The 69518-nt window shown below is 54.2% G+C and overlaps 3 protein-coding genes and 1 non-coding gene across 6 annotated transcripts in view; 1 reads left to right on the top strand and 3 right to left on the bottom strand.

The window, feature by feature from the left end:
- Window positions 1-3959, top strand: part of SLC16A4 (solute carrier family 16 member 4) — an 11218-nt gene extending 7259 nt beyond the window's left edge. Inside the window, 1 exon segment of the mRNA XM_005239700.4 lies at window positions 3604-3959. Within this exon segment, the coding sequence (XP_005239757.2) occupies window positions 3604-3758 (155 nt within the window). The 3' untranslated portion in view covers window positions 3759-3959.
- The window catches only part of LOC101919551 (uncharacterized), an 11362-nt gene extending 2337 nt beyond the window's left edge, over window positions 1-9025 (bottom strand). The window contains exons 1-4 of one of the 2 annotated variants that reach the window (XR_008749954.1): window positions 8291-9025; window positions 6149-6329; window positions 4154-4403; window positions 1-2412 (exon numbers count right to left, since the gene is read on the bottom strand). The exon at window positions 1-2412 is cut by the window's left edge and continues 528 nt beyond it. This is a non-coding gene — a transcript (uncharacterized LOC101919551). Of the gene's footprint in view, window positions 2413-4153; window positions 4404-6148; window positions 6336-8290 lie in introns of both variants that reach the window. The other variant, XR_008749953.1, reaches the window with a different exon arrangement.
- Window positions 9026-13680: 4655 nt separating this feature from the next.
- RBM15 (RNA binding motif protein 15) lies at window positions 13681-21814 on the bottom strand. Its single transcript, XM_055819695.1, has one exon. The coding sequence runs from the start codon at window positions 21698-21700 to the stop codon at window positions 18821-18823; it is 2880 nt and encodes a 959-aa protein (XP_055675670.1). The 5' UTR covers window positions 21701-21814; the 3' UTR covers window positions 13681-18820.
- A 25299-nt stretch (window positions 21815-47113) lies between these two features.
- On the bottom strand, window positions 47114-68999 carry KCNC4 (potassium voltage-gated channel subfamily C member 4). 2 transcript variants are annotated; one of them, XM_027789934.2, is made up of 4 exons: window positions 67971-68999; window positions 62228-63164; window positions 60489-60674; window positions 47114-48389 (listed from the first exon to the last, which is right to left on the bottom strand). In XM_027789934.2, exons 1-4 carry the CDS (start codon window positions 68619-68621, stop codon window positions 48328-48330), a joined length of 1836 nt encoding a protein of 611 aa, XP_027645735.1. In that variant the 5' UTR covers window positions 68622-68999; the 3' UTR covers window positions 47114-48327. The 2 variants fall into 2 exon arrangements, with proteins under 2 accessions (XP_027645735.1, XP_013156402.1); XM_013300948.3 differs by lacking the exon at window positions 47114-48389 and adding an exon at window positions 54485-54935.
- Window positions 69000-69518: the final 519 nt, after the last annotated feature.

The following is a 69518-nucleotide window of genomic DNA, read 5'->3' as shown; positions in this document are numbered from 1 at the left end:
CCAAGGCAGTCTTGAGTATCTGGCAGATTTCAAGCGCTTAGAAGTCAGTCTTCAGTCTCTGCTTATGAGCAAGGGACTTGTTTTCGTAAACCATCTTGGCCAGGACAAAGCTTTTCCTTCCCTGCTGTCCCTTTAGCCATACCTCACTGCTGGAAACAGGACTGGAGCTCTTCCTAGGTCCTCATGGTGCAAACAAACTAGAAAAAGCCGCAAGGTCAAACACCAGCGTGAACAACGCCCCATCACCCACCTAGCAAATGTAGCCTGAATAAATTAAGAACAAGTTGCCAGCTTTTATTGCTCCGTGCCCTCCGCTGCCCCACGCCTGCAGGGGTGCTTTGCTCGAAGCTCCCAAGGATTCTGCAAACACCAGCTCCATGCAAAGTTTTAGCGATGCTGCTGTACCACGAGCACGGGGGAAAATTGATTTCCCCAATCGATATTTCTAGGTTGGTAAAACACTGTATATGGATGCAATTTCGAGCAACCAAAGCGTTTCATTGACAGGGTGCTTTACGCTGTGACGGTGATAGATGCCCTACAGGGGACACGATCTCTTCTACTGATAGAAGACAGACATCCACCAGAAAGCAACACCCCCACCGCAGTAAATCCCCTGACACAGTAAAATCCAGTTTGAAGAGAGCTAAAGAACTTGGCTACCTCTTCTCCATGCATCACGTATGCTGAGATAGTGGTTAGACTTTCATCCGCTTCCGATATATTTTCGCTAATTGGAAGCCGTTTGCTTTCTGCCAGCGCTAGTCCCCTTGCCACGCAAACGCCTCTGAGTTTTGTGAAGCAAGCAGGTTTCCTGCAAAAAGCCTTAGACAGAAATCGGTCTTCTTAATCCTGGTGGGATAAACAAAGGCCACGCAAAGCCAAGAAGCAAAACTCCGTCGGATCCGTCTCACTGTAGGGCAGAGTGAGAGGGAAACGATTCCGAGTTCAGGATCGAGGTTTGTGATCCCAGATAAATTCTGCAGTTTTCTCTTCCAATACAGCTGTCCTAAGCGTGAAAACCAAATGTGACCATAACCTACTGATTACCCCAAGTGTCCAAACGCACCAGCTCCTTTCAAAATACGGAACAAGATCCCAATGCCGTGTGAGACCCTGGGGTTCAGTGCCTCTGACTGCTGCTGGCCTCCCCAAAACCTTGACTTAATTACAATTTTATAAAACTCCAGGATTTTTATGCAGCGAAACCCAACAATGAGAACTGCAAAGGTTAAAAATGCTTATTTTGCGTACTAGAACAAAGCCTGACCACAATGGAATGAAAAGGTGACTTACCTGCAAATCTGTTTAACTAAAATCCCTTCAATCCAGAGGCAGATGGCCCGACCCAAAGCCCAGGGTGACAAGTTTGAAGGTTCCTTCACAGCTCCTCACCTGCCAGCACTGCTGGGTGCTTCTGCCACGCTGAGAAAAAACCTCACCCAAACCAGAACAAGACAGAATAAACACTATTTCAGCAAGCCATCAGCAAGCTAAGGAGAGAAGAGTCCCTTCGACTTCCATAAGCAGCACAAATCAGTCGCTCAGACTGCAAAAGAAATCGAACCAACGACGTAATCCAAAATTACAAACCAGATTCCAGCAGCCAGGGCGCAAACGCCAGCCCCGGCAGATCTGGGTGGTGAAGGGGGAGAGGACGCAGTGGTTTGAAAGCTCTGCTGGTACACGGACTTCGACGCTCTCATCTAAATTTTACCTGCAATCCTCACACTAGGTGCTGCTAATTAGCGTGTCAGGAATATGCAAAACGCTCGATTACGGACAGGCAACACAATTCAAACAGCCTGACCGCAGCCTGCAGCACCAGTGTGCGCCGTGGACAGTTAGTGCGGAACACTCAGGGATTTACCAGCGTTGCTTACAAAACTGCTGCTCCGCTGAAGTTTGCACACCATGAGCTTCCAATTCAGCTTCTGCAGCAACAATGATTTTATTTTTTTTTTGGAGGGTGAGAAGTGGGGGCACAGACACTGTGCTTTAAAAGCACTTTAAAAGGCTGGGGTGTGATGCAGTGGAAGGTGGTCGCTGTGCTGCCAGCGAGGAGGCAAGGCTGGTCTTTCAGTGCTAAAAAAACCTAGAAAAATTAAAAAATACCCTAAGGATATTTAATAAATAAGTTAAATAAATCAGAGCTCAACTGGAGCACTCTGTCCTACAGACCTTACAAACGACTGTGTTAGCATCCCTGCTCCTGTCCAAATCCCAGAAACTTTCAGACAGCAGGAACAGATCCCACCTTGGTGGGAACAAGATCCCACCTTGGAGAATAAACCACTCCACAAAAACCTACGGGTCCCAGGAGAGCCATCCACGTCACCAAGTCCGGCACCACGGGATCCTCCTTTCCAACAGCGCGCTCCATCCTTGCCTGCACTGTGGCTTACACTATCCCTGAGGGAAAAAAAAAATAAAAAAAACAACAGAGCTGAAACACCCCTGAGAAAGACACGAGCCAACAGAAACTGGAAGCGGGGCAGAGCAAAGCAGCCCGCAGCTTTCCCTCTGTTTTATAAAACCTTCCTGCTGCAACGTAAATCTACAGCAAGGGAATGTCACCCCCTCCGCTTTGTCACAGACCCCCCCACGTTACCAGCCCTGTTCCTTTCCCAACCCAGAGCTCGCAGGGAACAGCGGCAGCTCTGCTCCCACGCAGCGAGACCGGCATCTTCGGGGACCACGTTATCCCCCCTCCTAACCACAGCTGCTCTTAAGAATTCCAAATTTGGGCCAGATGGTGCAAGTTCACGGAGGAATTCCAGTTTATGCCAGCAGAAGATCTGGCTCAGCTGCAAACCCACCCCAGATACCCACCATCCCGTGCCAGATTTGGGAGTAAATTAAGGTTTTTATTACGTGCAGCAGCAACTCCCGTGGCTTTGTATCTTTTAGATTCAAATGGATGAATCACCCGCTTTGAAAATTATTGTCTAGCCACGAGATGTTATGCCATAACTAAACAAAACACTTCAAGGTCATTTTAAAAGGTGACCTGCTCTCCTTGCAGATTCCAGAGCCTTTATGGAATGTAGGTTTTCCTTTTAAGTGCTCACAAAGTTACTTTTAAGTGAGTTTGCTTCCAGCTCCTGGCCCGGGATCTCTCACTTTAGACAGTTGTATTAAATTGGGGCTGCTCACGAGAAGGCGATGCTGGAGAATCTGGAGTTTGCAGCCCAGATGTTGCAAACACCAACACATGCAAGTCATCTCATTAGCCCAACGGGATCTCCCATCTGCCGCAGCAGCTACTTTTGGCCCACTTATTTAAACAGGAAAAAGAGCCAGGGATTAAATCAATCAAAATTAAGACCCGTGTCCGCTATACGGATCAGGAGAATTTAGCTCTGGGAAGAACGACCTCCAAGTCTGCCTGTTGCACCAACGGCAACGGCCCAAAGCATCCACATAAATGCTGCACAGCGGCAGGCATACGAGAGCTTAAGATAATTCAAAGAAAATACCCGAGGAATTCTTAAATGAGAACACACATCCTTTGCTTCCCGCCCACCTCCCCAAAAGATATATATTTTTTTTTTTTCAGTGAGAAAAATCCAACAGCTTTAATAACAATCTTTTCTCCTGCAGGGTGGCTGTATGACTACACGCAGACATATGTCTGCTCTTTCCTCTTCGCTGGAGCCTGTGCTCTCGTCTCACCTATTTCTTTCTTCTTTGAGCCTTCAGCCCAGAAATGGAAGCTAAAAAAAGCCAACCTGAGCAATGGCCCCAGGCTCGGCTGAAGCAATTCCTCAGTAGAAATCTTAAAGGATGCTCTTTGGCTGCATCTGTGGTTCGAAAGCGATCGCCAGCACAGACCTGCTGTACTGGGAAACACGAACAGCAGCAAAAATGAAAATAGGGATTTTTAGATGACAGATTCACAGTTTGCATATCTAGATTATTTCTCCTGCACGCGTGATTAAAGCCATCTGAGAAATACACAGTGTAAAGCATTATTTGATGGGACAAAAGAAGTCCTGCAGCCCCAACGGACGTGGGCTTCCCTTCAACTCTGCTCCTGAGCCGTGTCTTTCTGTACCCCAGCCTGTACCTGTATCCGAGTCTGCCAGCTCGGCATCGCAGCGGCAGAGCCCCCCCGGCCCCCCCATCCCCCCAGAGAGCAAAGCTGACTCACCTCTTGGCACCAGGCAGCCCAGGACCTCCAAAGTGCCAAACCCCAGCAGGAGGTTTTAGCTTATTCTATTCGGATATAAATAATTAGCCCCCGGGAGGGATGCGAGGACAGAGGCAGTACAGGGAGATAAGGATTAAACTTCCGTGAGGATCCAGCCGTTCCACCAAAGCCTCTTTTTCTGCGAGAAGGATGCTGCAGCACGGCCACTCACTCTCCCAGGCACGGTGTTATTTGCCACAGCACAGAGGACCTGGAAGCAAACCCAATTCTAATTAAAGCCAGTACCACAACCCAGCAAGTTGCAAGATCAGACCCAGCTCTCAGGCTCCTCTCCCCTCCTCCCCACCCTCCCAACCACCCAGCAATCCCCTGGGGTTCCACGAACGCACAAAGACAGCTTCCAGAGGTAGGCAGCACCGCTGAGCCTGTGTTCAACCAGCACCCTACGGATTTAATCCGGATGGGCAACGTGGAACACTGTTCCTTTGATCCTCTTGTCAGTAGCGAGATCGCAATTTTTTGCATTATCACCAGGTATTTTAAATTATTACATGGATCTGGCATACGATAAGGGGTTTACATGCAACCATCCCAGCCACTGGCACTGACTTTTTTTTTTCCCCTCCCCTTTTTTAAAAATACCAAACTGTCAAGTTGTTTCCCCTATAGAAACACTCCTAACTGTCAAATGGGTTATCTCGAGCACGGAATTAAGTGGTCTGTATTTAATAAAAAGCTACAAAATATTACAGCGGTATTAAGAAGCTAAAATATTGCCACAGGCAAGAAAGTTTGCTCGCAGATAACGGGTCAAATTCTGCAGTTGCACAACTACACAACGCCAAAGAAACTAGAGCTGCTTAAACAAGGGGAAAATTTAGCCTTGAATTTGCAGTAGATGGGCAACATCAGAGCTACAAAATGGTTAATTTTTCAGGTGCTAATTCACGGTCTGAACTCCTGCGGGAATCCGCGGGCAGCCAGCGCTTCCCAAGTTGTCCTTTTACACCACATCACGCACAGTATGCCCGTCAGCTGTACCAGTTAGTATCTGTACCCGTTAGTATCTGTACCCACCAGAGGATCTCCAGTGGGTTATTTTCTGAGCCACTGGGGATTAAGGATAAGACGACAATTTAAGAAGCGTTTAAAGCACTGGGAGTTGGAGAGGGGCGAGTGGGCACGGTGTGATTTGGCTTAAGCCAGTCCCACACGAAGCCTTCAGCTGAGACCTTCGGTAGCAGGGATGAAGCTTTTATTTGCAAATTTGGGTTTTCACCTCTTGAAAAGTTACAGTTCATCGCTCTCCTGCTGAACAACTTAAAGACGACCAGCAGCGTTGCTTTGCTGTCCTAACAGGAACTGTTAGGAACACCGGGCTTCAGGTTTTCCAACCCAAAAAGCTTAAACTCCCCTCTTATTCTGCATCTTTTTAACAGGTATTTGAGCTCAGCAGTGATTTTCACTATTAACAGCGTGAGACCCAGCGACTAAAGCAATGTGGGGATGAAGAGCAGCCAATACACCACAGCTTCGTCCCACTGCTCTTGCTCCACACGATTTATAGCACCTATCTCCATGCTCTGATCTCTGCCTCTCCCTGTAAATAAAGCCACTCTGCTCAACACCATCCGCCTTTCAGCACCAGCCCTGTTACATCTTCCCCCATTTTGCCACCAAGAAACGAGTTGCAGTGGGATGCGGTGTCCACACCTCCCATCCCATCTGCTCCAACAAACAGGCTCCCTTCCAAACCTCCAGGTTTTTGAGGAGGAGAGTCCTCCCCTGTCCTCTCCACCAGGCTAACACATCCCACCAATTCTTTACCTTATTTAAAGAAATTGGTTTCCCGCTGTACCCCCTCTTGCCTTCTGCAAGCAAATAGCTGAGCTCCCACTTCCCACAGCACCTTACCCCATGGATGGGCACCACCAGCCTTTATTTGCCCCCCAAAATAATTTTGCACAGGAATAATTAATCCCTAGCCCAAATTACCTCTTGTCTATCAAAAGAGGTCGAGGAAACCGGTCCCCACAACGAGGAACTCCTCCCAGCTGCCCTGCACAGTCCTGCCGTCGGGCTGGGAGGTGGGAAAAGTGTCTTCAAGCCTTTGTCTTTGCAACCGAGCAGGCTCAGGACAACGTCTGCCAGCCAGGACCCTTCTCTCCTCTCGCAGCTTTTGCTGAGAAGGCAAGCACAGAACAGATGCTTTAGTTCTCCTCGCAGCTCTGAAAACTAAAGGCATTTATTTACTTGCAAAATACACGCAACACACACGTTAGAGAAACAAACGGCTGTGACGATGGGAACACCTGCCCGGAGGAAGACTTTTCTGTCCCATTGAAGTCATCTTGCAAATAACTTCATAAAGCCAGTTTTGCATAGCAAAAGAGCATCATGTGCTGTTTGGATAAACACAAAACCAGGGTTTGCTGGGACGCAAACGAGTTTAAAAGCTGTCACCTCTTAGGCTGACCAGCAAATCCCCTTCGTGCCCGTTCCCTCGCTCAACCATAGGACACAGGGTAGGGAAAATGAGCAGCAATGGCTTAATATGATTTGCAGCATGAAAAACACTTTGCTTAAATGCGGTGTCCTCCCAGCCCTCCCTGGTCCTGGGAAAGCAGCAGCCCAACAGCAGAGGACTGGATCCCCTCGGGCTTTCCAACCCATGTGCACCTCTCCAGCATCATCTCTGCACCTTGCGTGGGAAAGAAACTGCTAACAACCTCCTAGAGATCTTCCCAAGAAAATAATTGAACTCACAAGAAATAAGAAAAATATTGTAACACTAACGACAACCTCAGCACTCCGTGCTGAGTCACTCGGCGTAACCTTTTCCTGCCCCAAGCTCCTTCTGTGCCTGCGTGATGCCCGGGGTAACGCGCTATGGCAGGCGGCACTGCACCTGTATCTCCATGAGAAATCGGGTTTGGAAGCATTCTAAAAGATCTGTGGGTTCAAAAACCTTCTAAAATTCATGCCAGGAAAACGGGGCAGAGAAACCAAATGCTAAGGATCTCTCCAAAAGATACAGTGGCACGGCACAGTGACATGCAGGCTCCCAGCACACGCTGGTGAAGCACCCGAGTGACAAAAGGCTTTTGCACAAAGCCCAAGGAAACAGCCTCCAGTTTTCCCTGAAACCTGGCACAACACCCCAAGTAACTCTGAAGAAAAAAAAACAACAAAAAAACAAACAACAAAACACTTCATTCAGATAAACAGTTTTCTGAGTACCGATGGATGGGGGACCGTTACCCCGAATCCTGATTAATTTTAGCACCGAAAGATGAAGAAAGCAAGAAGAAAATGTGGAATTGGCTTCTCCAAGGCACGGCAGCACACGCTGCTGCAGTTAAGGATTAGTCACTCCTGGGTTTGTTTCATCCAAACAACCCTGCTGCCAGGCGGCCACCCTTCCCAGGCGCTGCGGGGCGGGGGAAATGCTTTTCCCTCATTATTCAGTGATTTATTCCCAGGTATAATCCTGGAGCTCCGGCCAGAAAGGGAGCCAGCAGTCACCCCGGAGCGTGGGGACTTTGCTTCCATCCCAGCCGTGCCCAGAAGAGCCTGGTGTCCCCCTCTCGCCTGCCGGGACCCGCTCCCAGCACCCGTGCCAGGGATTTCGGCAGGGCTGATTTACGGGATGGGCACCTGCTGCATCTTAATCCCCACTGCAACCGAGTTTACACAAGCCAGGATAAAAAGCTGCTAAGACTCAGCTCGGGTCCATCAAAGCCACGGAAGTCGGTGCAATCGGAGAAGCACGCCACCCAAGTCCTTCCCTCACCCTGGAATTATTTTATATTATTATTTAATACAGTCATCGTACTGTATTAAATAATAATATATTTTATTTGCACGCTCCCCTTCCTTGCCCTGTACCTGCGGGAACCTGCTTTGGGTGACGGAAAGTCAGGGCAGATATTTTAAGAAGTGGATTTAGCCCTTGCTCAGTACAGAAAATAAACCTCTCCCTGCCTCGTGCTCTCCATGGTCAGAGTCTCTCCTCGATAAAAAAAAATAAATAATAAAAATCTACCAATAACCAAAGCTGGGACTTCCCCACCGCTCTGCTCAGATGCCAACAACAGATAAATCCAGGCACTGAACACATAGAAAATTGATCCTGACATTTATCATATAAGAAGGGACAATCCTTTTCTCGCAATAAAATCCCATTCCCATGCTGGAAAGGGACCGTTTCACTCCTGGCTCCAATGTGCTGGAGCCAGCCAGGAGCCACGCAGCCCCTCGGAGGTCCGACACCGGTAGAGGGGCAAAAAATTTTGGGTTTAACCCATCACCCGGGATCTCACGTCGACCCTTTCTCAGCACCTCAGTCGCTTCCTGCACAAAACCACTGCCAGACCTCGCGCCAAAGGTGACACGACGAGAAACCCCAGCGCTGCAACACGCTCAAGACAGGGCGAGGGGGGCAGCTCCGTAATTCAGATTTTAAAGCAGAAGGAGAAGCTTTTGGATGACTGCAGCAGGCACAGGTCTGGTCCTTGGGCTGTGCCACACAGCGCAGCCCGGACGGGACGCACCAGCCACCAGCGCTCCTCAGGTTTCTGCTTTTACCTTAAGCCGCAGGAAGCAAACAAAAAGCAATTTAAAATAGCTGGGTAAGGATATGACAACCCGGCCTTCCAGCAACAGGAAACAAGGCTGTTCTTCCTCCAGCCGCTTGTTTGGCAGATACCATGTGCGGTTTCGGCTGTTTACTTGCCCTTACGCATGCTGATAACAGGGACGCCCGGCTTGTTTTGGTGCTTGCTTCCCTCCCTGCCTGGAACATGTCCCACAGCCGTGTTTGCCCGCTGAAACTCAGCAAAGCCTGAATTAAAAAGTTTCACTTCCAGGGAGATGAAAGCCTTCCCAGGAGGTGGAGAGGTTTGGGTTGGTTGGTTGGTTGGTTTTTTTTGGTTTTTTTTTTCAAAAACAAACCCATCTTTAAAGGTAGTGTAACTGTTTTCATTGAAGCGGATGGGAAGTTATCAGCTACCCTAACAAAAAAAACCCTTAAACCAGATGTTGGCAAAGCCAGAAGTTTTAGCTTGAGCTAAGAGATCCTGACAGAAAAGCTTTCCAGCCTGCAGTAACCACAAAGATGGGAGCTCTTGCTCACAGCCACGGACAATTTCAGAAGCAATTCATGGGTCAAAGTCTCCACTTCCAAAGCGATACAGACTTTGCCTCTGAAGTCACCACCGAGCTTTTGCAAAACTTTCCCCTACCAATATTTCTCATGTGGGCAAGACAGGGCACGGATTGCACTCTGCTTCGGGAGAGGCAGCGAGTGTCTCTGCAATGCCTCGGTGACTAATACAGCACCAATAAATCGGTCTCCAACCCCTCCAGCCTTTGCCCAAGCAGGGAAAGGGAGCGACAGCCACGCTGGCTGAGACAAGGATGGTTGCAGGGATGGGGTTATCGAGGACCAGGCTCTGCCAGCCTCAACCTGCTGCTGGGACACCAGCCTGCGTGCGATGAGGAAGAGCAAAAACAATTCTTAAAAGATACCTGCCAGCCAGGAACGCACCCATGCCGGTACGCCTTAGCAAGAGCAGAAAGCTGAGCTGGTGGAGGTGAAACATGGCATCTTGGATTCATCCACCCAAGAGGAGCAGCACCAGAAACAACGAGGTCCCCTTCCTCGCCGTGCCCACCCTGCAAGCCTCAACGGCAGCAGCTCGGGGGGGTTCAGGAGTTTATCCTGCACCAAACCTCTGGCCAGGCTAGCAGCAGCAGGGGGCTCCAGGCTGGAGCACCCGAGGGTGCCGTGCCCACGCTGCCCCCCAGCCAGCTGGGCTGCACCCCCCATCACCGCCCAAAGGGCAGCACCTCCCCACGGGCAGCCAGAGCCCAACAAGCACCCTGGTGAGACCTCATTAGCTTCCCTTAATGAGCAACCCGCCTGCACCCTGCGTGCGTCCCCAGGCATACCTAAACCATCTAATTTTACAGGCTTGGAATGCAGTACCCGTGGGTGAAAGGAGAGGCAGGGTGAAGGATCCAAGTGCTCGCTGGCTACAAATGGCAGAAATGACAGGGAAAAGTGCCAGTTGGGGACGGCCCGCAGGATCAGGCTGCACGCCTCGCTGGAAGCCAGCCTGACCCGTCCCCGGAGCCGGGGACAGGAAATACTGAGGATAACTAAAAATCTACAGAGCCATGGTCAGATCCGATTGCAGAACTGGGTATGAAGGTCAAGGCAGGGAGATAAGTAGCTGGAATACGTTACCCGCAGCAAACCTACGGCTCACCTGCTCATCTGTGCAAGCCGAGCACAGGCGTGCACACCCCATCTCCCAGTCCTGGGACAACACCGAGGAGCTCAAACCCAAAAGCACAAGCACAGGAGCTGGGCTAGGAGGTAGCAACTCGTTAACCCACAGCAACACCATCACGTTTGATAGCATCCGTATCTCCATTTTTCAACCACATTTAATTAATGCATCCCTGGAGCGGGATACAGAGGACTGACAAAACAGCAGACCTTTGTGCCACCACGTACACATTCCCTGCTCCTACCAGAGACACCTCAGCTCCACTAGGACATGAACAAATAGGATGAAGACCAGCAGGCTCTTGTTAATCTGCTCCAAGTAACCCATCACACCGAGTTCTTCAGCAGCTTACCCTGCCTTAAGAGTTTTTACTTCACCCAGTTCTCAAGTCAGCTACAATTAAACTCAGGCACACAGCTACTAGACAATAACCCAAGCAGAGACAATAGGAATGACAAAGCCATCAGCCCAAAAGACTTTCCACTTCTCTCCCCGGCCCTTCTGCAGATGCCTTGTCTGATCGACTCGCACCAAAAACCAGGACACATAGTGAGAGCGTATTCTCAAAGAGCATTTGCCATTCCATAGCAAACCGGCAGCACGAGGCGAACATAAGCTTGTTATTAGCAAAGAGCAGAATCTGGGCCATCTGATGTTTTAAACTTATTAATTCAGCCGCGGCTGGTAAAAGCACAATTCTAAAAAAAATGTGTGAATTCAAATAACCGGTTCCCTTGTCTAATCCACTCGCATCGCTTTCCACCGCAGTGCAGTTAATTAAATGGTTCTCTTTATAAACCCACTTTCCCCAGAAGTCTCATTAGCCAAATTAATATGATGCATATAGAGCACTTAACCCTTCAGAGAGACTAGTTTTAACAAAAGCCTGGTTTACCTGGCAGCCGAAGCATCCCTCTATCCAATTCTGAGGGCAGAGGGGCAGAACCAGTGCACAAAAACCAACTCGCTATCACAAAGCAGCCATAGGAGAATCATCCCACGATACCTCCAAGTTTCCAGCATAAATACGGAATGTAAAGGAGACAGTTAAATACACAGTGAAACGTGAGTCAGAGAGGCAGACATCTCCTGGAAGAGCCACCAACAGCCCTGTTTGCCCTCACGCAAGCCAAAGCATACCCGACAAGTGGGAGAGTGCTCGGCTAGCCAAGAGGCTAGCCAGCTTGTCAAACCCACCTCCTTTAGCTGAGTTATGCTGATAGATCACTCCTCGCCTCTTGGCATCAACCACCCGGCCCTGTCAAAGAGGCTGAAACACGCCGCCCGTTCCTACCAGCCCCAGAACCTTCGTCCACCGCTTCCCATTATACCTGATTCAGAGGTCATATCTCAACAGAACACGAAATACATTGCAAAAATATGAATTTTAACTACAAACAGCAACTTCTAGAGGTAAAAGGCATCTCACGAGCCTCCCCTCCCCGCTTCCCTCCCCTCATTACCATCAACATCTACAATTATGCCCATTTACAATAAAAGGCTTAATTTGAACGCTTACACCAGCACCCCCAAATGCATAGACAGCTTTGCCTAATCATCAGCTTGGCTTTCCGTATCAACACAGACAAATTACAAACAGTATTCTGGGTTAAAGCAGTGTTAATTCAAGCAGCTCACAAAATCAAAACAACAGCTTCAGCCTGCCAAGCGGAAAACCTGTACTTTTATCCGTGCGCCACCTTGCCCCAGGTGGGCAAAGAAACCTCGGGTTCCTCACCGGAAGCCCCCAAAGCAAACACAGAAGCTACATCCAAGACTTCACTCCTTCGCTGCCATCCCAGAGCAGCTGGAGCAACACGTTGACCAAAGCAAACACGTTAGTAAAACGTTAGTAGACCGGAGAATCAAAAAAACAAAAGAAAACAAAAAAAAAAAAAAAAAAAAGGCAAACAACAAAACCATCTTCTTTTACATGACAATTCAGTTCAACCTCTTAAACCCCCTTACCTGTTTCAGGGATTTACTCAGCTCTCTGCCCCAGGAGCAGCCACCTTGCAGAGCACAACCGTGGCATCCTTTCGTTGAAAGGCACCTGCAGCCTAGCAATGATCCTGCAGGGCTGCAGGACAGCACTAGGTTCGTTATCCACGGGAGGTTAAAGTATGTCAAGGCAATCAGGGCAAGGCTTGCATTTCAAGGTGTCTTCATCTGCATGTCACATTAATTCTAACAGACCGGCAAGAATAACACGAGAGGTTTCTGAAGCCAACGATGCAGCAGTGTTAGCTTCCTCTTGATGTCTGCGGTTGTCAAATGCGCCCCGAAGTCTCCTGCAGCAAACATGGAGTTGTGCTCCTGCACTGGAACAGCCTTTCCACAGCTCAGGAGCCCCCAGTACAGGAGAACGCAGCAACTACAGCACACAACATTTTCAGGCCGCCTCCATTTTTTTCCTCTCACCATCTGTACTACACCGTGCGGCGACTGCAAGCAAACATGCAGCCGTACCTGGGACGCGATCAGGGTGCATGCACATCCGAGGCGTGTGGAACCATTTGCTTCAAAACCGGTCAAAATAAGGCACTGAGACACCAACGCAAAGGTTTTAAATTACCGACTCTATCGCTCTCGGGAACTCTTCATCCATTCAGCACTAAACCCATAACTGCTGAAAAGCCCCTGGAGATGGAGGAGCGCCTCACGTATGTCAGGAATGGCTTTATTAACAGCATTTAAACACTTTTAAGGACTCATTTCTCTTTTTCTTTTGGCAATTTGGTTGCAAAGGTTTACGTGCAAGATTCAACGCAATCTCAAACTTTTTCTTCGAAATTAAAAAAAAAAAAATAATCAAAACTAAAGCCAAACATGTTGGGTGAACAAAATAAATCAGAAACTTAAAATTCAGGAACTCCAGCTCTTCAAACCAGCGAAGCCCCAGACTTGTACACCGTTCTGAGATGCAGGGTGGTGCTTCCCTGCTTCTTGCATGCCAGCATCAGCACCGCTTCCCCGTCAAGGTGAGGAGTAAAGCAGCAAGTGACCCCCTTTTTCACTGCAAACAAAGGGGGTGCCACAGCAAGACAATCAACTAGATTTCTTCAGATTTGGTACACCAGGATGGTCAACGCGAAAGTGTCGGTTCTCCCTGCTTCTTGCTCAAGACCCACAACTATCAGATCAAACATTGAGCAGCAGCAGCAAGTAACCCCTCCGCTGCAAACAAAGGGGTCAAAACGTTTGTCGTCAATTCACTTCCAGGCAGAAAAACCATTTTCCTCAAAAGAAACAATTTATTTAGAATGAAACAAAATCAGCTCAACTGTGAGCGCATGTTTGAGTGACAGCTACTTTTAAGCTGTGTGAGCCATAAAAAGGGTATTCCTTTACTTTTCCAGCAATCTTGTGTACACAGCACAAAGCAAAGAGGTCATTTTTTTTTTCCACTTAAAACACGGGCATTGGCATCACAATAGCAGATACACAACTTTTTTTTTTTTTTTTTAAAGCTGCCATTTTAGTAAAATGCACAAATACTAAACAGATAAGCTTTCTTCCATCGAGAGGCCCATGTAAATTCCACATAAGCCACAGCTTCTCTTCCCAAAGGTCCATTAGAGCTTGGTATCCTATGCGGTTGTCTTCTGCAGTCCACCAGCTTTGCTTGCAGGAGGAAAGAAAATGTTATTTCAATACAAATGTATACAACAGGGTTTTGTTTGTTTTTGTTTTTCCCCCTCCCTACATTATACAGGTGAACATAAAGAGCTACAAGGCCTTTCTGAATATTCTACTTGGACTTCAAAAAGCACCAATACCACCCACGGGCACGAAACCTTGAAATGAAGTCACCTTCTATGTATAGATGCATAACAAGTAGTGCAGGGCTTCTTTTTGGACCAAGGTTAAACTAGACTTACAGTACTGCTGATTATTCAACTTTCAGTAACAGTTAATGGGACGCACGAAAATAACCATGAGAAAAACCAACCAAATTATTGATAATTGGGTTGACTTTCCTCAAAGACCATTTCCTGAAGGCAACTGATCAACAAAAATGTGAAATGTAGTGTTAACACGTTTCTCTTTTGTTCTCATTTTGCTGCGCAATTCTAACAGCGGACAACTCCAATACTAAAGGAAAGTTCAAATCAAAGACACACCTAATATAATTTAAAGTTGTTACTATTCAAGTAGTATTTCTCATCCATCGTTTTCACACAATTAAAACTGTATGAAGTTGAATATTCAATTAAGCATTCTCTGAACCATATGGTCTGCTTTAAGCCCGATACAAAAGTCACCTCATCATTTTGTTTATAAATCATTGGAATATCTGTCCTTCGGTGCTATCTGCAGAAAGTAATAAAGGGGCAGACGAAGGGGAAAGAACCCCAAAAGCTCAATCACACGGCAATTATTTCTTCCACTCTTGTTTCTGTTCAACAAGCATACAGCAGACTCCCCAGGAGTACTGCCCTCAACACTGTTTTTCTTAAAAGCCAGGAACTACGATTTTCCAAGCCATTTTTCCCTGAGTCCTCAGAGTTTTTGAACCTGTCTTCACAATTTTGATTCACTCCTCCTCCCCATTAATACTTAAGGCCTTTCACCTCAGTTACCATCAACCAGATGGTTCCCCCAGCCAATGCAAGAAATCTAAAACTCTTCTCCGCTCTCCACAGGGGGGCTGAGCAAGTTGTTACCAAAACATTTCAATCCTTTAACATCCTTGTTAAAAAAACAAACAGACAAAAAAACAAAAAAACCACCAAAAAAAACCCAACCAAACAAACTACCACCAAAGAACAAAAACCAAAGAGAGAGGGGAAGATTTGTCTGCCTGGCACAGAATGCCCTTCTCTCTCGACAAAGCTTACAAGGATGCGTCGGTATTTGTAACCAAGGAGCCTGAAACCTCTGGATTTGAGGGTAACCTCAGTGCTCACGCTGCAGCCCCAGCGTACAGCAGGCTGTACGCTAGATGGGAGCAAACAAAGCCACTGGCCGGCAGCCAAGGAAGTTGCATAAAGTTTCCAATTAAAAAAAAAAAAAAAACAACAACCAAAAAACAAAAAACCAAAACCAACAACAAAACACAACCAACAATCAAACCCAACAAAATACTAAAAATCTTAAAACAAAAGTATGAGTCATTTGAGGTTCTTTCCCCAAAGCATAAAGCACAACTATGAAATGATTCAGGAAAAGGACATCCTTTTTCCATGCTAATTCAATAAACTAATGAAATATAGGAACATCAACTGCACACAATGTTTAGAAGAAATACTGAGCTCTCGCTAGAGCAACGTAATGCCAAACACGACGAGAGAGCTAAAGTCTGCTACATCTGTTTTGCTCTATACAGAAGTGGTATTACACACGGACTTCTACTCGTGTTCAGCCCTGGCCAAGACAACTTTGAGTGGACAGTTACTCCAATGGTGCACACTTCAGAACCTAGAAGAAAAGCACAGCCGACCAAGCTGTACCAGTTTTGATGGCAGCACGTGAACTTAAGTGCCAGCAAAAAACCCCCAACGTTGCCAGTCAACTATGTTTTGACATTAAGAACCCTCAAAGGGTGTTAAAAATCCTTGCTTACAAAACAGAGCAGCAACCACAAATAAACCAGATTTAAAGAAGCAGGTACTCCATTAAATAAGGAACCAGAAAACCTGGAGTCAAATTCAGCCTCGCCTGTTCCTTATTACCCTCCAGCGCAGCACAACTTTGACTCATAAAAGCCCGTGGCAGGTATAACCACCGCTATTTTACAAGGAAAAAAAAAATATGGAAGTGCACCTAGGATGCTCTTTCCAAAAGGGTTCCCACACTGAGTTTGCTTTGACAAGCTATGTTGACCCCAAGTTTTATGGGTTTTATAAACAGGTGCCTACTGCGTATCAGCGTAACAAACACCGTTCTCAGCACATGTAAGTGTTGAACACAAACAACATTAGTGCTTCTCTTTTCTTCTTCTTTTTTTTTTTTTTTTTTTTTTTCCTAATTTTTGGGCAGATTTGAATTCCCTGCAGTTCAAGTTTCTTTCCTTTAAAACTCTGCGCTTGCAAGTGACTCAAGTCAGATGCAAGGAGAAAACTCGCTCTAAATGCAAGCAGCACTTCAAGGGAGTTAGCAGCAGTGTTGGTTACTTGCTGACACGCAACAGACACCTGCTAGAATTAAAACAGACATTCTTTGCAATAAGTGATAAATACGCTGTATCTTTTAAAACACAGTTATTTGCGTTATCGGTGTCATTTCAAAATATTCTCATTGTTAATAGGAAGATGAACAGCTGAATTCTGCCATCTATTACATTCACGCTGAAGGACAACCCAGAAATCCTGGATGTTACCCTCAAACATTTAAAAGCATTAAATGAGGCTTCGATGTTTCTATTCAGAAAGAAAAGTAGCTATAAAAACAAAACCATCCGTTTTCAAGATTATGTGGCCACATTCAAGTTCTCAGATCATCGCGATGCTTGGGATATTACATCTACTCATTCCGGTCAGATAAAGGAAATCAAAGCCCACGCAAACCAAAGCACTCTCTGACGAGTGGTTCTGTAAAGCGGGTATTAGAGGTTCATATTTTTGACAGTGACTCTCAAGCAACTACAGTCACACTTCAGAACTGTTGTGCCCGTAAAACACATTCAAGATATTTCCTCCTTCACCTGCTACTCGCAACTGATTCCGCATTTTGAACTCAATTTTTGCGGCGGAAGTTGAAACAGAAATCAACTTGTCCCTGCACCAGTTGCCCAAGGAACGTATCAGAGGACTGACCGAGCAAAGCAGCATCGCGTTTACGTTGCCCAAGCCTCTGAAAATGTGGCTAAGTGCAAGATTACATTCTGGGTTTAAGTGCAAGATTACAATTTTGGGGCCTGTAAGTAGAGAACAGTCAGATTTACGCTTCAGTTCAGAAGCTAGCTGCAACATCCTTTCGGTTGTTAAGCCAAACAACAGGGATTTTAGATCCTTTCTCACCTCCTAAATGCCTGCATTAGCAAGGTGGCCAAGACAGCGGGGAAAAAAGTGCCCAAGGAGCGGGCAAAAAAACATTAAACGAACCAAGTTTTTGGGGAAAAAAAAAAAAAAAAAAAGCGCAAACTGTTTTCTCTTAGAATTACAGGAACAAGAGCTCAAACCTCAGCATCCCAGACTACTTTTAAGACTTATCCAAGATGCCAAAAACCACTTTACTCCAAATGCCTATAAAATGATAAACCTCATGTAATGCCCACTGTACTGTACCTGAAAAGTCCCTAGCAGACAGCAGTTTCTTGCTATTAACAAAGAGGTAAAATGTTAATGAGAACTTTTATGTAATTAAATTATCACAGAATTAAAACCATCTCTGGAGAGAAGCACACTTGCTCAGAGTTTGCACTGTGGAACCAGACCCCACTGTACCTGCAACTCTTTGAAAAAAAGGCAGTAAAAACAAAAAACCACAATATAACTAAAGTTATTCTTAAAGCACCTCCTTGTTTCTTGCATACCAGAGTAAGCACAAGACATTCACGGTTTGTAACAAAGTCCTCAGCTATTTACCCAACATTGTCACTGCTACAAACCCAAAGTGCATATATGGGATACAACAGAACTCAGAGAAATAGGAGAAATACACCTGTTAAAAAAGCATACCTTCAGTGCATGCATTTTGAGGGGCTGGATGAAATTATCAAACACCCAATAAAGGAATTCAATGTTCTGCAGTGTACCCGAGAGCAGGTGCTGGTCACCTGAAAGACATCAACCTTGAGCCGTGCAACTCAAAGGGAAACCGTTCAGGCTCCCGAGGAAAGGGATCACGCGTGCCAAAGGGCCGCTGGCCTGAGGCCATCACAGGATTTCAAGGACTCGAAAAAATGAGTTGACACCAGTCCGCTAGTACGTCTGTGGTTTTCCATTTCAACTGAGTGCTTTAAATCTGGTCTTTTAGGTTTGAAACTCTTATCGAGGATGAGCTATTGAACTCGCTTTAAAATACATGAAATGAAAAAAGGACACGAATCAAAATTAAGAAGACGGGAGTTTGTTCTTTCCACAACGCACACCCCCCTCCCAGTTTTTTTTCCTCTTTTTTCTTTTTTTTTTTTTTTTTTCTTTTTTTTTTTCTGTAAATCAAAGCAGGCCTAGCCTCCCTGCTGTCCCCACTGATGGGGGATTTTCAAAATATCCTATTCACGCTAATGACTAACCAACCTTCCTGGGTCCTAACTTTATAGAAAAATGTAGTAACAGAAAAACGGGCAGGGAAAGTCACCTACAAACAAAGATCTAATTTAAAATAACGACAGGGCTGGCTAAGGCTGTATCCCATAGCACCTGGCACACGCTGGAGGGGCTGTGTGGAGGAGTAGGCAGGGTTGGGTACAGAGAACACGAGGGCCTTAGGACGCCCCACGGACAATGATCATGACCAGATAGTCGTCCTCCGATTTGGCCAGCGCCTTGGCCGTGGAGTCCAGGAACTGCTGGGAGAAATCGCAGGGTGGAAAGGCGTGCAGGACCCCGCTGTTCTCCTTGTCTTTGTTACCCCCCACAGGGAGGCTGATCACCCCAGCAGCCTGCTTTTGCTTTAGATAGGACACCAGATTCCTGAGTGGCCTCTGGGTGGAGGTGGTGGCGGCCTCGCTAGCTCCGGCTGCGGAGCGGTTGTCTGATGCGCCAGGCACAGCCAAAAGGATGGCGTATCCGTTGGGACCCGCCACTTTGATGCGACGATTGACCTCGTCCAGCTTGGGCTGGTCCAGACGAAGACGTTGGGTGATCTTGAGCTGAGCTACTTTCCCACCAGTCGCTCCCTCCACGAGGAGACTGCTGGCAACACCGAGGTCCCCCTGAAGCAGATGCATGTTGGACGGGAAGTTGCTGTTCTTCAGCAGAAGCATCCCCTGCCAAGCCAAGCACAGCTTGGGGGCTCCCCCAGCCTGCGACGCTCCATCCTGCTGCTGTTTCTGAGGAGGAGGTTTGAGGCGGGAGCCTCCGCCACCTCCTTCCGTAGCACGCTCGTCCTTTTTGGCTGGACTTTTGCACTCCTGTGCGGCAGCAGCCACAGAAGCACGATGCTTCCGCTCCCGTTCAGCGGAGTTCTTGCGGTCACGCTTTTCATTCTGCCCCCGCTCCAGGCTGCCCCTGCGTGATTCCCGGATGGGCGAAGGCCGCTCCAACAAGAGCAAGCGGGAGGACGAGCGCTCAGGGTCACTACCGTAACGCTCCCTCCCTCCGAGGAGCTCGGGGCTGCGGTCCGGTGGAGAGGTCGTGGCTAAACAGTGGCGCTTACGGGAGGAAGAAGAGCGCTCGCTGTCTGGAGAGCGGTCCAAGTGCCGGCCTCCATCCTCCGCCAGTCTCCGTTTCCTAGGCTGATCCCTGCTACTACTGCCCAACTCCCTCTCCCCTCGGTCCCGCTCCAAGGACCAACCATCCCGGCGGCGCTCTAGGCTTTCCAGTGGGTCATAGGCAACTGCCCGATTACTCCTATCCCGTACAGGGGGTGGGGGGGGCACCCACTCTGTGTCAGGATAAAGGTCTCTGTCGCGGTCTCTATAGAGTAACGGTGGCGTCCTGTCCCGGGCCCCCCGAAGAGGATCAGGTGGGGCTCCCCGGTGAGCCCCAAAAGCAGCCGCCTCCGCCACGAGCTCGTAATGAGCAGGGGGCGGCAAGGGTAGAGGCTGCAGGTAGGGCTGCTGGTACCGATGCTCAGTGTCAGCAAAGTCTACACGGAGCCGGCGATCTGGCCCGCCCAAGGGAAAACCACGCATGTGGGTGCACGCTGCCTGCGCCGCATCCAAGCTCTCATACTGGATATAAGCCCACGAATCCCCTTTGCGGTAATCGATCGTGCGGATGGTGCCAAACCGATCAAACTCCCTGGCCAGGGCAGCAAGGGGCACCCAGGGCCCAAGGCCACCCACCCAGAGCCTGGTAGTCGGAGTGGCTTTCCCATACCCAATCTTGATGGGGTTGCGCAGCAGCACCTTCCCTGACATGGCCAACTTGGCCCGGTGTGCCATGTCCAGATTCTCAAATTTAAGAAAACCATAGGTGCTGGTCTGCCCGCGCCCCGGCCTTTTGATGTCCACCTCAGTGATGACCCCAAAACGGTCAAAAGCTCGCCGTAAATCTGACTCGCTGACCGTGATGTCCAGGTTGCCCAGGAACAACGTGCGGTTGGCCCTCTGGTCATCCTCGGGGCTGATCTCCTCCTCGCCAGCGGCTCCGGCACCCCCTCCTCCTCCACGAAAGCCCCCAGCAGCCGCCACACCAGCCACCCGCTCCAGCCCGTAGGCTGGCCGCACTCGCGCTTCGTAGAACCCCCCGTAGTCCCTCTCCCTCTCCAGCTCCCTGGGCAGAGGGGGCGGAGGCGGCAAGCGGCCCAGGGCGAGCTGCTGCAGCCGGTAGTCTCGATAACCCAGGGCCCCGCCGCTGCCAGCGGGTGACAGCGCCCGCTGCGTCGCCCCAGCTGGGGGGTGCCGCACGGCCGCCGCCGCCGCTGCCGCCACCCCAACAGCCGCTGTGCCGTAGGGAGACTCCTTGTCCAGCAGCGCCGGGGAACGGCTGCTGCGACGCCGGCTGCTCCCTCCGCCGCCCCCGACGTAGACGGCCTCGATCTTCAGCGGGCGGTCGTAGAGCACGAGGCGGCCGCGGGCATGCTTGGCGGCCCGGGCGTCCTCGGGCCGGCGGAAGTTGACGAAGGCCACGCGCTCATCGGCAGCGCCGGTGCCGGGCGGGAGGCGGCTGATTTTGACGCTCACGTCGCCGAAGCGCTTGAACTCGTGGAAAAGCCCGTCCTCCACCGCCTCGTCGCTCAGCGCCGAGCCCAGCTCGCTGATCTTCAGCGTCTTGTACTCCCCGCCGCCGCCCGCCTCCGAGGAGGAGGAGGAGGAGGACGGGGCCGCCGCCGCCGCCCGGGACTCACCCCCACCGCCGCGGCTGCTGCTGCTCCGCGACGCCTCCGCCGTTTTGCCGCCGCCGTAGCCGTGCCGGCTGCCCCCGCCGCCCGCCGCCGCCGCCCCGGCCTCGTACTCGCGGCTGCCGGCGCGGGCGGCCTTGTCGGGGTGCGGGCCGCGCCGGCTGCTCCCGCTATTGCTCTCGTTGGAGGCCGCCGCCGCCGCCGCTTTCCCGCCGCTGCCGTTGGAGCCGCCGGAGCCGCTCGGCTTCTTGCTGCTCCGCTCGCCCCGCGCCGACGAGGAGGAGGACGCCGAGTCCTCGCCGCCCCCGCCGCCCCGTGAACGCTTGGCTTTGGCCGGCGAGCGCTCCTTGCCCTTCATGGCGGCGGGCAGCGGGGCCCCCTCCCGCCCCCGGCCCTGCTCCCGCCGGCGGCCTCACCGACTGACTGACCGCCGCGCTCACGCACCCGCCGCCATCTTGGAAGCCGCGGCGGCAGCGAGCCCCGCCCCCCCGGCGCCCATTGGCCGTCCGGCTGCAGCCCGCCGCCCTCGTTGGCCGCCGAACGCGTCACCCCCACCCCCTCTCCCCCGCCGAGCGGAAGGCCCGCCCCCTCCCCCTCGCCGCCCTCTTCGATTGGCTCGGTCAGCTGTCCTTCCGCCGGCCGGCCTCGCGCGCCCGCGAGGAGGGGGCGGGAAGAGTTCCCCCCTCCATTCCGCCCAGTCCCGCTCGCTCATTGGGCGATTAGAAAGGGCGCGGCCTTCTGATTGGTCACTGTTCCCTGTCAATCGTAGTGGTTCAACCACGGGCGGCCTTCCCCTGTTCATTGGCCATTGGGCCGGCCTCACCCCCTCCCTCTGATTGGCTTTCTTACCTGCCACTTATAATTGTCCCGCTGCGGCCCCGCCCCGCCCTTCCCCATTGGCCCGCTCGTTGAGACGCGGGTTCCCGTCGTTCCTCTCAAATTCTCGCGAGCTGCTCTTTCCCCTCTCCCTTTCCTCATTGGTCACTGCGAACCTGACTGCGCTGCTCTGATTGGCTAAGCTCTACGCCGCTCCCGAAGAAGCGCGGGCTGCTGCCCAAGCTCCGCTCTTCGTTTATCATTGGGCGAGAAAAATCTCCCCAGGCATCTGACTGGGTGCCGTCCGAACGCTTGCGGATAGGCTAAAGCGGAGATCAGTCACGCTGACTCTGACTCTGATTGGTCTCGGGGGAAAGAGGGCGGTTCCCCGGCAGCGTCGGCCGTGCCGTCGCGGCTGCAGGCCCAGATCGCGCTGGGCTGCGGCGCAGGGCGGAGCTTGTGGGTGTCCTGAGCTCCTCCCGTCTCCTCAGCCCGCAGGGACGCGCCAGCGGCCGGGGAATAAACGTTGTCGGGGTGGGCTGGGGCTCAGCTTCACCGGAGGGAAGGGCCGCGGGGGAAGGGACAGAGCGTTCAAGCGGCTCGCAACACTTGGGCCTACAAGGCGGTGCCTGTTGTGCCCCCGCCTGCTTCCTTGTACGCGCCCGTACCAGGACGTACAGGGAAGCGGGTCCCTGTGTGGCTGCGGGAGCCCCTCTGGGCTGTGGGCTGCCAGCGGGTCGGGGCCTGCCCGGGGCCTGGCCCACCCTCCCGGGTGCGGGGAGCAGGCCAGGGCTGCCCACATGTCACGGTTACACCTCGCCCTTCACTGCCTCACTCGAGGCCTTCGAACCATTGGCAATAATCCCCATGGGAAGCGTCACAGAAAATAGTTACGCTGATACATTTCCCTTTTTATCGCCAGCTTTCCCACCTTTTGCTCAGGAGCTGGAGCTGAGAAGGTGGCCGGGAACGGGAAGGAACAGCTTTGGCTTCTGTCTGCTGAGGCGAAGGGTTTGGAGCCGCTGTGAGCCCCAGGGCAGGGAAGGCCAGACCCCCTGAACAGAAGCAGCTCTAATCGGGGTATGTCGTGAGGGTCCCACTGCCCTGAGCACTGCCAGGTGGGCTCTGGCACTTGCTCTTCTGCTCCCCCTGCTCTGCCGGTGCATAGTGCAGAAGGGGAAAGAGCAAGGCTCAAAGGGTGAGAAAGCTGTGGCAGGGGGAGATTACACCATCCCCAGTGGAAGCGCTGCCCCTGTATCCTATTATCCCATAAATCATCCCCCCCAAACCCTAATTTCACACCCTCGGAGCTGTGCTGGAGAATTCCTGTTCGTTCTTTTCAGCTGCCATCGAAATGCATCAAAATCAAATGAATTGAACCGTTCTATGATTCTGTGAAATCCGGCAGTACCGGAGGAGCAAGAAAAACTGCAACCACACTGCAGTGGGAAGAACTTCATTTAACCCAGCGATGCTACGGCCCCCCTGAGCCATGTTTTATAATCACAGCCTAAGTGGTTTGAAATAAGCAGAGCAGAAAGCACAATGTTCCCTCCCTGTGCCTCTGAGTGAAATGTCCTCGCGTCTCTGTGTCACCCCCTGGAAATAAGATCGCTCCCCAGGAACGTCTTCATCCAACAGAAGGAGAATTGAATCAGCTTTTTTAATAGCGGTCCATTAGGCTGCATTTCTCCCCGTCATACCATCTTCTGACAGAGATGGTACACAGAAGCTCCTGAAATTGTGGGTGGGTTTTCAGCGGTGGGTAAATAGATGATGTCTAAATATAGACCTAGGAGTGATAGAAATTGTGTTTGAAATATATGTTGAGCTTCTGAAAATGAGATCGTCCTATGTAACAACATGGAGTTAACCTAACAGGCGTATCGGAGACAGACCCGCAATGATACAGGAGCTCGGCTCATGTGGATATAATTAGCGTAAAGTATATGGAAGACAGACACAATTAGGTGGATGTGGATCATCCAGATGAAGTGATACAAAGGTATGTGCAGGAGGGGCGGCATCAACCAGCGTGGAGGAGCCTCGGCTGAGGGAGACCTGGAGTCTGTCAGACAGGCTTATCGCAACCGCTGCTCTTGTCTGGGTCAAGCCACTTTCCTGGGGAGACACCACCAAAGGATAAAGCTCAGGCATTACTGTTTTCCCCTAGAAAAGTTGCTATTCTGTCAAGGTGTTACCATTTTACAGAAATATCCCATTTCCAGGGCCAGGGTTGCTCAAAAGGTTTCTGGAGGCTGAGTTGGAATTAATTGAGGAAGGAGGCCCAGCCCACAGCATGCTTTGGGGAGCAGAATATCCTAGTTTACAACTAAAAAAAGCATCGCTTTAGTCTGGATCAGATGCGCCCATATCCCATGCAGATACCCCTTCCTGCCACCTCCCCTCCTGCGTGTCCCATGGCATCCATCAGAGCATCACAGAGGAGCTGAGAAATCCCTCCTCAGCTAGGTAAGATAGAACTGAGGGGAAAAACCAATTTTTCCGTATTTCAGCTTCACCTTCGAGGTTACATCTGGTTAAACCTGGCACAGCTCCACCGGCTTGAGAGGAAATGCATCACTTTAAACAGCTAGTGATAGAGACTTCTATCTGCCAAGGTCCTAACCACTTCCTCGTGGTGCCTCGAGTTGGGAACGAAAGACAGAAATTAAAATTCCTCAGCTGATGAGTCACAGCGTAAAAGACACCTTGGGGGATCGCTGGGCCACATCACTGCAGGGACAGGCCCTCCTGATGGACGTTTAGTGTGATTTCGGTCCTCCTGACCCGCTCCTTCCAAGGAGGAACTCTTCTCCTGGATTTTTCCACCTCCGCATCAGCCGCCATCAACAGGGATCTCTGCAGCACCCAACTGGGTGGCACTGGTGTGTTTTGGAGCAGGTTTTGGCACTGGGATGGGCACCAGGAACAGGCAACACAGCACCAGAAAGGAGCCCTGGAGAGGATCAGGCTTTGTCAGGCCATGAGAAACAGCCCAGCATAAGCGGGACTCTCCCCGCAGGCCCAGGCTAGATCAAGAGCACTCTGTCTGCGCTTATATATGTGTGTATGAATAATTACGGTGCCAGATGGCCCTTGAGCCCCTGGCCTAGATATAAACATCTAATTACATTTGGTGTCCATGGGAGTTGGGCATCCAGGTACCTCTGTGGAGATGGGCTCATCCTAGAGGATGCTTGGGGGTTGCGGAACCAAAGAAACTTGCTGTTTTCCTGAAAAAAAAATTCTCTAGGGGTTTAACTGTGCATCTTCCTTTCAAAACCTGGCTGAAGATGGTTGCGGAAGAACAGGTCAGTCTGACAGAGGAGGAAGAAGCAAAGAGGGCTGCCTGGCAGGACCCCAAAGCCCCCGCTCTGAGCCCTACAAGCATCTCGGCTGGGGAGGCAACAGCTGGTTTGCAGTTTTGCATTCAGACAAGCTGCTTTTCTTCCTGGAGATGCACTTGTATCCCAGTTGGCCATTAGAGATGTCGAAATACATTAGCTTCAGTTAGGCGAGGCCACGAGAGCCCTCCCGGGACCAGAGCTGCCAGCCCTGAAGTGAGCTGTCACGCACTTTGACCCAGCAAAGAGGCAAAAGCTTCCCCCAAACGCTCGCTGCAGTTCTTGTCACGATCTCCGCAGCGGCCCAGACCTTGCCTTCGCCAGCAGGAGAAAAAAAAAAACCAACAAAAAAACCCCCACCACAACAACAAAAAAACCTGGAGAACATCCACCCTGCAGGATGCTGGTGAAGTTTGGCAGCGAACACCAAGGCAACTCCCAGCACCTCGAGGAAAGCTGGGAGAGAGCAGATTTCTTCCTGCGGCTGGGAAAGCGGGCTCCGGCCTGGCTGGCAGTGTGGCAATGGGGTCAAGTTCAAGGGTCCTCACCCTGCCCGTGCCTCTGCTGGAGTTAACCGCTGCCAGGCTCCCTTTGCCATGGTCCAGCTCTGCTCAGCATCATCCCCGCGGGCCGCAGGGACAGCTTTTGCAGCATCTCCCCAGGCAGGGAGCTCCCTGAGCCCCATCCTGCCCGTGCCCTCCTGGGAGCATCCTCGCAAAGCGCAGCCCCGGGCCCCCCGGGGTCCCCCAGCTCCCTGCCCCCGGGGACCCCAGCCGCATGCCCCGGGGCTCTGCCCGCTCCTGCCCGTCCCGCTGCCGGCAGAGGGCAACGGCAGCCCACGAATTGCCGGGGCCCGATCCGGCCCTCCTGCCGCAACCCAGCCCCGGGTGGCTGCAGGAGCAGGGCCCCCTGCCCTGGTCCAGCCCCTCCTAACCCCCCCTCCGCTCCCTTTTCTTCTCCATTTCATCTCTTTTCCTCTGCTGCGTGGGGAGTGCTCAGGTTTAATAAGTAATGAAGGAATTTATGGAGTCATTAGCACAGTAATTGTTCGCTTTCCACCTAATATTGGGAGATTAATGGAGAGGGAAGAGTAAACGCCCAACGTACAGAGAGAATTAAGGCAGGATTGGGCATCCAGCATCACACCGCAGGGCCACATCCTTCACCAAAGCCCTGTGTCCTGAGGACAGCGGGTGCACTGACATGAATCTATAATTACAAACATCTGAGCACCCAGGGACCCTCCTGCCCTTTCCAGTCCCCACCTTCAACCCCTGGAGACTTGCCAAGGATGGCCCCACTCAGGACAGCGATGTCTGAACAGGATGGAGGCACCCAATTTTGGGTGCCCGCTCCTGGTCCTTCCTGGCAGGGCCCCGTAGCTCCTCCTGTGGGGATGCAGTCCGAGGAAGCCAAGCAGGGCCCTGGGAAGCTGCGTACATCCATGGCCTTCAGGTGGTTTGGCTGGTGACCATCCATCTGGTTTCCAGTCCATCTGCCCCCTGCAAGCTGGTGCCTTTGCCTTCCAATCGCCACCAGTGCTCGGAGGAGCCCAATTTTGCATCCTGCTCGGCTCAGAGACCCTTTCAGTGGGAGGCAGCGATCTGGTCCATCATCACTCTGTGCCTCAGTTCCTCTCCCTCCTCGAAGCCCGGAGGAGCAGCACGGCCCAGAAGGGCTCAGCCCGGCTGTGCTCCCACCAAGCAAAGACAAGACCCGTCACGATCCCAGTAGGCAGGCGCCTTTAAACGGTGGCGCCTCTGTTTGAGCCATTGCCATGTCACCGCACAGTGACATGTCACCGCACAGTGACACGGCTGAGACACAACGAGCACGCAGCAGCCTCGCATGAGCTGGGTCTGGCTGAGCAGATGGCAAACAGGTGGTAGCTCTGGAGGAGGGGGACTTCACATACCCAACGGGGCCCCAAAACGACCCAGACACCCGAGATGTGACTTGTTCTCAGCCAGGGCTCTTGGGTGTGTTTGGTGGAGGAGGCTTCTCCTTGGAGAGAGACAAGGGAAATATGGGGGGAAACCCCCCATCTCTGCTCTAAGCTATAATGTCACCACCGAGTGTGACGTGTTTGCAGAGTGAGTGGCACTTGCTCTGGCAGGGAGAGGCAGTGCTGAGGGCTGCTGTGAAAAACCAGCATCGTCTGGCTCCCAGCTGAGACCTGCACCCATTCCCTGTGTCCCAGCGGGGAGGAAAGCAGGGACACAGCCTGTGGCAAAAGCCATTTCCCAACCATTTGCACAAGCAGCCGGGAAGGCAGAAGCTGGACAGAAGCTTGCAGAGAGCCCAGCACTCACACGGGGACACCGAGGAGATGGCCCTGTGTGCCAGCCAGCTCCCAGGCACCTGGCACCTCTGCTCCGCACCTGTAAGGATCAGTACCTTGTCTCCTGCTGTGCTGAGCACTGTCACAACAAGTCCCCCATCTCCTGTCAGTCTTCAAGGCGGTGTGTGTCACGTTCTCATAGCTCTTCCCTGTGACACGCACCAGCTGTGGTGGGAGCAGAGAGCATCATGCCAAACAGCACGTCCTCTCCTGGCCCATCAGGGCACCTTTGCAGCCCTAGAGGAGAAAAGACTTGGTCTTCACGACATCTTCCTTCCAACATCTTCCCAAGCAGAAAAGGTGTCGTGCTGAAATGCATTGCCCTGTGCGGCAGGCGAGAGCTCAGGAGGTGCCTGGAGCTCCTCTGCTCTGAGGACACATGTGCTAACCACAAAACTCTGGGTTTTTTCCCTAGTTACCCCCTTTCCCACCCTGACACCCCCCACCATGCACGGGCAGCCCAGTGCCAGTTCCTGTTCCCTGTTACCGGTGCACAATTTCCCACCTGCTCCTAACCAGCCTCAGTTTCCCCACGCTGCGGGTTTTTGGAGAAGAGTTTTTCTTCCAAGGCAGGTGGGGATGGACGATGCCCACAAATGCCCCACAGCACATCCCAGCTTAGGTCCTCCAGCACAGGTTTGTCACGTCTTTGTGTAGCTAGCAGGAGGGAAAGATAGCAATTAAAATAAATCAGAGGCTGGCAGCTCCATTTGTCGTCTCAAGGGGAACAGTTACAAGCTGGATGGGGTGGAAACTCGGGCAGAAGATAATCAATAAACCTGCAAGTCTGTAAGGAGACACCCACCAACCTTCAGCCGGGGCCCCAAAGTCAAAACCCCGCCTGACTCTGCTGTCGGAGCAATGCTGGACCTGAGGAAGGAACGTACGTGTTGGATTCCCTCGAGCTCTTGGGTTTCCAAGCTGCCAGCTCTGGGCAAGGCTTTGCTGCTCAAGGAGACCCTTCTCCACATCGTAACGGGATCTTGCACACCACGGAGGAGCGGTGAATAATTCACGGGCTCTGGCTGATCACACAGCTCCTGGGGCAGAGCTGGGCAATGAGGGCTGCTCCCCAGATGGGGTCTTTAGCCCAGGGTGCTCCTAGGAACAAGGGGGTCTTGTAACTTCTAAAGGACTGGGAGCTGGAAAACACTTTGGAATCTCAATGCCAATGGACCAGCTGCTGCAAGGAGCATAGGGCTGCCCCCGGCCATCCCGGAGCTTCACACCCATCCAGCATCATCCCCGTGGTGCCATCGTACTCTTCCTCCGGTGTGACCATACCTGCCACTTGTGTCTCCTTACGGGCGCTGTGTTACGCATTTAGCGCCCTGCCTTTCCATCCCTCGAGCTGGTCCATCAGCAGTTCACTTCCACAAGGGCTGGGCTCTGTCCAGCACCTCCTCATCCCCTCTCAGCCTTCATGGGGACAAGGACCCAAGCCGGGCTGTCCTCACTCAGGCAGAGGGACTAGAGCAGGTTATTTCCGAAGAAGGAAAACCATGATGGATGGGGCGGTGGCATCACAAACCTGCCACACAGGGGCTGGTGAGAGCCCGCAGGGCTCCGAGGGTTGCATTGCCAGCCCTATCCCATCAGCAGGAATCCTGAGTCTGGCCTGTGGGGGGTCCTTGTTTTAGAGACCCAAAAGGCTCAACACATGGCTTTATGCAGCAGGGGGGCAGTTTGTGGGCACGGGAGGGTGGCTGAGGGCAACCCTGCAGCCTCCTGCCCCTGAATCTCCCCCGTCTCTGTCCCACTAAGAGATCCCACTATCCTTCCCCTCTAAGCTGCGCTAGCTCCCATGGGTCTTTATCAAAAACCGCTCTGTACATTTGGTGCCTGGAGCTCCCTCAGCCATGGACTATGAATTCTTGCTAAATATATATTTAAGGGAGTTATGGGGATATTTTTAAATGACCCCTGAAGCTATTTCTGCTTAATTTCCCTCACTTTTTCCTCCATGCCTCTCCCTGATCTTCTCCTCCACAAAGGACAAGAGCTCATTTTCATCTCTCCTGTCTGGGAGACAGGGTGCCTGGCTGGCTGAAGACAAAAAAACAGTCCAAAAAAAGAGCAGACATGGCTGAGCAAGAATAGCAGCTGGGGCCCAGGGCAGAGCGCGGCGGGGTCCGTCCCCCCTCCTGCTTCAGGGTGCTGCTAATCACCAGCCAAGAACAGCCAGGTGAAATATTCCCCTCCACAGCCCTGCCCAGGTACCCAACAGGGCTGTTAGGCCCTCTGTAGTCTTAAATTAAATTAAACCTACACAGTCAGGAAAAGATCTGCTTGCAGACCTGATGCTTTGGGCCAGTCTTTAGTCCCCGCTCAAGAGCGAAGGCACGTGCCCGCCACACTCAGCTTGCTGCAAGAAACTGCAGGTCCATCCATAGCCCCAAAACCAATTTACTTTCCACCCTGGGCCAAACCCTTTCACTGCTTTACATCTTCAGTTTTCCCACCTGACACCTGTGGATAATCACCCGTTCCTGGAGCTAATAAGAGCCCGGTGCCTCCTGGCCATGAGCCACGCACGGACCCCGCAGATGGAAGAGGTTATTTTCCAAGGCAGCCCTCAGGGGAAGGGTAACGTGTATGTACACACATGTGGCTTTATTGCATCTAAACACTGCCAGGAGAGAAATACAAACGTGGAAAACCGAAGTCTTTGCTGCTGCTGAGAATCTGTTTTGTTAGGTTAACCTTTCCATCTCTGCCATGGTCTCCTGCCCGATCATCTTCCTGCTGACGCCCTTGAGAAGCCACCATCATTCATCTTGGCCCATTGGCTCGTTCATCTTCCATGCAGGTGTGATTTACCCTTCAGGTTCTGCCCCTCACCCTCACCATCGGTCCTTGCACAGGCGATTAACTCCCAGCAGTCTGCTCCATCCCACCTACTGGTGGCCATCTCCCCTCGCATCAGACTCCCCTCATCCTGCCTGCTTTGATGTGGCCATCGGGATTCTGTCTGGCTCCTTTGGGTGGGCTAGGTGGAAAGCAGCGGGATTGCCTGCTGGCTTCCAACAGAAAAGGGGGAAATGCTCCTTGCTTCTTCTCCATGGCTTTCCATCCCTGTTTCCCCCTCCCAAATTTCCTCACCTGCAGCCCACTTTTAGCTTTCTTTTTGGTTTTGGCACTTCCCCAGCTGCTCAGGCATCTCCAGCCCTTGCGAAGTGGTGACTCACTGGGATCCCTCAGAAAATATGGACAAGAGCATGTAGTAGACCAGGAAACAGGGATCCCAAGAAAGGAATGGGTCCCTGCCAAGGTCCTGCCTCCCGGGGAGCCCCCCCAGCCCGGGGGCAGGATTTTAATCTATGCCTGCACCATCCCAGGTGAGCAGCCCCAGGATTTCACCGGTGAGATTTAACCACCAGGGTCCAGCCTGGATTTCCCACCCAGGCTCCTCCAAACTGTCCCACAAGGCAGGTGGAGCAGCACAGATACAGGAGCAAACACATCTCAGAGTCTGAGGACACTCAGAGCTTCAATTTTGGTCCAGAACTCTCCAGAAAGCTTTAAGGGACCCCAATTGCTCTTTCCTGGTGTTTAATGACCCCAAGGTAGAGGCTGCTGGTTAACATGTTACCATCGCTCCACTGAGACGCAATAACCATCACCAACACTCTCTGTGCATTCACAGCAAACTAAATTGCATGAGCTGGTGCAACCCCTTCCTCCCTGGGTGCTTGCTACACGTCCAGGGTTTGGCACTGAGGTTGTTTCTCACACCTCACTCAAAATGCAGGCTGGAGCTGCCGTGAATATTTGTCTGCTTGTTGGAAAAAAAATTTCCCCAGGTTCTGGCTGGGAGGTGGGACAGAGGAGCCAAGAGCAGGGGAAAGTGCATGGCTCACTGCAAAACTTCTCAGCCAAGGTCCTCTGAAAGTCCTGTTGCACTTGCAGTCCTGGAGATGCTCCATCAACTCCTGCATCTGTATTTCCACACAGGATGGATCCGGGATCCTTCTCTGTTAGGAGCTCTGCGGCACACTGAGACCAAGCACGGATGGGGCGAGATGCCCTGAAATACCTCTAAGAGGGGGAACCAGGAGACAACCGAGACGTGGAGAGGACACCCTACAGCTTCAGAAAACATTATACCAACTAAGAAAAGTTAAGTGCCACGATCCACGCACCAGATCTAATCACCCTCCCCAGCATCACGCGGATGGCCACAAAGCCCTGGGTGTTCCTGCTGGGCTGGGACAGCCCCGGCCCGCAGCCTCGGACCAGCCAGGCCGGCTGCCAAGGGCTTCTGCGAAGGCGAATTGTTTGCAGATGCTCTTGGTGCTGGTCCAGGACACCCCGAGCTGCTGCAAACCAGAGCCAGGCACGCGGCACAGAGCAGACCCACGCTGCCCGCTCCTGGCTCCCGCTGGGCTTAAAGCCACGCGGATGCCAGAGGGATGCAAGAGGTTGAGTGACGGAAAGGCAGAGGGAGAAAAAAGCCTGGAGAATTGGTTGCATCACTATTTTCTCAGTTTTAACCGAGGGAGAGCAGTTGTCCTTTGCAATTCTCGGAGCTGGTGGCTGCCATCGCACAGCAGGGCAGAGGCGGTCTCCAAGGGCCCTTAGCCGGGATGCTGTGCACTGGGCAGGCTTTTCCCTCGAGTACCAGCACCCATCCCTTCCCCGGCTCCTCAGGGGAGCCCAAGTACATGGGCTGGGGTTTTGCCAGTGACCAGACTGGCAGCCCCTAACGCCGCCTCTACCTCCTGATGCTTTTTCTTCTCACCTGCTTCTTTCACCCCAATCCTGTCCCCCAGCACCGATGGTCTCCCACCGCATCCCCAGCAAACCACAGCCCCCCAGCTCTCCCCTTCCAGTGATCCCTGCTCCTGCAAAGACGGTGCTTGTGGCAGAAGGTGGCTTACAGTGGGCTGTGCCCAGTCACCCAGCATGTCCTTGACCCAGTCCTGGGCCCCCCCCCCCAAGACCTCACAACTCATTACAGCAATGACAAGAGCCAGGTCTCAGCAAGAAGCCGGCAGTAGGCACCAAGAGCCCATGTCCTCCCCAGGGCCAGCAGCTATGCAGAGAGGGTGACTGGTTTTGGGGTGCTGGCACAGCATTGAGTGCTGCACAGAGGGCGAGGTGGCAGTTGTGTGTGTTGCTAAATGGTGGTGCTGTCACAGGAGACCAGCCAGCGTGCAGGAGCAGAGGGGACAAGTGAAGCTGAATCCGCTGCTGGCAGCCCACAATCAGGGTTCGCAGAGCTGGGACCCTTCAGCAGGGTTGGAGACTGGCTCCGAGCTGCCCAAAGGGAAGAAGGTCCCCCGACCTTGACTGTGGGTGCTCACCCAGAGCAGGCTTCACCTCTGAAGACATCCTGAGGACCAGGAAGATCTTTCCAAGCTGAACAACATGGAGAAAAGTTCCTTCCTCAGCCACCAGACCAATTCATATCTCCCCTCTCTGCAGGTACCACTTGCAAAAGCAGAAATGAAGCAAAATCCCACCCTGAGGTAATCCGGGTCCAGCTCAGCCCCAGTTTGCCATTCCCCATGGTGGCTGCAGACCCTCCGTCCTGGTACACTGCATCCCTCCTTCCTCCGAGCCACAGCATCACAGTGAGAGCTCTTATCATCAAGCAGGTGCTGCTGCTCAGAAAAGGACTCCCAAGGACACGAGCCAAGGAAGGTCACACCCCGCTCGGCTTGATTAGATGCATTAGAGACCAGCTCCTCACCCTCCTCCAAGGCCAGCAGAGCTGGGCTGTGATCTCCCCGAGTGACCGGCTCCGGTTTGCCTGGAGCTGATTGCTGGGGTCCAGAAGGGGAGATGACACCTACCTCCATGGGAGCCACATTTTCCCCAGGTCCAAAGGTGCAGCCCTGCAGAGTTCACCCTCTCCCCCAGCTCCTCTGGTCACTGTCCCCCCAGGGAGACAGGCAGCAGCTGAGATAATTTACCATTTAATGTGGGCAGATGGCTTAATTTAAACAAAATCAGACAGGAGGGAAGCCAGTCTGTGAATATCTTGATGCACTCAGCCTGTTCTCCCATCTCCCCACCTCCCTGCACTGCCCTTCTCCAGCAGCAGGTAAGGTCCCCACGCTGCCCAGGACATGGCAAGCACCTTGCTGCAGGGCTGGATCTGGCCCCAAAGGCTCCTCAGGTCCTTTCATCCTTTCTCCTCTCCAAGCTTTGCTATGCAGGAGGGAGAAAAAAAAAATTCCAGGTGCAGCAAAAATGCCAGCCTCCCCCCAGCCCCTTTGCAACTCAGTTTGGTCTACAGAAGCTCTTTAGATCTTCACTTTGGGGGCTGCGTTGACCAATGACAGGTATTGGTATGGTTAGAGGTGGTGGCTGTAGGGGCAGAGACCACCCAGCCAGTGATGGAGAGAGGGGCTGAGGTGGGCAGAGTCAAGGGAAAACTTGCTGGGGTGGGAGGTGGGTGTGGGGAAGCTGCTGAGCAGAAGAAGGGTGGGATAGAGACCAATAGGACTGCAGCTTCTCTGCTGTACCAGGCTAAATCCCTTCTTCCTTCTGTCCTGCTCCTCGGGGACACCCCAGTGACCATGATGCCCAGTAATCCCTTCCTAAACTCCCCTCCAAGCTGTGCCCCTCAGACTCTGCACCTCCACCCAAGACTTCATCATGCTTCTAGCTCTTCCCCATCTCAAGGTCCTCCTCCATCTCAGGGCACCTCCTGGCTTTTGCCTTCCACCCGAAACCCAAGCCTGCTCCGATACTCAGGTCCTATTTTATGCCCATCGAGCCCCTTGGACAGCAGGGTCCTGCCCAGGCTGTAGCTTCCAGTGCTAAAATACACCAGTGCCCCCCTGGCCAGACTGGTCAGCAGGGGCGGAGGCGGCAGATCTGAGCCAAAACCATCACCAGAACCCACTGGCAACCGCAGAGGATGATCAGGCAAAAGTATGATCAGGTGTTCAGCACTGCAGTTTGCTACCCAAGAGTTAACCCAGCACAGCTCCCCGTGCTCACGAGGAGAGCCAGGCAGCCAGCCCCAGGCTGGGCAGGCATCGCAGAAGCAAACACAACACCTTGGGTTGCCAACCACCATCCCCGCCTGCACAAGCAAAGCAACCCTGAGACGGAGGGGGGGGGGACGACACCCACAGTAACTGCACCGACCCCCCTAATTTCCAGAACAAACACGGCAGGCTCTTATCTGTCAAGAGATGGTGATTTTCCTATAATTACCCCCATCCCCTATGCACATAACAAATCCATCCTGGTTATGTGGAGAGTTTTCATAACAGGTTGCATGGCCGTAGGTGATTGCTTTAAAAAGCTCCCCACCCATGGAGCCGCGCTTTCCGTGCCTGTTCCCTCTGCAGTAATAAACGGTAATAATAAGGCTGGGTACCACGCAGCATTTTATGGCCTGTCTAATGCAGGAAGTCAAAGTTACTGAACACAATGGTCTCTTCTAGCCACAAAAATAAGCATAATCCCAAAGAAAAAGACCAAACAGCCCTTTGGAAGTGGCAGAGCCTGCTGGCAGCCTTGATTTGGAATATCAAAGCTGTGTCTGGGAATTAAGCGATGTGTCTGAAGCTCAATGGTGCACCAGTGGCAGAACCCATGGCTGGTGATTTGCTCCTCTCCCACCCGTGTCCATGAGCCTGCCTTGGGCACGATGGGTTTATGCCAAATGTGGCTGGATTATTCCCATCCCCCCCAAGCAATTTTCTCCCCCATTAGACTAATTAGACTCCTCCCAGCCCCAGCGAGTTGCTGTTGTTCCCAGCCTGATCACGTGGCTCTGCCAAGGCTGGGGGGTCTTGGGGAGCTGCTCGGTGCCATATCAGCAAGAAGCAGCTGCTCTGCAGCGGCTCAGGGCGGTGATTAGCAGGGCTGATAGTCAGCCAGGACACACTGATCCGAATTTCAATCAGGCCAAGCAAAACCCATCCATCTGCATCCTCCACAGGGGAAATTTGGGGGGAGAAACCCAGAAAATGCTTCATCCTGCATCTTGGGAAGATGCTGATCCCTTGGAAGGGCAGTCGGCATGGGATGTTGAGGTGACACAGGGTGTGGGTACTGGCTGGGGTGGCAGGGTAGAGGGCAGCTGCAGAGGGGATGGTTTTGTCCTGCAGGCTGGAAACTAGGAGGGTAAAAGCAGCAAGGAAATGTGGGGAGAAGAGCCAGGAGCAAAGGTGATGGGGCTCACTAAAACTTCTCTTTTTTTCCTTCCTCCTGGTGAGGTTTTGAGAAGGATGGGCACAGACTGCGACCACAAGACCTTCCCTCAACAGCACAGGCAGCTTCTTGCTCACTGTGGAAGTTGGGGATCCCCACCGGCAGCAGCGAGGGACCCAAGTGCCTCAGAGAGACGCAAGCCACCCTGATTTACACCTACACTTCAGCTCCCCCTGCACCCCCTTCGTCCCTGCCCAGCCCATCGCCCTCCGCCTGCCGGGGTGGTGCCATCTCTGCAGCAGAGACAACGGGATTAGCATCGATTTGCCAAGAGCAGCAACCTCAGCACGGGCTCTGCCTGCTTCCACGAGCAGCCGAGAGCACCCACCGCCCCCATGGCTCCCTCCCCACCCCTCTTCCCCTCCAGCCACCAGCAGATGCTTTTGCAAAGCACCTGGGTTCCACATTGCCCATCAGAGGGTAAAACAGTGGGTCCTGACCCAAATATTCTATGCAGCTTTGAGACCTGAGCCCAACATGTACATCACCTCCCTCCTGCTGGCTTGGCTTTCTGGATACAGCCGATACAGGAAAAAACTGTTTTCTTATACCAGAGAGAGAAAAGCATCCCTGGGACCAAAGCAGCCTGTTTCATCCCCAAATGGCTCCCTGGCTCCAGTAACGTCTGTGCACAGAGGGGTTGAATGTGCAAACGAGACAACTCCTGGTGCATGTGCTGCCGTTTGGGATGGGGAGATGCCTGCAGCCCAGATTGCTCCTGCATTTAAATTGCTTTTCATAGGAGCCCAGTCCCCGTTGCGGTCCCTGGGGGCTGGTGTGGAGGGGAAGCTGCAGCACAAGGCAGCTCCCCACCACCACGCGGAGGCCAGGCAGTCACCAGTGATTTCAAAGAGGTGCTGGGGAACCGAGGCACTTGAACATTTTTAATGATGCATGTCCCCGTCGGCTCTGGGAAGCCTTTAAAGTCAGGCTCCCTTTGATTAGACAATGGACCTGGAGAGACAAATGCTTCCCCTCCTCCCCCCCCCCCATCCACCCCCCTCCGTACCCGTCCTGCCCCAGAAGGGCTACATTTAGAAGCAAAACCACCCATGAATTGTGAGTAAGGGGCGAGGGATGCTGCCGGAGAGCCGAGCAGCAGCCTTACATCCAGGTGCATTTAGCCCACGGTGTCTCCTGATGGGTTTTAGCAGATGGGGGACACCGAGAGGGCTCCTCACCATCCACCCCTAATTTATGCCCATCATTTTCTGGACTACAGGAGCCCTCGTTCTGCTGCACAGAGCCACCACACTTCCCCTGCCACAGCCAAGCGCAGAGAGAACCTTCACCTCTCCCAGCTTCTCCCCAGCGCTCCCGGAGCTCTGCTCTGGAAGGGTTGTTTCAGTTCAGCCCCAGCTTCTTAAAAGGCCATTTCTCCCCACAAAACCCAGCTCTGACCAGCTCGTCAGCTCACTCTGGCTTTCAACACGCCAGTCAGCACCAAGGGCACGTTTGAGCCAGTTACGGGAATGTGACGTCCTTCTCCAAGAGGGACAAGCGCTCGGGAAGTGTGAAGAGCCCCCAGCTCCAGCTGACTCCCAATTATTCTGCTCAGAAATTGCTCTGTGGTATTTTTTGAGTTGTTAACGTCCCATTAAAAGCATCCCGTTAAGCAGAGCTGGCTGGCAGGGAGCTGGGCAGATGCAAGGCTGGAAGGAACCCCAGCTCTCCCATTATGGTAAGTTTTCCAAAACCCACTAGTTATGTCCCTAAATAGTTTCCTTCCACAAACAGCGAGATGGTGTCAGCTGCTTTTTTTAAATGAACAGCAGAAAATAACAAAAGAGCTGCAAATGGCAGCTATAAATGCAAAGCAGAGGCTGAAGTGTGGGGGTCCCACAGAGAGGGACTTGGGGGGGGGGGGGTGTTGCAGGGAGAAGGGACATGTTCAGAGAGGATGATGCTGGCAGTGACCCTGCGAGGTGCCACCACAGCCTGGCAACGCTGCTTGGCCACAGCTTGCTGGCAGTCTGGAAGGAGCTGGTATTTACTCCAGCTGGAAGCAAGCAGAGCATCCTTACTGCAAGCTGCTCTCAGGGCTTCTCCCTTCCTGCCCTGGCCAAGCCCCCCACAGCCTCCATGCACAGGGGAGGGCACGATGCTCTCCTGCACACAGGGCGATGCTTCCCCAACAGGTTTAGGATGTATCTCTGCTCCCCCCCATGTGCTACCCACCCCCTGCCTGACCATCCCCGCTTCCCACCTGTGCTGGGAGCCAAGGTGCACGAGTCCTCTCCCAAAGGATAGCCACAGGCTCCTGTGGGAATGCAGCCAGGTTACCGCAATAAAGTCAATAGATAGCTGGAGTGCTGCAGTTTGTTTGGGGTTTTGTTTGTTATTTCTTTAGGGTTTTGGTTTGGTTTGGGGTTTTTTGGTTTGGTTTGTTGTTGGGGTTTTTTTTTTTGTTTGTTTGTTTGGTTTTTTTTTCTCCTGCAGGCTGTTCCACAAATACCATTTTTCTGTGAGCAGAAAGCAAAGATGAACGCTAGCTCACCCCAGGAAAAAAAAAAAGCCTGATGATGGAGCAGCCTGGGCAGCTGGCAGTGATAAGAGGCAATTCATTTGCATGTGTTTCATGCAGCCTTCAAGATACACGTGGAAAAAAAGCCCCTTGTTGCCACCGAGGAGCTGACAGGGTCAAGAGCCTGGCCACAAGCACATGGTCCCCAAGCCCAGGGACACCAGGGACTCCCTGGGACACTCCGGCTGTGCTGTGACACCATCCCCAGGCACCCAGCCCTGTCACATCTTGCATCCCAGCAGCATGGCGAGTGCCGGGGTGTTAGTCCTCTCCCAACCCGTGCCAAACACTGGCCAAGACCAAGCTCCATGAGCTGAACCACGAACCTCAGGCGACAAAGTCCCCCTAGTAACACCCCCATGACTCCATGGGGAAAGACACCGTTTCCAGGACTATGCAAAACCAAGGAACTGGGCTGAAATATGACTTTTTCTCCATTTATTACCCATAAAAAGGTAGACAGACCATTTTCTGAAAGCAGCCTGAATAGGAACAAGTCTGCCTAAAATCGCTGTGGACACAGATAAAAGCCCATCGTGTCGGCTGCTTCCAGTCCTGGAAAATCACCCCTTGGACAGGAGCTGTTTCAGGCATGCTGAGTGCAGGCTAGGGGTGGGAGAACAGCTATTAATGAAAGTGGAAGTGGTTTTCAATTTAAAAAAAGCAGATGACAACAGTTTTTTAGATCAAAAGAAGCCTTCTCACAGAAAGTATTCTGCTCGGGCAAAAAATATTAATCAATCAGGCTGAGAAATGCTGCAGTAAAAATAGTTTTGTTTGGTACAATTTCTCAACTCGGATTTTGCTGGGAGGACATGGGGTTTTAAACATCCATTTCTTTTTTCATGAAAATGCCTTTGAGAAACCAAAAAAGTCTTAATGCAGATAGGATTTTTCCCCCCCCCCTTAGGTGAAGGATAGGCAAACACAGACTCTGCTTTGAAATCTGAGTAGATTTGCTCAACCGTGGCTGCTCTCGACTGGTTTGAAAACATTAAAATGCCAAACCATGTTGCAGAGAACGTGGCCTTGAGGTACCCGATTGCATCGTGGGTTTGGTGGCTCATGCCTGTCTGTGGTTGCAAAATCTCCATCTCCCTGTGAAGCTCATCTGCCCTCAGATCCAGCTGTAGGACAATATCTCACCAGGAGCAGCTCATCCCTCCAGAGATGCTCCATCCCAACCCTGCCCAGAAGTGGCACCACGTCACCCATCACCCATGGACCTGTCCCTGCAGATCCAAGGGAGCACGAATGGGGCCGGTCACTCCAAGAGCTGCCTTTGCTTTGTGCTGTGCAGCATCGTGCTTTACTGGAGGGGTTCAGCCCCTGCTGGGGGGGGTCCCAGCCTGGGGTTTTGAGGTTTCTACACACTGGATCACCACATGGAAATGTCTCATCATAGTAAAGAGAACGCAACTCTGAGGAAACACCTTGGCTCCAGCTTGGATCTCGGTGGGTTCAAGGATGGGGTTTGCTTGGAAAACTGATGACCAAGGCAGGATGATGACCACAGCCCCTACTGCTGGGGGCCATATGAGCAGAGACCAGCTCCTGGGGTCCCCCACAGAACCCACACCCACATCCACATCCCTATCAAAAGATTATCTCCAGGGGTGCCACCAAATGCATCCACAGAGCTCGTGGTTATTAGGACAAACAAATGACCATCCCGTTGCTGCATACCAGCCAGTCCTGGGTCTGGCTTGCCAAGTCTTCCCCAGTGCCAAACTGGGAGCACTGGGTTTTCTGTACACTGACCTGCTTTACCACCCAGCGCTGTCACTGTGCCAGCAGGGATGGGTCCTAACCACAGTGCTGGGGACAGACAGGAGAAAATATATATAAATGTCTAGCAAGAATTAGTATTTTTCTTTTTTGTTTTCCCCTAGAAATTTCCAAGATTGATGCAGCAAGAAGGGGAGAAGGGAAGATTTGCCGAGCTAGAAAATAAAGGAGAACAACAATGTTCCAGTCTCTTCTCCATGGGAGACTCTTGTGGCTGATGTCTGTGTTGGCCAACAGGCAAACAGAGACAGGATGGTCCTGCATGTGACCCTGAGCAATCACCTTCATCATCATCATCATGTCCTCTTAGAGTATCTCTGCCCCCACACTGTGGACTGGAGACAACCAGCCCCTGGCAAAGCTGCTTCAGAGGCTCCTCAAGGCAGAGGAGAACACTGCCCCAACATGGGTAAGATCTGCTGACTTAGCTCATTTCATTCCTGGAGATGGGGAGCAAATTCCTCGTTCCACCATTCCAGGAGAGCAAACTCAAACCCATCTCTTCAGCACCGCATTGCTCCTTTTCCCCCGTAGCAAGGCACCAAGACCTCCCACTAGCCTCCGCCACCAACCAAGCACCCAGAAAGCACATCCAACCCCCAAAAAGCCCCACCAAAGGGGTACGGGGTGGGACAAGCAACACAGCTCACCCCCAACCACCTTTTAACAGCATTGCACAACCCAACGCCCCCATCCCGGGTGGGAAAGGACCGGGATTTTTAGCCACCATTCTCCTTCTGGAGCCAGAGCTTGGCCATCCCTTGCATAAGCTCCCTACCTGCTGCTTTTTTTTGCCTTTTTATTATTTTTTTTTTCCCCCAAGGAAAACGGGTTGCCCTGGAGCTGAGTCTCCATGGAAACTTGGGTTTTTCAGACACTCAATGGAAAAGGCTGGCACGGAGACGCTTGTGCAGGAATACTGATTCAGCCCCAGCGTCTGTAACACTGACTGCATTTTAATCCCGCTCTGCTACCCAGCAAGCTAAAAATACCCTACACGCTGTCGCCTCCTGAACTCGCGTAAACAGCTTAAAGCAACATGGTGCTGCCAGAGCAGAAATTTCATGAATCAGCTAAAAAAAAAAAATATATAAAAAAAATAAAAGGGTTGGGGGAGGTAATGGTGGGGTCTCCTCCTCATCACGGTGTGGGGAGCACCAGCATTGTGGGGAAGGGCATGTCCCCACCCCAGGGATGGAGAAGAAGGAGCAGCGGGAGATGTGCACCGCACGGGTCCTTGGGGTTTTGTTTCACCTCTCCAAGATGCCCCTTTTCCAGGTGTAAAAGCAAGAAAACAAGGTTTCTCTCGGTGCCCAGCCAGCTGGGAGGAGCGGTGGATGCATCGGCACGCCAAGCTCAACACGTAGCACTAATGCAGGCTGGGGGGAAGGAGCCAACTGTCCCCAGCAAGGACTTTGGGGACAATCTGGGGAAGGGGTGACCTTGGCTGCCCGCTAGCGAGCCGGGACCTGGCACAGTGCTTTCCATTCTCACCCCCATCATCTTTGATGAAAAGAAAAAAAAAAAAAAAAAAAAAGGACAAGGTCCAGCAGATGGTTACCTCTGGGATGCGGGACATGGGGGCTGCCTACGCTGCCAGCGCCCTCGCTGTGCTCACCACCGCGTCAGCCCAGTGTTACTGGGACCGTAATAGGCAAATAAGATCATGCTTTCCTCTCTCCAATTAGCTGGGACTGTCCTCAGCTGACTCCCAGAGCTTCTTATTGCAGAATACACAAACACCTTTTTTTTTTTTTTTTTTCCTTTTTATAAGGCTTTCTTTCAGCAGCACACCCTTCCCTGGGAAGGAACGCCCAGAAGGGGAAACTGAGGCACAAGCCTGTTTGCTCAAGACCTGTCTGCAAGCTGGGAGCGAATCCAGGTTTCCCAGTCCCACCAGCCATGCTGGGAGCTGGGTGTCAAGTATTGCCCTTCACCTCCAAAGCATTGCAGCCTACAAACCCTCCCCCATCCATCGCAGAAACTCTCCTACCCTCAATTAGCACTGCCTCATAATTAAAAGGCTCTCAAAAGCCCAGAGCAGGGGGATGAACCCACATCTGGGTGGCTTTGTGGAGGCTCATCCAATGCAGCAGCCAGCTGGAAACTTGGGGTTGATTTTTCTGGGGGAAATTCTGCATTTACACATTTACTTTTGTCTCGGCTGCAGGGGAACAGCCAGCATTCCCAGGATGCTGCTTTAAAACCTTTATTTCCCCTGGGAATGGGAGAAGCAGGGCACATGCCATGGTCAGCTCACAGTCAGAGGATCTAGGGTTGGTGCTAAACAGGGTTTTGCAAGCAGAACATTTCCCCCCTGCCCTGCCCAAAGTTCCCCAGTAAAAACCATTTCAGGGCTCAGCCATCCCCAGCATCCCCTCCTAAGCCTCTCCCCTGCTTGTCTGGCTTTCTCAACACAGATTACATTAGTGCAAAATAGGGATGGGGGAAAAAAACCCCAACATTTTTGGTCACTTTTTGTGGATTCTAAGAGCCAGAGCAATAAATCCATGCAAGGCTTGCGCAGCCCAGCTCAAAACAGACTGCAAGTCTCATTCATTCCTTGATGGTACAGAAACGTCATTCTGGGCTTGAGATATTTATTCAGTTTCATCACATTAAAAGAGTGGGAACTGGACACATTCCCCGCCACCATCCCTAGCCCTCCATGCCAAAACCCTCAGCGCCAGCCCCATTAAACTAAGAGCCTGAAGCATCGCTGCTGGGGGACGCGCAGAGATGGGGCGGCAGGGGACCTCTGCCCAGTTCAGCAGCTGTAAATCTGCAGGGGGGGCTTGAAGAGGGGGGGGGGGGCTCATCCACCCCAGCCCCACATTTGGCTCAGCACCCTTGCATACAGCAGCAGTTTGCCAGGCAGAGGCACAATGGGGTGCTGGGACCCCAGTGAGCTCACTAGGCACTGAAACCCCATCGGGGGGAAGTCTTGGACCCCCCCTTCCCAGCAGCAAACTGGTTCCAGTTGCTCTGAAGTGTTGCAATGCACCGGTAGAAAAAAAAAGATGGTGGGAACAAAGCTGCCAGGAGGCTGGAGGGGGGGCTCCGAGGGGTTTCTCAAGTGATCACACCAAGCATGGGGAGGGGGATCCCACCCAATGCTGACAAGCACCCAGGGCTCTGCAGGAGAAAGGGGCTTTGCAGGGTCCCACCGGTCCCAAACAGAGCAAGGGAGCCCCTTGCAGCATCTCTCTTACCTTCGCCATCCCTGCTCTGAAGCCACCATCAGTGATACCAACTGTACCAGAAACTGGGCAGCCCCCACAGCTGCTGGGGGTGGGTTTATAAACCCCCAGTGCCCCCAGCCCCAGCTCCTGCAGCCCCCAGGCTCCTCCAGGCAGCGGCAAGCACAGGTAGCCTCAATTAACAGCTGGGATTAGGGCAGGGAAGCAGCCTCCTCCTCTTTCCAAAGGTATTCAGTAGGAAGGAGGAGACACACCTGGCTCCCGAGGAGCGTCCCCCCTTTCCAAACACCACCACCCCGCACCGCCCCCCCCCCCGGCAATGCCACAGCCCCAGGGAAGAGCCTGCTGTGAGGCCAAGTCAACCAGGCAATGCAGCGCACTGGAAGGTGCCCCTTGCTTGGGGCTGTTTAAGGGAGGGAACACGTGAGCATCACTGCTGGGTTCATGTGCACCTGGTGGGGACCTAAGCAGGTGCCAGGGGGTTGGAATTTCCCAAATCTGGGGGCCTGCGTGGCCACCAGAGAGCTGTCACCCTGCTCAGGTCACTGCAAGAGAAACACGGGGAGCAGCGGGGCGAGCTCCTCCCGGCCAGGGCTCAGGATAACTGGATAACGCTGATTTTTATCAGGCGTCTTCCAGCCGGCGGGGAAGCGCGCGTGGGTCTGCTCACGTCGAGCTGTGTCCCCACTCGAAAGAAGAAAATCTGTCTTAAAGGGGTGACTAAGCATCTTCACTTAGGAAAGGGGAAACTGAGGCACGGGAGAATGGTACCCGAGCAAACCAGCTGCAGAGAAACCCAACAGCCCCATGCAACGACCTTTCCCCACCACCTCCCCCTGAAACAGGACCCCAAAGGTGGCCTGGCTCCGGGTGGGAACCCCCTCTCCCAGCCCGGATCCGGCCCCTCTGTTATCCCTGGTGTGGATGCAGCTCCTCGGGAGCCGCTGCCCGGCCGCGTGCTGTTCCCCTCCCAGCAGCTACTTTCCTAGATTAAAAATCATGCGCTCATCGCCTTGGCGCGGTGCCACGGAGCCTCTTGCTTGTTTTTATTGATGGCAGTGTCTTTCACTGATTAAAATTCCTTTAAGTGCACCCAATGGCTAACCCCAGCCCCGAGGCCGGGGATGCTGTCGCTGTCCCCCACCTCTAGATCAGGTCCTTCTGCTTGTGTTCGCTCCCCGCTGTGTGTCCCTGTGCCTCCTTCCCTGCTTGGTCTTTTCTTGGCTTCAGAAATAAAGGAAAAGTGTTAAAAATGCTCCTGGAAATGGGGGAAAGCGTGATTTTTGTTTGGGAAAAGAAAGGGGCTGGTGTCAGGGTGTGCGAGGCTCTGTCCCCATCCCTTGTCCCCCTTCTCCCACTTGGCTGGTGCTGGATTTATACCTAGAGGGAGGGAGAGCCAAGAAACTCGGGCCAAGAGGGGAGTCGTGCCAGCAGTGCCCGGACCCAAGCCTCGTGGCTCCAAACGAGCGGCAGCACTAACGAAATCCCTGCCAGCCTCGGGCTGGGGCTGCTGGAGCTGGGCTCGGTTGGGATCACCCACCAGCAGGGATGGGCTGTTCCATGGGGATATGGGGAACGCCGGGACCATCCCGCTGGGAAGCCAGATGCCTGGGTCCAAAACCGGTTTGAATTCCTCATGGGGACAGCCGAGGCATCGATAAACCAGCCTTTCTGCTCCCCTCTGGGCTCTCTCATGGCTGGCCCTGGTGCTCCCCCAAGAGCGTTTTGCCCCCGCGGGGGTCTGCCCTCTCCCACCTCCACCCCCCACCCGCCACGACCCTCCTGTGTCTCCACAGTCCGTTGGGAATTCAGGGTGCCCATGGCCATGCCCAGTGTGCAGCCCCAGCCCAGCGTGATGGAGCATCCAGAGCATGAGCTCAGGGAGCCCTGCGCTGGCTGTGGGTGTGGGATGGGGGCTTCACCCCCCTCCTGTGACACCCACGGTGTCCTGGGATGAAGGACCTTACCTGGGTGATGGCTCACGTCCACCTTTGTGCAGCTTCAGAAAGGCTCGGCAGCACTTCACACCCACCCTCCTGCCCCACACCCAGGCTGGGGCCATAACACCCTCCCCCTATAGCCCCCGGGGGGGCTGCAGGGGGGGTTACCTCTCTCTCCCAGCCAACAGCCAAAGAGGGAGAAGGAAAGAGAGGGGCACCCTGGAGAGCCGGGGGATCCCTGGGGACACACTCGGTCCCTGAGCCACCGGTTTGTCCCTCCTGATTAATTTTTTGCACAGGGGTCCGTGGGGAACGAGTTGCAAACAGCCATTGTGGTACAGAAGGGTGATGGGAAGAGGCTTTGTCGAGGTGGGAGATGGGACCCTCATCCTGCTGCTGGGGGACACTAGAGGGGACATGTCCAGCCAGCTTCATACTGACCACCCACACCGTGACCACCCTGTCCCTAAACCCACCTCCCAAAGAGTCAGGCTGTCTCAGTCCCCTTGGGGCCACCCTCACGCATCCTGGCAGGTCCTGAGCACCACCGAGATGCTCTGAGCGCTCACGGTCCCCAAATGCTGCATGAGCAGGACCCTGCAGGGGGGATGCGGGTGCTCAGCATCACTTGACCGAGCATCCCGGCTCAGCCAACCCAAGCAGTCCGCATCGATCCTGACGATCCATCCGTGACCACGGCCATACCGGGGAAGGGCCCGGCACGCTCAGCAGCACCGTGGGGCTCTTGCCTGGGCTCCCTGCAGCCGCAGCGGGAAGCAGAACACCTCGCTCCCACCCTCGCAGGAAGGCTCTTGCTTTAATTACTCTTTGGCCCCCGGCCACTGATTGCTCACACTTGTGATGGCTTCCTTGGCAATTTTGTGGCAGTTTTTCTATTCCACCCCCCGCCCCCCCCCCGCCATGGTTTTAACCATCCCAGCCTCTCCCTGCGCAACAGGTCTCAAATAAAAGACCTCATGCCCTTGGGGTGGGTTGTCAGCAGGTAAAGCCTCAAAATCTCCATCCTGGCGGTGTCGGCTGAGGCCCCTCCAAATCACTGCAGCAGTGATTTAGAGCATCGGAGCGGTGCCAGGTCTCTTGGGCAGCTCACGCTGTGCCTTGGGGGGTGCGGAGTGATTAAATCTCTTTGGGAGCCGGCCAGGGGGCACCCCAGCCCCCCAAAGGGTGGGAAATATTAACCCCAGACCCATGAATCAGCTTAGTGCCATCTGCTCGGCTCTGTAGCCAGGCAGCCCAGACAGCCTGTGGACGGCCAGTCCATTCACCTCAATGCAGCGTTCACTCTGAAACCTAAGGATGGCACCGCTGTGGCCATAATGCTGATTATTTCAACTTTGATAGTCAGAGCGGGCAGAGCCAACGCGTTTGTCAGCTCTGCAGCGCCTTTCCTTCAACAAACGAATATCGCGTGGATGTTGAAAACAGTCTGCCATGGGCTTTCCAGTGGGCTCTGCTCCAAGCCCTGCAAGAAAGCCAGGAGCTCGGCCACAACATCCAGGCAATGCCACTGCTGAAGTCACCACCCCTGCTGCCAGGGACATGCAGGGTGGGGACAGGGCTCCGTGGGCACGCAGGGAGCTGGTGGCGAGGAAGGATGGAGGCAGAAGGGGGTACGGGAGCTGACTCAGCTCGTGGATGTCTTTATTCGAACTCTAGTACGGTTGGACAGGTAGAGGCATGCGTACAGGACAGACGGAAATGGGAGTAGTATTGCCTTGATCACAGAGATATGTAACAGCATTAGAAAGACACTGACCCTTCCAGGCCAGCCAGGTTCACCCCACCTCACTCACCTATTGCATCCCATCCCCATCCCTGCGCCCCAACCGACCCGCTCGTCCCCCCCATCCTCTCGGGGTCTGCACCCCAGGGGAAGCACGCATGGGAGGGGGGCGATGGTGCAGCAACCCACTCACGGCACCTCGATGGAGCCTTCGAAACCCCAGAGGGGGGTCCCCAGCGGCCGTGTGACGATGGAGGGGGTCAGAGCATGGATGGAGCCGCGGGTGACGATGACGTCTTGGTGAGCAGCTGGCAAGTCTCCGGAGGCGGAGGGGCGAGGTGCATCCGAAAGCATGGGCAAGGGGAGGGGGGCAGCCCGGGGGGGCGCTGGGGAGAGGCAGCGTGTACGTGGCAGGGCTGGCAGCAGGCAGGGGAGTGGGGCCGCCCCCAGCACCCTGACCCCCCCCTCCCAGCCCTGCTGCTCTGCAGCACCTCGCGGGGGGGGACGAGGCTGCCAACCCCCCTGGCCACAAAGCTGGCGGCTGGAGCTTTGGGCTGCTGTGGTGGGCAAGCAAATCTCCTTGGGGAAGAGCATCCCTCAGCCTCAGGGAGAGCATCCCTGGGGAATGCATGTCCCAGCCTTGGGGAGAGCATCCCTGGGCTCTGGGGAGAGCATCCCTCAGCCTCAGGGAGAGCATCTCCCTTGGGGATTGCATCCCTCGGCCTCAGCGAGAGCATCCCTTGGGGGCATGCATGTCCCAGCCTTGGGGAGAGCATCCCTCAGCCTCAGGGAGAGCATTTTCCTTGCAGAATGCATCCCTTGGCCTTGGGGAGAGCCTCCCTGCACTTTGCGGAGAGCATCCCTGGGGGAATGCATCGCTCAGCCTTGGGAAGAGCATCCCTTGGCCCCAGGGAGAGCATCCCTGAGCCTTGGGGAAAGCATCCCTTGGGGAAAGCATCCCTTAGCCTCAGGGACAGCATCCCTCCACCTTGGGGAAAGCATCCCTCGGGGTACACATCCCTCCACCTAGGAGAAGGCATCCCTCGGGGAGAGCATCCCTCCGGGAAGGCATCCCTCGCCGGGGCACTGCCTGCATCCAGCTGGGGCTCAGGAGAAGGTGACCACCTCACCCTGGGGGTAACTGGAAGAGAGGACATCTTGACAGGTGTCTGCAATTAAAAACACAAGTAATAACACACCGTTAAACACTGCTTTCATCAGCTATTTGTGGAAAAATAGGAGAGGGAGAGTGAGACTGAGCTTCCAGGGGACCCAGGCTTTGCAGGGTGCAGAAAATAGTGTAACTACAAAGTGAAATGGCCTTTTCCAGAGGGATAAAATGCTGCTATTCCATCAGTAAATCAGGAAAAAATGTTTTAAAAAAGCCTCAGAATGGACCCAGAGATAGAGACTTGGGAAATGACTCTCCAAGAGAAACCAGACATGGAGTCAGGGTGATTTTGAGGGCAAAAATGAAGAGGAGAAGAAAGAAGCCATCCCTGCAGCCCTCTCCTTCCAGAAATCTGCTCTGGACCAAAACTTCCCAGGCCAACCCCAAGCCAGATGTCCCAAAGCCAAGCCTGGTGCATTAATATCCCACAGTGTTTTTTCTTGTCTCTCTCTCCTTCTCGTTCGTTATCATTGAATTAATTAACATTGATTGGAGTTCTGAGTCACAGCACTGCCTCTACCCATGTGCCAGGACCTGGCTTCCAGGCGAGGGGCCGTCAGACGGAGAGACGGCACCTGATCCACCCGATAAGCCCTGGAGCTGCCCTTCCCAGCCAGGGATTTTGCTGCAAAACCCAACCTCAGCTCCCAACCAGGGGTTTGACCCAGCTTCCCCCTCTGCAGACCCAACACCGCTCCAAAACTGTCTCCTTTTCCCCAAAATAAAGGTCGCATCCTCCATCGAGCATCACTGCGCAGCTTGGGTGAGTAGTGCCCAGACGTGGAGGCTTTTCAAAGCCCCACATCCCAGAAAAACCCTTGGGATTCAAATCCCTAAATCCCAGGGCTTGCAGATGTCCCCACCTCCCAGGCTGCCACGACGGACCAGTGCCACGCACCAAGTGGCTGCTAAAAAATATCACTGCTCCTGGTTCAGTCACTCCTGCAAGCAGCTAAAAGCTCATGGCAGGGCTCGTGGCTTGCTAGAAACATTCCCCACCAGGTCGATTGATTTACCAGGGACACGACTCAGCTTTTAACTCCCATCTCCTCCTCTCCGTTCAAAGCCATTTTGTGCGCTGGCTCAAGACCTGCTGCCCGCATCCCCCGGGGACCTGCCTTGGAAAGCAGCTTCCCAGCCTTGGAAAAAAATTAGCATGACTAAAAATAAATAACAACAGCCGAGCTTTTTGTGTGGTGGTGGTGGTGGTGTTTAATTGCTGTCCCCCAGAGAAAGCCGCCGAGAGAAAACTGCTCGCCTGTCTTGATTTATCATGATCGTCTCGATTGCGCGTGGCCGGCGGGTTCCAGCCCCCCTCCCCCTCGCAGACCCTCCGTGGGACACGGGTCTCTCCTCAGCCCTTTTTTTTGGGTGCAGATCTGCCACCCGACGACAGCGGGGTGATGCCCCAAGGCGGGAGGCTTGGCACAGCCCGGCCATCAGCCAGCCCCCCAAATCCCCAGGGTTTGCTGCGGTGCTGCCGGGGCCAGCCCCTCCACATTTCCCGGGATGGTGAGTTCACACAGTCCCACTTGCCCCCTCCAAGCACCCCCCCCAGCCCCCTTAAGCGCTGCCTCCAGCTGCTCCAGCACGATGTTTGGGTAGGTCCTACACTAACTCCACTTTGGTTTGCTGGTATGCTCGCTTCTCTTTTCCCCCTTCTTCTTTTTTCACCTTTTTCTTTTTGTTTGCAGCCAAGAGGCTCACCTCCCGCCAGCATCTCCCCCTCCCCCCCCCCCCGGCGCCCATCTCCACAGACCATGTAAAGATGGGGGGTTTCATGGTGATGCAGCAAACTCCCGTGCTGCAAGGACCACAGATGCTGCCCTGGGGGGGTGCGCAGCCGCCTCGAGCATCCTCCACACAATCCCCAGAGCTGGTCCCAAGCCTCGCGTGGTGCTGCTGTTGGGCTGATTCCCCTCTCACTCTCCAAAGCCAAAGAATTATTTATTTTATTTTATTTTTCACAGCCCGCAGGATGTGTTCCCTGCCCCAGCCTGTCCCACACAAGCATGAGATGCTCCCCAGCAGTTCACAAAACACTTTCTGAGCTTCCATTTACCTTTTCGTGGGGGAAAAGCGTAAGGATCGATTGCCCGGGCGGAGGTAATGAAGTAACAGACTGGGAGCGGGGAGGCACCTATTTATAAGCTCAACTGCATCTTATTTTGCATCTGCCTCTGCTCTCCCTGTTCCTCGTCAGCACGGGGAAGGGATGGGGTTGTTATATTATTATTTTTTTTTATTATTGTCATCAAATTTTTTTATTGTCATCAAATAAGCGCTGAGGATTTTTCCTGGCAGTGCTGGGGAAGCCAGAAACAGGCTGCTTCTGGGTAGAGCAATTACTCTCTTGACATTTTAACCTCCTGCCCGGCTGCCTGACAGGCCTTTCTATTTTCTCAGCTCTTTCAGGCATCTCCTGAGAAACAGAGCAGTTGTTGCAACAATAACAATTAATACTTTGCACGCAACCGGGGATGGCAGCGCAGCACTGGACTCCGGGTCTCCCAGGAGGGAAGAAGAAGGCAGAAGCTGCTGCTGGAAGGGGTGAAGTGCCCCCAAATCCCTCCGGATCCAAAGGATGAGGCTGCTCTGCCTTTGCTCCTTGCACAGCTGCTTGCTGCACTGGCTGCAGGTGGTTACAGGGGTCCGATCCGTGTCCCACAGTGCCGCCGGTCTCGGCAGACAGTCTAGACAGACACACAGACGGAGGGATGCAAGGACTCCAACAGCACCAGGGCAGCCCGATGCTACGCAGCATCCCTGATCCTGTTCCCGCTGTTGAGGATCACGTTGCATCTGCAGCCACGACGGGGAGAGGAGCACGGGGCGCTAAAGCTGCCCTTGGTACCATGCTGGAGGCATCACACTATACATTGCAAGGGGCACGTATGTGTGGTATGTGCAGTGCTTTATCCCTGGGTTCCTGCTCAATCACAGCGTCCTGCTGGAACAAGGCAGCAGCTCAGTCCCGACACACTCATCCCATCCCATGGGAAACTCTCCTTTCCAGGCTGGGATGCTGGCAGCGAGCTCACTGCCCTGACAGTCGCTACACACCAATTTTGTAATATTTTTTTTAATGCCATTTTAGGACTTGGGCAGAGGCAGCCGGACTCCTATGGATTTATTCAGTTCGTCAAGAATAAATCAAACAACCTTGCTTTCTCTCACTGCTTTTCGCCTTCGCTGGAACGTGCGCTCCTCGCCAGATCCCTAAACATAGATAAGCGGCTGGGAGGATATTCAGGGGAAGTATCGTATATTCTTGCTCTATTCTTATCCTATTCTCTAGGCAGCCAATTTTGGCCACGGTTTGAGATAAAACCCTGGGCTACAGAGATATTTAGTGGTCTGCTCTTCTGATCCACTACAGGTCCTCTCATAATCCTACCCAGGGAAATAACTCCTGCTAACTCACACACACCCCCCCCCAACCAACCAACCCAGACCCCACCTAAAAATAACAAGGTGCTGTTTTCCCCCTCCTGCATCCCCCAAATCACTTGTTCAGAAGAAGGCGGGGAGGAAGAGGGAGAAGATGCAATGGGTTTTTCAACAGTTTGGTGCCTCCCACTGAAATCCCTCCGTCTCCCATTCGGGGCTCGGTTGTTTCAGAGGAGCTTTTTGCACATTAGTCATCCCTTCTCCCAAGTTGCATAACGCCACTGCTAAAAATTGCATCGCACCGGCTCCATGTCAGCTCTCATAGTCAACCCGCATCGCTCCGGCGGGGATGAGAATTGGGGGGGGGTGTCCACCAAGGGTTTGCCACACCAGGCAACCAGCTCCAGTGGCTGGATGAGCTGCTTTGGGAGCCTGGGGTTGGGAAAAGAGAGGATGGGATCTCTTGGGATCTGTGGCTGCCTCTGCTCCAGGGTTAATCCTCTGCTTTCAAGAGACTCAAACCCCAAAGTTTGAGTCTTTTGATCCGCTGCTTCTGCAAAAGACAGGGCAGCAGAGCTGGTTTTTCATGCCTGGCTCATCCCCAAAGTCAGCGCATGACCTTGGTTAAATCATTTATGATTCAGAGACCACTGAAATCACAGAGGGTGACCTTCCCTCTTGCACCGGCTGGGGATATTCCAGCTCCTCCTGCCTCGAGAGGAGCCCGCTCCAAGGGGGAGGATGCGCCAAAGGTGCCGCCGTACTCACCCCTTCGCCCAGCTCACAGGGTTTTGGGGTGATTCACAAACCTGCCGAGTTTCCCCGGCCATTCGGTGTGGGAGCACACTTTAATTACAGAAATTCAAGGGATGCAGCCACACCACCAACACACGGTAAACTCAGGTGCTGCTGGTGAGGGGTGAGTCACCACCATAGCACAGGGGTTGGAAACCACCATGGGACATCCCGAGCAGAGCATGGATGCAGCTCATCCTAATTTCTCCTCAAATCCAGAGAAATTCCAGCTCCAGCACTAGGTCTGTGTGGTGCTCGGCTCCTGCCATCAAGCCTCAAGATCCAGCTCACGGCACCAAGTTTTTTCGCCTCTTTTCTGGGTCCCTTCGACTCTTGCTGCTCTGCTCACGCAGCTGGGGCAGGGGAAGAAAAAAAACAAATTAAAAGGCGAGGGCTTCTTGTGGGCCCCGGGCAGGGCTTGGATGGGGGTTGTTTTGGAGATGTTGTGACTGGCTCCTCCTGGCAGCTCCTTCAACTCAGTGGGGAGGAAAAATATAAGCCAGGTAAGGCATTTAATGCTTCCTCCTCACCTAGTCTCCTCCACTGTGGCAGCAAGGAATTTGGCTGCAAGAGGCTCTCGGTCCTAACCGTGCTCTGCACAGAGGGAAACTGAGGCATGGGAAGCCTGGGGTGGAGCAGGAGAGTTCTGGCTGTGGGATGTGCCAAAATCCAGCCTGGCTCCTTTGGGGTGCAGGGACCAGCCTTGCACCGAGGGGACCCTCAGTCCGCATCACCCCCAGAGCACCAGCTCCGGTTTGGCTGTGATGGAGGGGAAGGGCCTGACCCCCAAAAAGCTCTTGGGGCTGTTGTCGGGGGTTTTTTTTTTAACACACCTAAAGCTAAGCTTTGCTCCCCATCCTCCAGCTGGAAGTCCCCAGGCTCCAGCCCCATGGAGGCGGACTTGCTTAGAGTAAGGGAAGGGGGTCGAGAGAGCAGCAGGATGAGCGTGGAGACCGGGGCTGCCCCCCTCAAACCAGCCCCTTACAGCCCCCCCAGACCCAGACACCTCCAGGGGAGGGGACATGCAGAGCCAGGTGACAGAGCTACAAATGAGACCCAAGTCAGGGGACCGAAGGTGTTGTTCTAGTTCAAGAAGACACCGAAGATCATTGAAAATCATCCCCAAAAAAATTAATTAATATACCTGAGCAAAACCTGAGCAACAGGGAGCCTGGTGCCCCACCCTCACCCTCCACGATGGGCAAGGACCTGACTCAAACCCAGCTCCCATCCCCAGGGGGATGCTCTGCCCCACCACCCTGCATCCCATCTCAAAAGAGGATTCACACCCCCACCCCCATCCATTCAGGCATCATTTTATCTCAAGTCTCTCAGTTGCTCAGTACCCAACAGCTGCAGCAGCTTCCCCAGCCGCTCCAGGGACCCACATCCCTCTCCCCACCACCTCCCACCTCTCCATAGGAGCATCACACCTATATTTTGCCAATCCTTTATCCCAGCCTCCGCATGCTCCCCCCACCCAGCCCGGGGCCCTACAGCCTCCGTGGGACCTCGGGGCTGGTTCCCAAGGCTGCCAAAGCCACCTGCAGCCCCAGGACCACGCCTGAGGTTGGATGGAGAAGCAGACACAAGCAGGGAAGGAGCAAGTGTGATTCAGGCAGAAAAAGGCACAAAACAAGAGGGGAACAGCTGCTGGGCAGGGAATAGAGGTTTATTCATCTGTTGCCTCCAGAAACTTGAGGCTGTTTAAAAAAAAAAAAAAAAAAAAGAGCCCTAAAATTATATGAACTCAGCCATTTCCAGCACAATGATATATAATTTTATGAGTCAACATGTCCTCCTTGCATTTCCACCACCCTTTAGCCCAAGTGCAAACGGCCCACGGGAAGGAGGGCTTGACACCAGAGGGAATCGCATGGGTTGGCCCAATTTATTTAGGATGAATAAGGTTTCAACAGGGGAGGGAGGAGGGGAGGAGGAAAAAAGAAGCAACCAACACCTACTTCAGGGATTGTCCCAGACACGTGGACATGAGACAAGTTCAATGGAGACGTGACACGTCCTGCAAACTGGGCAAGGGGAGCAGGACAGCAGCGCTGGGCTGGCGAGGGTCAGAACCCGCTTCTCGGGGGTGGAGATGTCCCAGCTCAGCCTCCTCTGGGCACGGGCACCGCTCCGGAGACACGGCGTCACGGGGACCGGGGGGGGGACAGAGCGACACACACACACACGACACGACAAAGCAGGATCCAGGCGGCGTTTTAGAGGATGGAGGGGACGGGAGAGCAGGGACGCCGCAGAGGACAGGGAGAGCTGCAGCGGGACGTGAGGGGAGCCAAGCCCACCGTGGATCCTGCCACACCATCTATGCTGCTTAGGCTTCGGGATTTTCCATAGCCTTGGTGAAGAAAACGGACAGGTTAGAGCCGAGCAGCCTCCTTCCCAAGGCTCGGAAAGCACAGAGCGCCAGGGAGAGCATCGCCCAGTCCCACACCCCAGTTCAACCCCCTCAAAAAATTCAGGAAGGGCTTCTGGAGGGCAGCCAAGCTTCGGCAGATCCTCCAGACCTTCCCCTCCCTACCCCTCGGCTCCCCGTGCAGTCCAGCAGCGCCAGCCAAACCCAGGACCCAGGAATCATCCGATGCTGGGAGACCGAAGCGGTCCTGGGGGCGGTGGGTTTTGTTCCCCAAATTGCTCTGAATGAGGAATGAGTCTGGGGATTTTGTGGGCTGAAGCAAACAGGGAAAAGCAGCAGAATTCAAACAAATATGGGATTTGGAAGGAGTTATTCCCCCGGCTCTGTTTTTCAAGCTGGCTGTCGCAGCAGGCTGCTGCTGACACCTTTCTGTACGGAAAGGAGCAGGTAGACGTGCTCATTATTTTCCACAAGAAATTGCATTAAAGAGCAAATATTTCTATTGCTTTAAGCATAGGAACCCTTCACATTTCCCCAAAGAGCCAGAAATTGCTCCAGCTGTTATTGAAAAGCAACAGCCAGAAAAAAAAAAAAAAATGCTCTCACAGGTCAAAAGCCCCTTTTCTTTCTGGAAAGAAACTAAGTATTTGCACTGAAAATTCCATTTTTAGGTCCAAACAGCAGCCCTGTTCAAAGACGAGACCCAAGATCTGCTCTCTGGATCACCGCACCTTGTGGGGACAGCTCTGCTGCCAAAATATGGAAAATTAAGGACGCTCCCGGCCGCGATGAGCCCAACCTCCCTGCGCTGTGCCATGCTGGCTGCGTCTTCCCCGAGAGCGCCCAGGCAAGCGAATCCAGCCGAGCCGTTCCCTTCCCCGCAAGCACAGCCAGCTCCGAGCAGCAAGCCTGTGTGCGCACACGGCAGCTCCCTGACAGCAGAAAAACAAGGTGATGGATGGCCCCTTCGGCAGTGCCAAGCTTGAAACCATCCCCGCATCCCTCCCCCCGGGGAGTGAATGGCGCATCTTCGGGTTCTGCTTCGATGCGAAGGCACCAGCGGCGGGTGCTGGCCTGGCCAGGCTGCTCCAGGCTCGGATCGTGGATTAACGCTCCCACCGGAGCGATCACGGCATCACCCCCCACACACACGCCCCCGAGGAGGATGCTGAGACATGAGCAGCGTCTGGAAAGGGCTCCAGAGCATTACCCATTTAAATCTGATTTTTACCCCCTTTTTATGCTTTTTTTCCCCCCCCTCATCATTTCCCAACCGGAGCAGCCGGCAAGGAGGCACCGGAGTCTTCAACCCCTGAGGATGCCCTGCTCCTCCGGCTCCGCAGCAGCGGCAGGGCCAGCGGACAGAGGGCCATCTGCCTAAACCTGTTGCTGACTTCAGCAAAGCTTTTCCAGTTCCCACAGTGGAAGTGAGACCAGAATCAGGCCCCGAAGAGAAGAGCAATTTCCTTATTTACTGTTTGGCACGAATCCACACTTGCAAGGAGGGAAGCGAGCACAGCCCTGAGCCGGAGTCGGGGCCGGGGGAAGCTGGGGATGTTTCCCACCTACAGCAGCTGATGCGAAAACCTCCGGCTCCCCCCCAAAATCCACTCAAAAATTCCCCGGGCTCCCCCTTCAGCAAACCTTGCTCTTTTCCTGGGAGCACTGAGGCTCTTTGAAGGGCTCACGCGCTTCCCTGCCACCCTGAGCCATGCACATGGGAAGCAACCGTGCCGAGATGCAATCGGTCCCCGAAAGCTTGGGGCTGCCGGTGGCTCCAGCACCCCAACAACATCAGTTTGGCAGGAAGGTGTTATGGGGTCGGGGCTTGCTGGCAGCTGCCTTGGCTATGCAAGGACCCACTGATGCGGCTGAGCACTTTATAGGGATGCTCTTTGCATTCTTGCTCAGATGACTGAATAGAAAAGGATGCAAATGGGCGTAGGAACAGGGCCAAAATCACGCTGCCAGTTTTGATTAAGTCTCAAGCATCACTGTTTGGGGCAGCACTTCATAAAGATGCCTGATTGCCCCAGGGCCCCTCTGCAACAGGACTCCAAGGGCAAACCTGCCCCAAACCCAACACTTAATTTTCTCCATCAATTTATTCCCAAGCCATGCTCACCGGAGCACCTGGGAAGGAGCTCAGCAGTCCGTCCCTCAAGGCCATCACGGTTTTCCACCAAGCTCAGGGCCAGGTGCCACCACGGATTCAGGCTGCAAAGCACCAGAGGGTTGTGATCTGCTAATTGCCACCGGTTAACGGAGCCAGTATTCCAGCAACTCGCATAGGTGCTAAACCAAGGGCACCGGGATTGCTTTGTAAACGGGTTTGTTGCCAAGGAGCTGTATAGAGGCATCTTATAAAGAGGGTGGTGGGGCAGCGTGTAACCCCCGGGGGCTCTTGGCCAGGCCCTGGCGATGCCGTGCTCCCCACATGCAGACGCTCGCGGCGCCCAGGCACACGTGCAGGCTCGCACACGCTTGGAGCCGGCAGCAGATGGGGACGGGGTAATGCAAGCAGGCAGCATTGCCCAGGAACGCCTGTGCTTGTTTATAACGGCGGCCTGGCGCTCGTCTGTGTGTTGCGCACACTCACACGCCTGTCCCCGTGCAAACGTGGGCTTGTCCTCGCTTCCCCCCACCCAGCCAAGAATCACTCCCGTGAGCATCCCCGCGCTCGATGCCACACCGCCCAAGCCACATGCTGGTCATGGCCCTGCGCGGATAGCAAGCAGCGGAGTAAAAGGCAGCAGCACGATGCTCTGGGTTCTGGCAACCAAGCCGAACATTGCTGCTTTGCCATGCCGGTGTGCCGTCAAAGGAAGGTGCTGGAAGGTAAATCCCCTTCCCTCCATTTAACCACATGCCCTGTGGCTTCTCTCAAAATCCCACTCTGGTTTCAACCACTACCATTTCCTACACCATCATAACCAATCTTGCTGGCAGGGGGGCTGTCGGACTCATCCTGCCGCCATATCCCTCCATCCAAGCAAAGGACAGGAGCTCACGTGCCAAGACAGACCCACGCCAGGACACATTTTGGGGAACTGCTGAGCAGGACTTGAGTGCTGAAGGGAGATAAGGGGTCCGAAGCCAGCCCCAGCAGCAAGGCACCAAGGTGACACCACTGGAAGCAGCGATAGGGACAAGAAACACATGCCACATGCCGATCCACTGCAATCCAGCTCAGACTTCTGCAGGGCCCAGGTCCAAGGGGTGGTGGGCAGGGACTAGCTCTTCTCTTTGAGCTGCCCCAATGAGACCAACTGCTAGAATCGGGCTCGAACCATGATGGATGCCGAGATCTGCAGCATATTCCTGAACCAGCTCCATCTCCTGATTTCCACAGCTTGTACAGACATCAGTACCTGTCCCAGGATCTGACAGATGGCCATCAGCAAGTCGGGCTCAGAACCAAGCTCATCTCAATTTGCAGAGCTGCCAACATCCCAGTACCAGAACAAACAGCCTCAGCAGGAGATAAATCAGGACCGAGGGAAGAGGCAACTCTGTGGCTCCCAATGGCTTTTGGCCGGAGCACAGGAGGCTGCTTTGCCCCTCTGACCATCTCTGGTCACCACTAACCCTGACCACCCTGGAGCATTTCATCAGGGAAGGCATCAGCCCTGACCTCCCAGGACCATCCCACCGGTCCATCCCCAACAGCCCAAGCAGGACGCAGCTATTGCCATTTCCTCTTCCCCAGATTTTGGTCTTGCACGTCACTCAAGCCCCTCTGGACACCAGATCCACCTTTCTCCAGGTGCAAGACCGTTTCAGCAAGGTGGGGATAAGTGATCCACATACACATCTACTTTTAATTGTGAAAAGCACCCTGATCTTGGAAGAAAGACACCCGAACAAACCAAGAAAGCTCCCCAAAGTGCCCTTCCAAACAGCTGTTGCTGCCACCGTGCAAGGAGAAAAACCTCCTGGTCTCCCGCAACCAAGTCCTGCGATTCGGGAGCCCGGCAAGAGCAGCACTGGGTCCTCAACTCCTGGATCTACTCTGGTTCTGGCTTCAGCGGGACTAAGCTCAAATGCTTCAGCTGAAGAGATGCCTGACTTGAGCATCTTGTAAGGATGAAGATCAGCACTGGCTCTCATCCCTGTCCTTCATCCCATCCAGTTCAGCATCCCCCCCAGTCAGGAGTGGGATGAGAGCCCCCTCACCTCTCTGCAGTAGCAGGTGTTAAGAAAAGAGACCAACTTCACAGAAAAAGGCACTTCCAGGAAACAAACACGAGGCATTTCAAGCAAGTATTTGTATAGTACCCTTCTGCCTGAAGATGAGCAAAGCTTTTCATTGTTTTCCTCTTTCTGAGGGATGAGGTTGAACAGGAATGGCAGGGGCATTCCTCAGTTTCCCAGGAGGAAGCAACCAAATTGCTTCTACTGATGTGACAGATGTGACTGCCCCCAAACACCTCCCTATGCCCCAAGCCCATCCAGTCCTCACCATCCCAAGCAGAGCCACAGCAGCAAACCCTTGAGGGTCTCCAAAGCAGTGACACCACAAGCCAACAGGTCCCGGCGCACAGCTCAGGGACGTAGCCCATCACCTCTTCTCCTGCCTGGTGCCAGCTCACATGCACTGTTCCCTGTAACTGGCATTCGACAGTACCAGGGAGGTACCATCAGAGGTAGGTCAGCTCTGCAGCTGCATCACCCCACACCACCCCAGGCACACAAGAAAATCCACAGAACTAAAAAAACTGAGCTGCGTCCTGAGAATTATCCCAGCGATCAAGGATGTAGCTGGATTTTGTGGCTCAAGGTAGGTGCTGGATTTAGCCTCCCAGGGGCTGGGTGCTGGGCACAGGTCACGCTCACTGGTGGAGCGGAGAAGGCTGGAGGACAGCGTGAAGGGACCAGGCTGAAGAGGACTGTTGTTTTGTCATGGGAAGAAGAGTTTTGTGTTTTCCTGACTCATCTCCCCCACAGTTTGCCACAGAAAACCTCAACACTCAGCAAAGCTCCCTTTCCAAACCCAGAGGAGACAGCCTTTCTGGCAGCCCGGTGCTTCTGGCACGGCAGCACTCGACACATCGCAGCTCCCCATGCTCGAACCCACCAAGAGACATCAGAGGGGGAGAGGAAAGGAAAAGCCTGTGGATTTTTTTTCCCTGCCAAAAACCTTCTTGACCACCTTCACTTACCCCCTCACCTCACTCCACCCTGAGATGGGTGGGTGAAGCTGAGGGAGAGGAGCTGGAGGGATGGGAGAAACTGGAGCACTGGGGAGCAGGGGGACAGAGCTGTCCCCAGAAGAGGCAGCGCGGCCAGTGTGGGGTCACAGCCCCCGGATGGTGGCAACCAGGGAAGGAGAAAACAAAGTGTAGAGCTAGCACGGCGAGACGCGGTGGACGGAGATGCAGCAGATGGCGAGGCAGGAAGGCAGGTGGATGCCGGGAGCAGAGACCGATAGCCAGGCAGGCAGATGGAGATGAACCACCCTCTTGGACCAATGCAACCAACCACCCCACCCGCCCCAGCCCACGGAGCGGCTCACACCTCCAGCACCAGCCATACCTTTCTGGATGCCTCCGTCCGCTGCGCAGGAGAAGTCCCCCGTGGCCAGCAGGAAGCACGTGGAGGATTTCTTGTTCTTCTCCCGGGTGCTGGAGCGCCGCATGGGCCGCTTCTCCTCATCCATTGGTGACAGCGGCTGCTCCTCGTCTGCCAGCACCACATTGGCCTCACCGTTCTGCTTCGAGTCTGCAAGAAGGTGGCACAGACCCATCAGCAGCTGATAAACGCAGGGGACAAGGTGCTTGGGGTGGCCCCAAGGGTTTGTTTACACCACGCAAGGAAGCAGGAGACCAGATTGCAGATGGTCCAGAGCAACACCTGCAAATTCAGGTACGGATCCCAGCCTGGAGATGCTAACTCAGAGTGACCAGGGAGCAGGACCACGCCATATTTTAATCCCAAGCAGCAAACAGCAGCTCTTGGTCCTGCTGAGCATTATCTGCCCTGTGTGAAGCCCAGCAGGGTTCTAGCCAGCGGAAAAACCACCCCTGGTCCTTGAGATCCACCCACCTAATTGGTGCGAATTAGCTCTCCAAAATTCACACTGCTGGGATACTGGCTGCTCAGGTAAGTGCTAATTTATGTCATCTGACTCGGTGGTTCATTAGCTGGGAGGATGCTCTACCAGGGGAGGGTCTGGATGGGTGCTGGGGTGGAAGGGATGGGGCTGACCTGCCCCTCCAGAGCAGGAGAGCTGCTCTCCCTGCTCGGGATGCATAGGCACGTGGAGAAGGGATATTTATAAAGGAAAACAGCATTTGGAGCTCCCTGTGTCCCCACAGGCGAAGGACCATCACTACAAAACACATGTGGCCAGATGTGCAGCTGCTCGGGGCTGACCTCAGTGAATGCCATGTTGGCTCAGGACCCCATCCCACCACGGTCCCTCCTCTTTCCGCACTGCAAAGCTGGCTGCTCCAGAGGTGTCGCTGGCAGCGAACCAAGACGAAAAGGGGCCAAGCAGCCTCTGTGGCCAGCAACAATACCACAGCGGGGCTCTGGTGGTCCCCCAAGCTTAGCCCAAGCGATGCTGCCCACCGACAGCCCCCCACAGCTGGGGCCATGCCCTCTCCCCACCTGAAGGAAAGACTGGCCAAACCCCAAACTTCAGCTCAGCGCACGAGACCAAAATATAAACATGCAGGGGCTGATTTTGCTCCTCTGTGAGCACAGAGAAAAAAAAAAAAAAAGAAAAAAAAAAGGATTTGGAGCAGCGCTGACCTTGCCATGCAGGGACGCTACTAGAAGATGAACGGGGAGGTGGGCCACACCCAGGGGAATATCTATGGATTTATCCATTTTAGTGAAGCTTGCCCTGGTTTATGGTGGGAGGAAGCAAAAGAAAACCTGATCTGAGGGCATCATCAGGCTAAGATGGGAATGGGGACAAGGGTCTTACCTCTGTCAGTGTGAGGGAGAGGTGGGCGAGGTAGGGACACCGTGAATCACACCGCGGTGACTCCATCTATGCCACCAGGAGAGCAGGGCATGGCCTTTCCCCCCCTGCCTAGCGGGGGATCCTGCTCTGCACCATCCTGGTCCACCAACACAGCACCCAACACCTGGACACCCAAGGGTCCCAGCCCCTTCTGTACCAACGTCTCGCCAACCCAAGAGCTGGGGGCCACATCCTGTGGCAGGGAGGTCCCCAAGGACCCTGGGACACAGGGGGCTAAAAATGCTGCCCTGGGGTCTCCCGGAGGTCTGCCCCTCCCTCTGCCCCACCTCTGGGGTCTCACCTGACCCTTTCCGTTCAGCCGCCCCCTCCTCCACCGCCAACGGGCAAGTGTCGCTCTGGGTGCTGTTACGGGGGGAGTTTTCCTCGGATTTGCAGTAGGTAGGGGAGTCCAGCGGGGCCGGACGGGGTATATGCTTTTTCTTCTTCTTTGGCAGCTTCTGCTTGGCCATGGCCAAGGAATAGTACATCCCAAAGTTATTGACAATGACGGGCACGGGCATGGCAATGGTGAGCACCCCGGCCAACGCGCAGAGAGCCCCCACCACCATGCCTGACCAGGTCTTGGGGTACATGTCGCCGTAGCCCAGGGTCGTCATGGTGACCACAGCCCACCAGAACCCGATGGGGATGTTCTTAAAGTGAGTGTGGTCGCTCCCACGGGGGTCGGACGTCTTGGCTCCAATCCGCTCGGCGTAGTAGATCATAGTGGCGAAAATCAAGACCCCCAAAGCCAGGAAGATGATGAGGAGCAGGAATTCGTTGGTGCTGGCCCGGAGTGTGTGGCCCAGCACCCGGAGACCCACAAAGTGCCGTGTCAGCTTGAAGATCCGGAGGATCCGGACGAAACGGACAACCCGTAGGAAGCCCAGTACGTCCCGGGCAGCTTTGGAGGACAGGCCACTGAGACCTACCTCCAGGTAGAAGGGCAAGATGGCCACAAAGTCAATAATGTTGAGCAGGTTTTTAACGAAGAGAAGCTTATCTGGACAGCAGATGATGCGAACCAGGAACTCGAGGGTGAACCACAGGACACAGACCCCTTCAATGTAGGTGAGGATGGGCTCCGTCTCCACTTTATGCGTCAGCAGGATCGTCGTGGTGTTGCCAACCACAAGGGTCTCCGTCACGTTGACGTCGATGTTGAAGGCTTCGTGCGTCTCCAGGCAGAAGGTCGTGATGGAGACCAGGATGAAGAAAAGCGAGGCAAAAGCAACTACCTGCAAAAGCAGAAATTACATGGGCCGTTAGCTGATTGGGGTCAACCTCCCCTCTTTGGAGGAGAGCAGCAATTTTATGAACCACCACGACAAGAACTTCGGGGCAGCCCAAGACATACTCCTGGTGTCACCTGCCTTTGGTACATTTTTTCTAATCCCTGCTAGCGAACAGCAATAGCAGGGATGGGAGAAGTCCTCATTCAATAAAAACGAACACAACACACTCAAAACCACCCCAGGAGCTACACTGCTGCCACCTGCTCCTCAAGACCAAGGATGGAGAACGGGGAGGGTTCCCTGGACCTGTCGTGTGAGTTGACAGCAAACCGCAGTGTCTGGGGCCACCAGTCCAGAATCTTTCTTCAAGTGCTACAATAGATGCAGGGGAAGGTGCTGAGCTTCGGCTGCGGCTGGAGATGGGTCAGAAATGACAGTGATGGGGATGAAGGGAGACCTCCAGCAGCCTGGGTTTGGAGCAAGCCTCCGCTGGGAACACACATGAAAAGGGAACTTTGAGAGGACTAAGCTGAAGAGCTTTCCCCCACATTCAGCCTAACCTCCCAGGTGAAATGTTTGAGCCATTCGTGACCTGAGATTTGGGGTCTGGATGTATCAGAGATGTCCTTTTGCCACTTCCCTGCTCCCTAAGGGTCAGTGGTGGATGAGGTGCCCACGAATGGTCCCAGTACTGGGTGGGCAGGATGAGGAGGAAAGGAGCAAGCAGAGCTCAGGGTGCCTGGACCTGGTGACACTCAGATGCTCCCATTTCTCCCCCTCTGCCCCACCGGTGAGACCTTTGTCCCCTTCCGTGCCGCCTCCTCCCCACGGCACGCTGCCGGGATGCGAGCGAGGAGGGACCGGCTGCACAGGGTGGAAATCGCAGGCTGTGTCAGAAAGAAAACGCTTTGTCCCCCCCCCTCAATCCTGCTCAGCCCTCCTCCCCGGCAGGATGAGCTCATGATGAGTCCATTACCCAGAGCATCTGTTTCCAAGAGCCCCCGAAAAAAAAAAAAAAGCCTCTGAGCAGAAAAGCCCTTCTTCTACCTTTCTCCAGCTCAAGAGCACGGTGGGTTTGGCTTCCTGGGAGCAGACCCTGTGACAGCACCTTTTGCTGCTAACTCATCCCACCCGCACCGAGCAGGATGTGACCTTTTGCTGGCAAACCCACCCGACCGGCTGCGTTCAGCAGGCAGCCGTGCCGCGAGCCTGCTCGAGATGACAGCCCAGGTCCTCGGCTGGAGTGAATCAGCAGCAGAGACAGCCTGAGTCACGCTGGAGAAAAACCCGGCCCTGGACACCAGCGGTAACGTGCCAGCAGCCCTGAGCCTGCCAAGAGCATCCTTGAGGGGTGTCCCCAAGGGCAAACCTGTGTGGGTCCGGCACAGAGAGTGTCAGCTCCCCAAAAGTTAGGTGTGAAGTTTAAGCCAGGCTCTAACTGATGGAGAAACCTCTGGAAGATGATTCTCCCCTCCCAGTGACAGACGCCTGCTGGGAGGGTGGGCTGAGATGCTCCAGACCCCTCAGGTCAGACCACTCTGGACCACACACCACGATGGGGCTCTAATGCTGGCATTCCCATCAGCCATGCACAGTTCGGGAAGCAAACCCAACCGAAAAAAACAACAACCAACAAGGCCAGTTAACCGGGCAAGTGTGTCTACACGGCGGTGCCATGGCCAAAATAATCCACTTTTCAGCTGAGGGCTGAGCAACATGCCCGAGCTTCCCTGTATGGGGAATCTCAGGGAAACCTGAAGAGTAAAAGCGAAGTCAGAAGAAAAGAAATTGCCAAGGAAGAGAGTGAGACCCTGCGAACACTCCGACAACGAAGCAGCGCTGCTGCATGAGCCGTGTAGGTGAGATCTGATTTAGCCCCAGGAGCAAAAACAACCTCTAAAAATAGGAGAGCCAAGTTCACAGCCAGTGCCAGCCATCGTCCCCCTCCAAAGTCAATAATGCTGCTCCAGTTTGTGTCAGCTGAAGATCTGACCTGAGATGTCTCACCTCAGCTCTGGCCTCTGCTCCAAGCTCGAGGGTTTTTTCCCAAAACTGTCTTAAAAATAAAAAAAACAACCCTACGGATACACCCAATAGCTACCAACACAGCACCAAAAGTCGCAGCAAATAAGTCCTCCAGGACCTGCTGACGATTTGCATGATCTCAGCATGCCCTCAACAGCTCGAGATGGGGGTTCCCAAAAACCGTGACCCTACGGGGGGTCACCAGCCTGGAAGTCCCAATGGAAGTGGGGTCAGGACCCCACAAGTCGGTCTGCAAAGGGAAAAATAATGAGGATCTACAAGTAGGCAGTTTGGAAATAGAAGGAAAATCCCAACCAGGGCAGTTTCCCATGGGGAGAAAAAAAAGAGTTTTAAACTCCAGCTGGGACAGCAGCTGCACCAGGGACCACATTTTCACCGAGCCTGGACCAGACACGCAGTCAGTGATCCCGTGGGCATCAATGCTACAAGGAAAAAAGGCTAAAAACCAGGGGGAGGTCTATCCACACGCAGTTGCCAGCTCAGGAGGTGCTGGGAAGAGACATGTTGGAAGGAGGAAAGATGGAAACAGCCAGGAGCCAACTGAGTCAGGGCCCGAGGGGCTGCTCCGTGGCCGAGGAGGAGCAAGAACAGGAGAAACTCAGCCCTGGAGACCCTTAGTCACGGCTGCCGCAGATCCAGGGAGCGGGGGCACGCACAGGACCTGGGGCCGCTCTCCTTCCCGCTGCTGCCGAGCTCCGGCAAGGCACACCGGGTCAGCTGCTGCGGCGCTTCCCCGGGCCCAACGCTGCGGCCGGCAGCACCCCTTTTGCTCTGAAAAGGGAGGGGGAGACTCCAAAATGGAAAATCCCACTTCGGCCACCCCAAAATGCCCAGGCGGCACCACGGACATTGCACCTGCAGAGATGCTCCTGGGTCCCGGAGCATCCATCCATGACTCCACACCAGTAAGAGTTCCCCGCATTAACTGGGTGCACGGGGCAGGTTGTGCTCATTTGGCTTGGTTGCACTGCTTCGTGCCTCAGTTTCCCCTTCTGCCAAAGCAGTTCTCCTAAGCCACTGCAAAACTATACTGATATTTTAGGGTGGAAAATACGACTCAGGAGAGCCCGCGAGCATTAGCACTGGAAAGAGACCATCCCTGTGGCAGTGCTATGTCCAGCGTTTATCTTAGAGCAGTAAGAAGGAAGCAGGGAGCTCCCAGCGCAGACTGGTCCCACTCCAATCCCAGTCAGGGTTCACACCACAGCCATCTCTGCTCCCTCCAGCATACATCTCCTGCTGATGCAAACGCCCTTCCAAGAGCAGCCCAGCACATGGCAAAAGCAGAACCAAATAACAAGGTGAAAAAATTTGAGTTGAATTACTGTGCTTGGGTTTGGCTTTTATTTTTTATTTTTTATGTGGAGCTTTGCAGAGCATCTCTCGGAGGCGACAAGCCCTCAGAGATGGGCAAAGGACTGGGTACCCCTTTTAAACCGAGTAAAGCTCTTGCTGCCCAGGCATCCTCTGCATGTGCGTGTGTGTGTTGCTCTTACGTTAGCTGCAAAAACACCGCCTTGACAAGCTGACCCCCTGCCCCGCGCGCTGCTGGTGGGTGTGAAATGCCTGCAGGATTTCGTACCATTGATGGGTTTTTTTGCACCTCTAAATGTATCCAGGATTCATTTTGATCCCAAATGCCTCCATGTGTGTGTGCGGCAGATTTATAGGCTGGGCATGATGGGAGACACGCACGCAGGGATGGGACTGGATGGGTATGGGCGGGTGTCTGGGGGTCGGTGGGCAGCATTTGGGGGATGATCTAGGAGTAGCTGGGAGAGGAGACGCATGTGCAGAATAGTGCCCGTGTCAGGCTGGGAGCCCAGAGATGCGACTGGTTATGGGGGATCCGTCCTGGGAATGTCAGTGCCTGTGGGTAGGGTTCGTCTCCAAGACCAAGGAGGGTCACGGGTGGACACTGTGCACGTACGTGCTCACGCCTATGTGTACGTGGTGCACCAGCTCCCCAGGGATGTGTGTGGATGAAGGGGGCTGGGGGTGGGGGGGGGGCTGTGCGTTAACGCGGCTGAGTGCCTGCGCTTGCACGTGCTGATGGGCACTGTAGACTGCACGGGGGCGGCATCGACGCGGTGACGGTGGGGGACAGGGGTGCGGGGACAAGGGCACTTGTGTGGCACAGGGAGAGCTGCTTGCGCAGAGGCGCACAGTGTCCTTTGGGGCTGCCGCTGCTGTAGAAGAGGAGCAGGAGATCCTTGGGGACAACCATGAGGATCCCATTTGCTTCAGGACCTGATCTGGGTGCCAACAGGCACCAGCCCTGTCCCCCCACTCCACACCTGGCCCACTAAACGTGGGTTTTGGCATGGGCACGCACACAACCCAAGAGGAACCCGAACAATCCTGCCTGTTCTAGAGCATCCTGAAACTCCGCCAGGACTCAGCCTGGCCAAGGACAATCCCTCATCCCTGTGTGCCCAGCAGGTGCCCAGGCAGCACCCGAGGGTGCAAAGGAGGCAGGGAGTGGGCCTGTCCCCAGTTTCAGCCCAGCTCCCCCTGATGGGATGTGCTGGGAGGAGACGGGGAGGCGATGGAAGGGACTTCCTACAGGATTGGAGATGGGAAAACTTCCCGTAGGATGGGAGATAGCCGACGTGCCCCATGGTAGGAGGAGGGTGGCTATGGAGGGGAGGGGGCATATAGCCCACTAGGAGAGCTCACCTCTCCCACGGGGATGGGGAGATGAAGACGCAAGCCCAGCACGGCCCCATCCCGCCTCCCCACTGGCACGTTTCGGGAGCTTACCCTTGCTGCCTTGGACGAGTAGGGATCCTCAAAGAGCGCCCACATCCTGGGCTGCCAATTCCGACAGCAGCCACCCCCTCCGGCAGCCCCTGCCGCCCCTGGTGGCCTGTCATCCATGCCCAGGCGCTGAAGGGCCATCTCCCTACCCCCTTCCTCTTCAGGCTCCTCTCCACCAGCCCCTCCACCCGGCTCGGGACTCTCGAAGATGTCCAGGGCCTCTTCGGCATCCCGGTGCTGGCGGTAGGTCATCCAGCAGCACGGCTCCACGTCCGTCTCGTCGATGCCCCAGTAGGTCAGCTCCTCCTCGAAGAGGGGCCCGCAGATGTCCGCGGGGCAGTGCAGCTTGCCCGTACGGTAGTAGTTGAGCACGTAGGAGAAGATCCCAGGGTGACGGTCGAAGAAGAACTCATTGCTTTTACCATCAAAGTCAAAGTTGCTCTGGGCATCGGGGTCAGCCAGCCAGGCCAGGCGGGTGCCCGGCAAAGTCCGTAGGGTGCTTTTGTAGGTCTCATGCCGGGTACCACCTACGTTGATGGTGATCTTGTCCGACTCTTCCCCTTTGCCCATCTCTTCCTTCAGGCATGTTTTGGAGGGTGGTTTGTTCCCAGACTTGCGTCCACGGTAGGAGGAGACACACACTGAGCTGATCATAGATTTCGGTGGATGGGAGATGCACGCTACACGCACCCTTCCTCCGGGCGAGGAGCTGGGGGTCGGCAGAGGCAGGAGAGGGGGGCAGAGATGGGACTGGGGAGGGGAAAAGGGGGGGGCTCAGGCTTGGCTCTGGCCTGGGGGGGGAGCAGGCTAGAGCCGAGCCGGGCACTGCTGGCTGCTGGGGGACAGCAGGGGAGGCTGCAACCTCCACCCCCTCCAAAACCACCCACCCCCCCGAATAAAACCGCCCTAAACCAGGAGCCAGCCCAGCCCCGCCGGGCAGCAACAAGTGCCCGGAGGAGGGGGCGGCGGGGAGGGCTGGGGGGGGCTCCGCCGCGGAGGGATGCGGGCCGGGCTGGGAGGATGCTGCTGCCGCCGCCGAGGCCGGGGGGGCCGAGCCCCGAGCCCCGCAGGGCTGCGTGTGTGCCCGTGTCCCCGGTACCTGCAGCGCCAGCGGGGGGGCCCCGCCGCCCGCCCCCCCCCCCCCGCGCCGGCAGCGCCGCGCTCCCCCCGACCCCCCCGGGCCGCGCTCGGGGAGGGGGCGGCGGTCGGGGGGGCGCCTCCCCGGTACCCGGCCGGGGGGGGGATGGGCCCCCTCCGCCTCCCCTCCCGCTCCCCCCCCCCAGCCGGGCCCTGCCGGCGCCGGGGGGGCTGCGGCGCCGGGGGGGCCCCGCTGCCGCCGGGCCGGGCCGGGGGGGGCCTGTTGCGCCCCGGCAGTTGCCTCCCGGCGCGGGGGAGGCGGCGGGAGCGGCTCCGGGGCTCGGCGGGGGAAGCGCCGCCGCCCGGGGCTTTTATAGGGCTGGGAGCGAGCGGCGGGGTTACGGGAGCCGGCACCGCCCCGCCGGGGGGCCGGGGACCCCCCCCGCCCCAGCGCCCAGCCCCACAGCCCCCCGC

The sequence above is a fragment of the Falco peregrinus genome, chromosome 16 (genome assembly GCF_023634155.1).
Source record: "Falco peregrinus isolate bFalPer1 chromosome 16, bFalPer1.pri, whole genome shotgun sequence".
NCBI lineage: Eukaryota > Metazoa > Chordata > Aves > Falconiformes > Falconidae > Falco > Falco peregrinus.
The sequence above is the reverse complement of the archived record's forward strand: the minus strand, read 5'-3'. Positions and strand labels throughout refer to the sequence as shown.

What these genes read in the sequence shown, in the direction of transcription:
- KCNC4 (XM_013300948.3), bottom strand. Translation starts at nt 68,621, where the DNA reads ATGATCAGCTCAGTGTGTGTCTCCTCCTACCGTGGACGCAAGTCTGGG. An exon ending in ACTCGTCCAAGGCAGCAAGG is followed by an intron (nt 63,165 to 67,970) that starts GTAAGCTCCCGA and finishes CTGCTTTTGCAG; the next exon opens with GTAGTTGCTTTTGCCTCGCT. An exon ending in GGACGGAGGCATCCAGAAAG is followed by an intron (nt 54,936 to 60,488) that starts GTATGGCTGGTG and finishes TTCTTCACCAAG; the next exon opens with GCTATGGAAAATCCCGAAGC.
- RBM15 (XM_055819695.1), bottom strand. Translation starts at nt 21,700, where the DNA reads ATGAAGGGCAAGGAGCGCTCGCCGGCCAAAGCCAAGCGTTCACGGGGC.